Source organism: Neovison vison, chromosome 6, assembly GCF_020171115.1.
Source record: "Neovison vison isolate M4711 chromosome 6, ASM_NN_V1, whole genome shotgun sequence".
Taxonomy (NCBI): domain Eukaryota; kingdom Metazoa; phylum Chordata; class Mammalia; order Carnivora; family Mustelidae; genus Neogale; species Neogale vison.
This window is the reverse complement of record NC_058096.1, coordinates 68,454,173-68,526,261: the sequence shown is the minus strand read 5'-3', so window position 1 is coordinate 68,526,261 and position 72,089 is coordinate 68,454,173. Positions and strand designations below refer to the sequence as shown.

The 72,089-nt window shown below is 42.8% G+C and overlaps 1 protein-coding gene across 1 annotated transcript; it reads right to left on the bottom strand.

Annotated features, from left to right (window-relative positions):
* Nucleotides 1-40,879: 40,879 nt before the first annotated feature.
* GRK7 (G protein-coupled receptor kinase 7) lies at nucleotides 40,880-71,131 on the bottom strand. Its single transcript, XM_044255069.1, has 4 exons — nucleotides 70,520-71,131; nucleotides 68,682-69,119; nucleotides 49,376-49,650; nucleotides 40,880-41,272 (listed from the first exon to the last, which is right to left on the bottom strand). Exons 1-4 carry the CDS (start codon nucleotides 71,129-71,131, stop codon nucleotides 40,936-40,938), a joined length of 1,662 nt encoding a protein of 553 aa, XP_044111004.1. The 3' UTR covers nucleotides 40,880-40,935.
* Nucleotides 71,132-72,089: the final 958 nt, after the last annotated feature.

The following is a 72,089-nucleotide window of genomic DNA, read 5'->3' as shown; positions in this document are numbered from 1 at the left end:
CTGTCAAAAACACAAAACTTCTTTCAATCAAAGAAAGGAAAAGCTAAGCCATCAGTCTCCAGTGATCTTTGGTGTACTATTGTTTCTTATGTCCGTTGCAAAGCAGCATGCTAATTTAACTCAAATTTGAAACTAAAAGCATGTCACATGAAGTCATCTATTGAATAGTCAGGCCCTTTGCACATGTGGTACGCTCAAATAATACCTGCACTGAAAAAATTTCAATTTCCTTCTTTCATGAAAAGTGCCAACTAAAGAGGGGTCAGGAAGAATTCCCTTGTATAAGGGCAAAACAGATTCAAGAATAATGTCTCATACTTAATCATTGTTTTATAGCATAACTTGATAGTATCCAAATCTCAAAAGTTAGCCCTAGGATTTTTGTTGTTGTTGTTGCTGCTGTTGTTTTTTTACAAATTTTATTTATTTACTTGAGAGAGAGAGTGAGAGAGAGAGAGAGCATGAGAGGGGAGAGGGTCAGAGGGAGAAGTAGACTCCCCACAGAGTAGGAAGCCTGATGCCGGACTCCATTCCAGGACTCCAGGATCATGACCTGAGCCGGAAGCAGTCGCTCAACCAACTGAGCCAGCCAGGCACCCCCTTTGTTGTTGTTGTTGTTTATAAAACTCAAATGTTTCTGCCAAATTTGAGGTATTTGATTCCTTAATCAAGAATCTTTTATGAGCATTGTCATTCTATATGTGACAGTTTATTTCTGATTGTTACCATGGAGGACTAAATGCTACAGAGGATGTGAAGTTTCAGAAGACAGTTCTTGACATTCTAGTGGGATCATCAGATTGCTCATAGACTCCTACATCTCTGGGGGAGAGAGACCCTTGAGATCAGCTGGTCTAAGCTCCACTGTTAATAGAGGAGAAAACTGAGTCTCAGAGACAGAAATATTTGACACAGGAAGTTCATGAGGTAGGTAAAGCAACCAGAGAGCATTCGGCTCCTGGTGAGAACTTCTTTCTGTTACAATGTGTTGTTTCCTCAGCTCAGACACTCATCACCAAAAATATCAGTGTTTACGAAACAAGAAACTCGTTTAAACATGGGCTTTAGTAAACCTGGAAATCTTGATTCTCCAGAAATTCTATAAATAAAAAAACGTTGCCCCTCAGAGGTCAAGAGTAATGATGGTAAACAAAATTCTTTCCATATCCTGAAGTCTAGGGCATCCTTCTATGAATAAGGAAATGTGGGCTGAAAAAATAGTAGGTTCTATCTATCCATATTCCATCTTTATTTGAACAAAGGTATCTTCCGAATCATGATCAAGACTCATTTCCCTCTATTCAAATAAGCTGTGGGTTTCTGGTGTGGCTGCCAGACAACTCCTAGGGCAAAGTTGGAGCAATTCAGAACTTGAATCCAGTTTTCTAGTTCCAGGATTGTGTTATCTGATAGTATTAATAAATAACTGGCTTATTATTTCAACGATCTCTTTTCCTTTCAGTTTGATGTTTTGTTTTTAATGGAAAATAATTGTGTCAGAGGAGTGACTATGTTCTTTTAAGAAGGAACTATCTGTCACAATCCGACTAAGAGGAACATGAGGGAAAATTTAAATGTCACGTTAGGCAATATCTCAACATTATTTCCTAAGAGACTTGATAATGTCTCCAGGGCCGTGGGAATTCAAATTCTTTGATTCTAATTATTGTGTTGCAACTGACTCACTCTATTACCATAACTTAATTACTTTTACACAAATTCATTATCTCCAGTGCACTTGTGTACAAGTATATAACTGCCCTACTGGCAATATTATGAGGAAAGTGGTCTTTTGGTTAAACGATGGTTTGGGAGTTCGGAAATCCCCATAAATGCATATTGTGTTTCAACTTCCTGCAAAGTACAAACGTTTATGTTAGTTAATGATCTTTCCATATCAAGACAGAGAAAACAAACTCAGACTGACTTAAACTATAAGGAGAATTTGCAAGTGAATATAGCTTGAAGTCCAGAGGTTTACTGACCTTAGGAAAGGTTTGACCCGGGGCCCAAATGAAGTAAATAAACCTTGGATTCTTGCTTTCCACTTATTGATTCCATTACCATAGGGTTAGTTTCCAGAAGCTTCTGGGCCTACATATTTCCAGGTTCAGATCCAGCAGAAAAGAGAGTCAGCATCCTCAATAGCTTGACTAAAACTCCCCAATGTAGTTTCATCAGCCCCCTACTGCCCTGACTTACAACTTGTTTGTCCTAAACCAATTCTGAAGGCCAGAGAGATGGGATATGCTGATGGGGTCAAGCTCAGGAGAGTCTACTTTTGACCTGGGTGTGGGGTCAATTCCTCTCAAACACATGATTCAGAAATTTCAAATAGTGTTAGGGAGAGGGAAGGGGAGATAAATCTTACAACCTTCTATTTAAATGCCTTCAAAAACTACATCTCAACCTAAGTCATTCTTGCATTCACTGATTCATTCAACTAACATTTTTTCAGGGCTCACTATATGTGAGGTCTTGACTCCATTCTTTTTCACTCCATTTCCAGGTTTCCCCTTAAGAGCAAGAGCAAAGTCCAAGATATGGACTGAATTATGAGAGAGATTAGGAAAACTGGTTTCCCACAACATCCATATTTTTAGGACTCATTCCTTACATTTTCAGCTTTCTGGGAAAGAAAAAGAAACAGTATCCCAGCTGTACCATTCACAATTTGGAGGTTAACAGACTCATTAAAGCCCACTCACAGGCCTGGATTAAGAATCCAAAGTCTAATGTGATCACGAAGATGTACAGATGGTCCTCTTCAGTATACAAGATCTACAATGCTGGCATGTTTTGACAGTGACATTTGAAACAGAGTCTTGCTTTTCTGAATGGCCAAAGAAAGAAAAACACATTCTAGTTCTTCATCCCTCTTTTTTTTTTTTTTTTTTTTTAATTTATATATTATGTCTGCTGAGCAGAGAGCCCGATGTGGGGCTCAATCCCAGGACCCCGAGACCATGACCTGAGCTGAAGGCAAAGTTTAACACACTGAACCACCTAGATGCCCCAAGCACATTCCATTTCTTAGAAGAGATCACCTTTTATCTAAGTTGAGGAGAGAAGTAGTTACAGCATATAGTGGTAGGGCTTGAGTTCCCAAATGCCACCCAAGTCCTGGGTGGAGTTAGATCAGAAAACATACTCTCTTGAGCACATGGGTTATACAAAATAGGAAAGATAGGGAGTGTTCATGTATTTCAATGTTCCCATTGACTGAGCAGGAAGCAGCAAGAGAGATAACAGATGATTAAGGCCCCTCTCCAGGATCCCTTTGAGAAAGAAGCCTTTGGGAAAACACATGCAGAAAATGAGAGACAAATAGAACTGAAATGTTTTTAACCATTCCTTGATTTTGCCTGCCCTGTTTACAAAACATTCTGAAATAACCAAATGAAGTTGCTACATACCTAGGATATTATGAGGATGGGGATTCTGACATTTATAACATGTTAAGCACAGCTGCTCCCCCCCCCCTTTTTTTTTAACTAATCTCACTAGACCTGTGGACCTTGAGGATCCTTTCTATTTCTTTTTCTGGGGGGAATAAATGCTTTGGCATTTAACATGGATGCTCTAATCCCACTAGTATAAACTATGGGACTTGTTCCAGTGCCCTTGCTTGATGGTAGGCACAATGAACATAAACTTGGAAGGTATGAGAGGAAATGGAAAGGAGAAAACAAATGGAAAGGTAGAGAAAGGCAAACAGCAGCCCTTTGACCCAGCTTGGCAAAATGGTAGGAAAAAAGATGTACCTTAATTTTTACCAAGGTTTGACCTCGTGCCCACAGTAAATATTTTAGTGGAAGTCCTTTAGGTGTTGTTGAGGGAGACAATGGTGCAATAGAAAGGTGAGCTCTTATCTCTAAGATGATGCACATTGGCCAGGAGGAAAAGTGAAATCCAAGCTTTAGTCCCCATCTTGTTTCCAGGCTCTTCCTTTGCAGGACATTCTCAAGAGTGTGGCTTTTCAGCTGACACTGTTACCTGTTACCTGTGGCCTTTCGGGATGGAGTCTCTCAAACAGGCTAGTACCAGCAGAGATTAACTTCCTTTTGTGTTGTCCAGATTTACAAATAGAGCTGATCCTCAAATAGTTCTTCTGGAAGTAAGGACAAGGTGTTTATCTGCCAGTCTTCCTAAGAAGGGCTTAATTAGGTGATGTCTTTCAAGCACTTTGGACTTCTCAGACAAGCCAGCCTTCTCAAATGAATGTGCTTTGATTACTGCAGTTAACTTGGGAGTCAGAAGGGGGATTTACGCACATTAAACACAAGACTTGTCTTCATAATTTCTTCCAGGTTCGGCTCCTTTTAAACTTAAGTGGGTCTTCTCTTAGCAGTAGTTTGTCAACCGTTTCTGACTGCACTTGATATTCTGAAGAAGTAATTCATTTGTCTGGTGTGAGGAACTTGGCTTAGAGCTTTGCTTGGCTCCTGACTACCTCCACCTCCCACCCCCAGACCCAGCACTGCCTCCAGCTCTAGGAACAATGCTTATGAGCAGGAGGTCTCCAGAGCCCTGGCGGTAAACTCACTGGCTCAGGATACGGTTGGTCTTGCTCTTTCCTGCCACTGCTTTGACCTTTGTTTCCAGGTTTCTAGTAACCAAGTTATCTGCCTACTTTCTTCTTCATGGCTGACCCTTGCTCTGTTCCTGAGTCCTTAGTGATTGCATTTCCCTCTCAGTTCCTTAGTGAGATCATTACCCTCTGTTTCCTCCAAGGACTGGAGGACCCTGAGTCCTAAACTCTGCTTGAGTCATCTCACTTTCCTTGGCACGCAATCACTTACCTAACACAGGTATGAGAGCGTTAGTATTTTCATATAAGGCATATATCTTTTATTTTTAACAAACAGAAAATTTTACATTTGAGCTATTCAACTTATTGAATGTGCTGAGTCTCACTGAAAACAACTCATTAACTTGCCTTACATTGAATTGTTATCAGCTGACAGGAACAAGATGGGCCCCATAAACTAAGCAATCACCTAACACCTCAAAATATAAGCAGAAAGAAGCTGAAAGATCAATAAAAATATGGATGAACATTTCAATAAAATGTGAACCTACCGTAATAACCATTTGGTCAAGAATCCCATTTTAGTTTTTACAAGAAATGAAAAGTTTAAGAATTAAGAATCATAACCATAATAATTGCCAGAATCATCTTGCTGTTTAAAACAGGAAGGAAAAACTGATATAAAAATTGATATATTCTGTTTTTGTCTCTAAGTTATGTTGGCATAAAAAAACGTGCTTCAACCTCATAAGTAAGAATTTGTTTGGAGAATCTTTTCTTAAAGACAGGAGTTTCTGTCTCTATTTTATCACTGAAAAGGCCCAATAACCCAATGGCAGCATAGGATTTAAAAAGAAAAAAATTCCCTTTAGAAATGGTATATGAAAATATTTAGTTGTTGTATGAGCATCATATATGACCAATACATACAAAATGAACTGTAAAGCTTTCACACTTTTTCTGGGCTCTGAAACCATTGATAGCATTTATGGTATTTATGCTGTTACAGTTTGATAGAGCCCATATTTTTTAGTAAGGGCGTTTTCAGCTGCCTATAACAAAAACCAATTTTTTAAAAAGTGGTTTATACAAGAAGAATGTATTTTTCCCATGTAGGAGGTGCCAGAGTTGGTTCAACACTCAGCAGCATCATAGAGAATCCAAGATGTGCCATCTCATTCTCAGTGGGTCAGCCTTGTGTTTCTTCAGGGTCCCAGCAGGTCCACAGGGACATGTCCCCAAGCAGGGAACAAGGAGCAGGGTCTCCTCACAGATATCCCTTTCTTATTGTTGGTGAAGAAAACCTTTCCCAAAAGCACCCCTCTCTCCCTCTTCTGCCATCTCATTGACCAGAAATTTGTCACACAGTACCTTTAGTCAAAAAGTGATTAATCTGCTCTTGGTAAATTTTCTACCTTTACTAAGCCATGAAACATTGCATATTCTATGAAGTTTATCTGCCTGTTAAAGTCTTGGTAGTACTCACCGTACTGAGCTGTGTGGACTTCTTTTTTTGAAGATAGATCTTTGACTACCTATTTTTTATGCTATTATTGGTAAATTCATTTCTTGAGTTGTTTTTGGAATTTGCATTTTTCTAGAAAGTTACTCTTCATAGTCTGGATTTTTAAAGTCATGGGAATAAAGTTGTAGAAAGCATGTAAAAATTTTTTGATCTGAAAAATAAAAAAAAAAATCTCTGCATCCTGTTTTCATTTCTAATGTTCTTGTGTCTTTTTTCTTTCTTTCTTTACTAGATAATACTTGCCAAAGGCTTTCTTTGTTTTGATCTTGTCAAAGCATAGAATTTAAGTCTATTGTTTATGGTTTTCTATTTCATGTTATCTTTCTTATCTTTATTAATTCCTTCCTTCTCCCTTCTTTGGTTTACATGTTTTTTCTTTTCTAGTTTCTACAGTTGAAAGTTAAGTTCATTTATTTTCAGCCTCTCCTGCTTTCTGGATTTATCTGGATTTAACATCATAATTTGCTCCCTGAGAAACAATTTTGTTATGATTTAGAGTTTTAGATACTTTGTTCTCACTGTCATCGGTTTCTTAATAATTCTACTGCCCCACCCTGTGGGAGAATTATACCCTACCCCATTGGTGCTAGACTCAGCCGCTTGAGTTGCGCTAGCTGATAAATACGAGTGGAAGTGAAACCAACATTTTGAGTCATGATCTGATTCATCATCTTTATTTTACTTCTGGAACAATGTGCTAAGACAGGCCTGCTCTTTCAGCCTGCACACCAGGCTGAAGATGACACGGAGAGTGGCAGCTGACCTGGGGCACTGATGTAGTGGTAGTTATAGTTAGAAATAAATCTTTGTTTATTCTAAACTCTTGAAACAGCCTTAAATACTTCACGATGCATGCCTAAAGAGTAACAGCATCTTCCTATAGAGATAAAAATTGAATTTTCATATTTAAAGCAATTAATGATGATTTCTTAATATCATCTGATACTTACTACATATTTAAACTTCCTCATTCGGCCCCAAAACATCCTTTCTAGTTGGCTTGTACAAACCACAAACCAATCCAGAACCATATGTTCTATTTAATTGTTATGTTTTTAATCCACCTGTTAACCTAGAACAGTTGCTTTTTTTATTATATCCATTTGTTGAAGAGCCCAGGCCAGTTGTCCTAAAGAATGTACCACCTTTTTAGCTTGTTTGCTTACCTATAATGTTGTTCAGCTTATTCCTCTATCCCCTATAATTCATGTAAATAAGTTAGATATAAACCTTTGGTTAGATCCAAGTTACACATTTTGGCTAGAATGCAATATATGTGATGTTGTATACTTCACACCGCATCACAGCAGAAGACACATAATAGCTGTTGATCTCACCATTAGCGATGGTGATGAGATAGATGATCACTAGATTAAATGGAACAGCCTCTCCCTCCATTATGTAGTTATACTTTTATCTCTTATGGCCAGCAAGTAACCCAAGTGCCATTACTTTGGTGTCATATGAAGAACCACTGCTCCAAACTTCATAGAGGTTTTAGCATCAACTGATAAGTTTGCTTAAATCAATAATTTCATTAGGGGCTAAAAATGATTCTTGCATAGAGTAGAGCTGTCCCTTCTTAACTAGAGCCATTTGGTGTCTGCAATATAGATGCTACCTGAAGGGCAATTTAAATGCTTAATCATTTCTCTTTAGTTATCGACTTTCAAAGTGAAGAGTTGGTTCAAAAGGGGACAAATCACTTTTTCCCTGGATTTCTCTCGTCATGGACTTTCTAAGATTTTACGTATTTCATCTATCAGTGTATTTCTCTTTTCTGTACACAAATTGTTTCTAATGCAATTCCTTATGACATTATTGATTCTAGTGGAATCCTTTACGTGAGGAAACAGAAACAAAGAAACCTAAGTCATCGGACTCAGTAAATCAATAGAAAAGTGGCTCTCAGCCAACCCAGGTGGCTCAGTTGGTGAAGCGTCTGACTCTTGGTTTTGACTCAGGTCATGATCTCAGTGTCTTGGGATCGAGTTCCTCACTGGGCTCCATGCTGGGTATGGAACCTACTTGGGATTCTCTCTCTCCCTCTCCCTCTGTCCCTTCCCCCCACACTGTGCATGTGAACACATTCTGTCTCAGGTAAATAGATACATAAAATCTTAAAAAAAAAAAGTGACCCTCAACGAGGAGTAATTTCGCTCCCCAGAGGACATTTTGGTAAGATCTGGAGATATTTTTAGTTGTTATAATTTCTTTAATGTTGCATTTAATTTTGTAATAATTTTATTTTTTTATTTATTTATTTTTAAAGATTTTATTTATTTATTTGACAGAGATCACAAGTAGGCTGAGAGGCAGGCAGAGAGAGGGGGAAGCAGGCTCCCTGCCAAGTAGAGATCCCGATGTGGGGCTCGATCCCAGGACCCTAGGATCATGACCTGAGCCAAAGGCAGAGGCTTTAATCCACTGAGCCACCCAGGCGCCCCAAATTTTGTAATAATTTTAAAGATTTAAAGTAACACTACATTTAACATTTAAGAAAGTCACATTATAGTACCTGCAACATGCTACTTACTGACATTTTATTTTTTTAAGATATATTTATTTAATATATATATATAGAGAGAGAGAGAGTGTGCATGAGCAGGGGGAGGGGCAGAAGAAAAGGCAGACAAGCACACTCCCTGCTGAGCAAGGAGCCCAACAGAAGGCTTGATCCCAGGACCCTGAGATCATGACCTGAGCCGAAATCAAGAGTCAAACAGTTAACTGACTGAGCCACCCAGGCATCCCTTTATTGACAATTTTTTTTTAAAGATTTTATTTACTTATTTGACAGAGGTAACAATAGAGCACAAGCAGGAGGAGCAAGAGAGGGAGAGCAAGAGAGGGAGAAGAAGAATTGATGTAGGGCTCAATTCCAGGATCCCAGGATCAATGACCAGAGCCAAAGGCAGACACTTAACTGACTGAGTCACCCAGTCACCTCCTTTATTGACTTTTTTTTTAATTGACTTTTTTTTTTAAAGATTTTATTTATTTATTTATTTGACAGAGAGAGCTCACAAGTAGACAGACAGGCAGGCAGGCGGGGGGCGGGGGGAAGCAGGCTCCCTGCCGAGCAGAGAGCCCGATGTAGGGCTCGATCCCAGGACCCTGGGAGCATGACCTGAGCCAAAAGTAGAGGCTTTAATCCACTGAGCTACCCAGGCGCCCCTTTAATTGACATTTTAAAAGAAAAAATATTATGACTTTTATTTTTTAATTCAGTGGAGTAAATGTTTTAGAAAGTCTCTTCCTTTGACCATAACTAAAAAGAAGAAAAAAAAGAATGACATATAAAAATCATCTTCCAACAATCACCAAATAGTTGAATGATAAGGAATTAAAAGGCCAAGACACCGAAAGGATGAGAATCGGAGATTTTAACATGGCCATGGGGAATATTAATAAATAAATAGATAGAAGGGGGAAATACAGACAGATAGCAAGACCATAACCCCAGGTCTCCATTCTCCTCAGAGAGGTGCACAGGGCATCTTTACGACCAAGAGGGATCTGATTTGTCCCTTTGTATAACCACCCAAAGAACGGAGGGCCACAGGCACCATTAGCACCATTAGCTCTCAGAAAGAATCACCATTGCTTATCAGATAAACCATAATGGCCAAACTGTTTTCACCAGCTCTTGCTCCTGAGCCAGGGTAATCGATTAATTTCTGGAATACAAACAAACACTAGAAGGAAAACCAGCCCATCAGCCAATCAGTCGATTATCTCCCCTTCAAACAGATACATTGTGTTGGTGATCTAAAGAACTAGTTACATCTTTCTGGTGATTTACAGTTGGTTTGGGAATACTCATTTAATTAACTAATATTTGTGGATAAGATGATGGTCAGCTGTCAAGCCATCATTACTAGTGAGTTTCAGAAGAAGGAGGAATCCCTTCTAGCTGTGGAGGTCAGCGGAGTTTCATCTAAAGAGATGAGGTTGGAATGAGGCCCTGGAAGTCATTTAACTGTATAAAGCAGTGGGTTGAGAGGGTAGGGAGTGCCCGCTGGACAGAGCAAACAGTTCCACACAAGATTCCAGGGAAAGAAACTTCGAATAGAGGGTGAGGGCCGGGTTATGCAGGCACCTGGATTCCCGGCTACAAATTTATTTTTTATTTTATTTTTTTTAAAGATTTTATTTATTTATTTGACAGAGAGAGATCACAAGTAGGCATAGAGGCAGGCAGAGAGAGAGAGAGGAGGAAGCAGGCTCCCTGCTGAGCAGAGTGCCTGATGCGGGACTCGATCCCAGGACCCTGAGATCATGACCTGAGCTGAAGGCAGCGGCTTAACCCACTGAGCCACCCAGGTGCCCCCAGCTACAAATTTAGAGAGGATTTTGTAAGCCCTGAGGATCTCTTGGGAGGTTTACAGCATGAGGGGGAGGAATTAGTGGCCATGTTTTTTAATTTAAGTGATTGATGATCAGGTTCAGTATTCCCTCCCACCCCATACACATACTTCATAAGTTACTAATCACTAATATAGAGGAACCATTGAGAAAATACTAAGTAAAAAACTCAGGGGCAGGCAAAGCAGCATGTGCAGTTTCCTTCCATATGCTTTCGACCCCTATTGCCCAAGACAATTCACACACTGGGAATATGTCTGGGAGGGGCCCAGGGACCGTCGGGGGCCGTGGCTGCCACTTAGGAAAGTGGGTGCCTTGCACACAGAATCATTGGTCACAGTGATTCTGTGATAAAATCAACTAGATTGGGAAGCAGTACTTATTTTGGCTTAGTTTAGTCTTTAATCACCAGAGAGGGTGGGCATTGCATGGGAGCCCCACACTTGACCTCAGAGGGCCAGTCTGACCCAACTGCTGCTCCCTTTTTATCACTATGGGACCTTTGAAAAGACATAACCACTCCAAGAGTGCTCTCCCTCTTAAATAAAACAAGGACAGAAGAACCTTCCTTACAGGATTTGATGGGAACTTATGTGCCAGTGGTGTGAAACACCAGGGAGATGAAACTTCTGAAAAATTCATATTTCACATCCTAGAAATGCCTCAAGCTTTTGGATCCGGTTCTGATGTTAAAAATTGGGACCTGCTCCAGGGATGAGGTTGGGTGGGGTAGGCCCCCCCGTGGGGCGGGGGTTCCCCAGAGTGCCCTGCATGTCAGAAGGGCTGGACAGAAACTTGCAAAACCATTGCAAAGGGTCAGACTCCCCCCTCTCCTAAATCAAGTCACTGATAAGAGATTTTTAAAAAATTATGCACAGGATCAAATTTTCTAATGGAGAGGCTAGACTTCACCTTCACCATTCCAGCCATGGGGAACAGAAGAATCACTTACCTCCTTTCCTAGCCTGCGCCTCTGACTGGCACCTGTCCCCCAGCACAATCACATTTCAGAGGAACGTCTAAGGAGCTCTTTAGTTTCTGGTGTGAGACTTGAAGAGCGATTTGTAGGATGTCCCCTCTGGAAGCAAAGAGAAATCCAGAGCACTAATTTGATTCTTATGTTCAGATGTCTTGCTGAAGTATCTTATTTGGGACATTAATGGAAGCCTTTGACTCTTTGGGCATGGCTCTGGAAATGGTGTGGCAAAAATGGAAATTTGGAAGGACTGCTCACATCTCTCCCCCTTTTGCCGTTTATATACAAGTCCATATTAGGCAATAAGAAAAAAGTCTCTGTGCAATTTCATCTACTGTGATTTGGAAAGGAGCCACACCCTCCTCTCAGGACGTCCCTCTTCACACACAAAGCTTTTTCCTTTCGAAAATGAGATTTTTGTTCTATTTATAGAAAAAAATGTGTGCTCCTTTCCCAAAGTAGAGTCTAAGATCAAATCCATTTCACCTCGTGTCAAAGCCAACCCCTTCTTCTGAAAGGCAACATAAATTTACATGAACCTGGTGATTTTTGCTAGTGAATCATGTCCTAGAACAAGGGCAGAACTAACAGATTGCTTTCATTTATCTGAGGGCACCGCCAGATGAATGCTCACCAAAGGCAAGCAAATCCATAAAGGAAGAAGGTATAAAGAGAGGAGAAACCAGTGTGCTTAAGTACAATGTTCAGAAATTAATTCATATAGTCATTTCTACATGCTAAATACTTTACAGGTGTCAGTATTTAACACAACATCCCTGTTAAGATAAGCATTAGTATTATTTTTAAAGATTTTTTATTTTAGAGAGAGGGCACGTGCATATGAGTAGGGGGAGCAGCAGAGGGAAGGGAAGAGGGAGAAGCTCAAGTAGACCCCTTTCTGAGTGCAGAGCCCAGTGTGGGGCTTGATCCCATAACCCTGAGATCATGACCTGAGCAAAACCAAGAGTCAGCCACTCGGCTGACTGAACCACCCAGGTGCCCAAGATAAATGTTATTATTATCCCTATTTTAAGATAAGGAAGCCTCAAACAGAATGGTAAATAACTTGCTTAAAGTCACACACTGAATGCTATTCCCTGGTAAAGATACCGTGTGGCCAGAACCTGCTTCTGGAGGGCCTTCTTTTTCCCTCCCCTGCACGCCTGCGACACTGGGCCTGAGCGTGGGAGAGGTGTCCTCATGTCCCCCAGTTGCTTCTTCAGGATCATTGTTCCTCTTTCTTCAAAGGCTCTGAGCTTGGATGCACATGTTATCAGAATCTACTAAAGATTCCCCTCTGTTGATTCAACTGTACTCCCTGGGGGGTCTTGAAGATTTTTGTTCCTGGTCACTCTTTTCCAAAGTCATGGCAATCTCAAAACCCATGCAGACTACCTTGCCAATAGCCTGTCAGCACCTCCGCAGCCTCACTTCAGTGATCTCGTCCTTCACCCTACCTGTGCCAGAGGCCAGCTTGCTGCTTCCCAAATCCGCTTCCTCTCCTTCCTGGCCAGATTACGTTTGCCCTCTTCCTTCGTAGTTCAGGGTGGCATCATAAATGAGGTCTGCACAAAGCCATAGGGAAACCGCCCCTGCAGCCCTCTGCTTTCTTCCTCTCATTATCTGCTAGTTGGTTGGAGAGGCTCCAGTGGAGAATTCTGAGGTCCTTAGAACAGCACTGTCCAGCAGAGATGTAATGTGGGCCACATATGTAATTTTAAACTTCCTAGCAGCTGCTTGAAAAAATGCAGTAAGAAACCCATGAAATTAATTTTAATAATACTTTTTACTTAACCCAATATATCAAAAATATTATCATTTCAACATGTAATAATATAAAAATTATTATATTGAGGCGCAACACGGAAGTTAGGGTGCTGACCCCTACCCAATTGAAAACCCATGCCTAACTTTTGACTCCCCCAAAAGTAGTTATTATTAACTACTAATAACCTACTGTTCACTAGAAGCCTCACTGATGACATAGTCAATTAACACACATTTTGTAGGGGCGCCTGGGTGGCTCAGTGGCTTAAGCCTCTGCCTTCAGCTCAGGTCATGATCCCAGAGTCCTGGGATAGAGCCCCGCATTGGGCTCTGCTCAGTGGGGAGCCTGCTCCCCCCACCCCCTGCCTTCCTCTCTGCCTACTTGTGATCTCTGACAAATAAATAAATAAATAAAATCTTAAAAAAAAAAAAAAAGATTTTATTTATTTACTCGACAGACAGAGCTCACAAGTAGGCAGAGAGCCAGGCAGAGAGAGAGAGGGAAAGCAGGCTCCCTGCTGAGCAGAGAGCCCAATGTGGGGCTTAATCCCAGGACCCTGAGATCATGACCTGAGCTGAAGGCAGAGGCTTAACCCACTGAGCCACCCAGGTGCCCCTCAGAAGCAACTCTTAATCTCAGAAAACAAACTGAGGTCTGCTGGAGGAGAGGGGAGTGGGAGGGATGGGGTAGCTGCGTGATGGACACAGAGGTTATGTGCTATGGTGAGTGCTGTGAACTGTGTAAGACTGATGATTCACAGGCCTGTACCCCTGAAGCAAATAACACATTATATGTTAATTAAAAAAACCCAAACTTGATCTCCATGTACAACAGCTCCCTGCCACCACCACCCCCCACCGCCCCATCTGCGATTTTGCCTTCCATGGTTTCAGGTACCCAAGGTCAATCAGGCGGGGAAGCAGATGATTCTCCTTCTGAGGAATCAATATGTCAGTAGTAGACCCATGCTATCCCCCAACGCCAACATCATTTGCCTCACTTCGTCTCATTGGTAGGCATTTTATCATCTCACTTCAACATATGAAGGGCAAATACAGTAAGATATTTTGGGAGAGAGAGACCACATTCACCTAACTCTTATATATTGTTATATATTGTTAAATATTGTATATTGTTATAATTCTTCTATGTTATTGTTAGTTCTTGTTTTTAATCTCTTACTGTGCCTAATTTATAAATTAAGCTTTATCATATGTATGTATGTAGAAGACAAATCACAGTATATATAGGGTTTGATACTAACCTCAGTTTCAGGCATCTACTGGGGATCTTGGAATGCACCCTCCCCCAGATAAGGGGGACTACTGTAATTTCATAAAATAGATGCTCATACTGAAGTTGTTCCAAGCATTCTTTCATAATTTTAAATTAATTAAACATCAATAATATCTTAAATTTAGTTTCTTAGTTCTGCAAGTCCCATCTCAAATGCTCAGTATTGGAAAGTGTAGCCCAAGAGTTCGCGCTGCCATGGGAAGAGACTACAGGGAGCCAACCCTCACCCCTGCCTCACCAACAAGCATGAGATTGTGGGCGAGAGCAAGCAGTAAACCTTAAGTGCTGAGCCACTAAGATTTAGGGGTTGTTACAGCAGAGCTAGCCTGACCAATACACCAACCTCAGTCATCCACCCTGCTTAGCCATTGTTATCACCAATAGTTCTGGCTCCTGCATAACCTCCATGTCAGTTTTCATCCTCTCCTCACTTCCTGTATTTTTAGCTACTTTCCTCTAATATGGAAACTACCAATTTGTCAGCTTCATTTGCCTCCTCACCCACGGACTCTCATCCTCTGATGTTTACTCCCTTGCATATGTGCTCACATCCCTTGACCCTGCTTCTTTCCACTGTATTTTCCTAGCAAAACCCCTCCTGGGATAGAGTCCACCTCCCTGCCTGCATTCAGTGAATGTGGACACACAGAACCATGCTGACTTGCCACACCCCAGGCTCTACCCCCAGTGGAGTCCAACGCAGAGCTTGATCCCACAACCATGAGATCGTAACCTGAGCTGAAACCAAGAGTTGGATGCTTAACCAACTGAGCTACCCAGTTGCCCCTATTTAAAAAAAATTTTTTTGGGGGGTGCTGGGTGGCTCAGTGGGTTAAAGCCTCTGCCTTCGGCTCAGGTCATGATCTCAGGGTCCTCGGATCGAGCCCCGAATCGGGCTCTCTGCTCAGCAGGGAGCCTACATCCCCCTCCCTCTCTGCCTGCCTCTCTGCCTACTTGTGATCTCTCTCTCTGTGTCAAATAAATAAATAAAATCTAAAAAAAATATTTTTAACTGAATTATAATTAACACACAGCGTTTTACTAGTTTCCTGTGTACAATATAGGATTCAACAATTCTATACATTACTCAGTGCTCATCACAATAAGTGTATTCTTTTTTTTTTTTAAAGATTTTATTTATTTATTTGAGAGAGAGACAGTGACAATAAGTGTATTCTTAATCCCCTTCATTTATTTCACCCATCACCACTGTCTTCCTTTAAATTCATGACCAAATACTTCTATCGGGTATTATTTATTTCCTTCTTAGACTGCTCTTTCCCAATTTTTCTTCTCTCTCTCTTTTTTTTTTTTTAAAGATTTTATTTACTTATTTGACAGAGATCACAAGTAGGCAGAGAGGCAGGCAGAGAGAGAGAGGAGGAAGCAGGCTCCCCGCTAAGCAGAGAGCCCGATGTGGGACTCGATCCCAGGACCCTGAGATCATGAGCCGAAGGCAGTGGCTTAACCCACTGAGCCACCCAGGCGCCCCCCAATTTTTCTTCTCTTTAGCCCTCTACTTCTCCTGCCTCTCCTCTTTGTCAGCTTCTAACCCACTTCCTGTTTCCAGTGAGTAAATTGCAGCAATCAAAAGAGCAGTTCCACACACTTCTACCACACCAATCACCCTGTTCACTGAGATCCCATCCCCTCTTATTTCTGATACAATCTTCTAGCAACAGTCTCCTCTAACCTGCACCATTTTTTTTTCTTCTTTTAAAGTTGTCCTTAAGGGGTGCCTGGGTGGCTCAGTGGGTTAAGCCTCTGCCTTTGGCTCGGGTCGTGATCTCAGGGTCCTGGGATCGAGCCCCGCGTTGGGCTCTCTGCTGAGTGGGGAGGCTGCTTCCCATCTCTCTCTCTGCCTGGCTTTTGCCAGAGATCTCTCTCAGTCAAATAAATAAATAAAATCTTTTTCTTTTTTTAAGATTTATTTATTTATTTATTTGACAGAGAGAGAGAGAGATCACAAGTAGGCAGAGAGGCAGGCAGAGAGAGAGAGAGGAAGGGAAGCAGGCTCCCCACTGAGCAGAGAGCCCGATGTGGGACTCGATGCCAGGATCCTGAGATCATGACCTGAGCCAAAGGCAGCGGCTTAACCCACTGAGCCACCCAGGCGCCCCTAAATAAATAAAATCTTAATAAAAAATAAAGTTGCCCTTAAAAAAACACAATGTAGTCTACTTAATAATACAATAAAGAACACTGATCTTATTTGTGTTGTTTGGCAACTTTTTGCATATGTATATACCAGTGTTACTAATATCTAGAACATTCCCAGCACCCTTTTCTTTTTTTTAAAGATTTTTTCAAATTTATTTGACAGGCAGAGATCACAAGTATGCAGAGAGGCAGAGAGAGAGGGGGAAGTAAGCTTCCCACTGAGCCAAGAGCCTGATGCGGGGCTCGATCCCAGGACCCCGGGATCATGACCTAAGCTGAAGATAGAGGTTTAACCCACTGAGCCACCCAGGTTCCCCCATTTCCAGCACTTTTAACATCTCCACCAGGCCTCATCCAAATAAGTACCCTCATTCAAGGGTACCCACCATTCTGACTTCTATCCACCATTACTATTATATATCAGTGATGCCAAGAAAATTTCATATAAATGAGACATAAAAGAATGTATTCTTTTGTGTCTGACATTTCATTTAGCATTGTATCTGTGAGATTTACTCACTGTAAGTAGCAGTAGTTCATTCTCATTTATTTCTGTGCAATCTTCATTGTACGAGTATACAACAATTTATTTACCTGTTTTACTGGTTATGGCGGATGTAAGATGGCTGCAACTTTTTTGCTGTTTCTCCCTCTGAGGTAAGTTCTCTGTCTCCTTGACAGGGGTGTCCTGTGCCTGCCCTGTTCAACTGAACCTGAGGAAGACGAACCTATGCTAATTCCAGGCCTTGCTTTTGGGAGGTTGGGTGGTTACTGCTTCCTTCCCCTTGGAGCCTGGAACCACCATGTAAGAAGAAAGACTGTTTAGAAGGTGGCATGCTGCAAGGAAGCCTCAGCTAGCCATATGAGGAGGCTGGGGGTTGCAAAAGAGAGATGGTCTGCCTGCCCCTACATACTCAAGTTATCCCAGTGAGTTCCCCAGAGACCACAGAGCAATGATGAGCTGTCTCTGCTGTGCACGGTCTGATTTCCTGACACAGAACCATAAGATACAATCATACTGGTATATTCTCATTTTAAGCCTCTAAGTTTGGGGATTGTGTGTTATACAACAATTGATAGCCAGAAAACAACTGGTTGATATGTGGGGTGTTTCCAGCGTTTAGCTATTGTGAATAAAGTGGCTGTGAATGTTCTTGTGTCTTTTGGTAGCTGTCAGTTCCCGTTTCTCGGGGGAATATGCACCGTTATCAGCTTTTCCCTCTGGTGCATTATTTCTATCAATAAGCAAGCATGTTGCCATGCCTCTCATCTGAAAAAGCTTTTCTTTGCTTGACCCCAGTCCCATCTTTTTGCTCCCCATTGACAGCAGAACTTCTTGAATTATCTACATTTACTTCCTCTCCTCTTCTTTTGAGTCCACGCCATCCAAGCTTTTACCGCCTCTACTCTGCAGAAATTGTGCCTGCCAGTGTCCCCAGGGTTTTTATGCTTCCAGATCCCCTTGGCATTTCTCAGTCCTCATTCTTACCAGACTTGCAGCAGTGTCTGACACACGGGATCCCTCTCCCTTTTTTCTAGCACTTTCTTCATTTGACTCAGTTCTCCAATTTCCCAGCCTTTCCTCCCCAGCCTCATCATTTTGAATCTCTAATGGTTGACATTTCCCAGTGCTTGAACATACTCAGTAGATGTTCACTTCCAATCTCAAGGCTTTAAATACCTTCTACTGGCTGCTGACTTCCAAATTTCTATCTCCAGTCTGGACCTCTCCCTTGACCTATATTAAGGTGCCTACTCCTACTGGTTCCTCCCTTACCTCTCTTCTTGTCATCTTACTGTACTCTAGCTTTACCGGTCTCTTGCTTTCTCAGAAACTCCCAAGCTCAATTGCACTTAGAGCCTTTGGCCTTGCTGTTTCCTTTTTCTGGAATAGTCTTTCTTCTTTCTGGAATGTTCTTTCTTAGATCTGTGCATGGCCAGTTCCTTATCATTCAGAACCAAATGAGTGAATAAGTGAATGAATAAATTATTTAAAGTTATATGTTTTTATACATGTAACAGTTTTATATTTCTACCATATACTTTTTTTTTTTTTTTACTAGCTTATATATTGAATATAAAGATGAGAAGTGTGGCTTCAATCAAGTAATTCCTTAGGGGGTTTTTGGTCTTCAAGATCCTAAATAGCCACATTGATGACCGTTTTCCACTTTAGGGTGGTTTGTTGTTGTTGTTTTTTTAATTAAAGAAAATTATATATAATTTAATTTATAAAATAAACTCTACACCCAGTGTGGGGCTCAAACTCACAACCTGGAGATCAAGAGTCACATGCTCCATGAACTAAACCAGCCATGTGCCCCTCGGAAGGTTTGCTTTAAATCAGTAATATAGGGGTTAGAATATTTAATCTGAATATCACTAGGTCTCATATTCTCTATTTTCTTACTTGTGAAAGGAATGTAACTTGGAATTTTCTACTAGTCTTGCCAAATATCAAGTTAACATACTCAATCTTATTTGGATATTGACCATCAGGCAGATGTATATGTGCGTGTGTGTGTGTAGAAAGGACCACTTGGGGCTCAGTATCAAGTATTTTACTCTGTAGTCAACAAACTTCCTTATAATCCCACTAAATTAGGAGGAGGCTGAAGGAAAGAGCAAGAGCTAAAGATCATCTAGCCGTTTCATTAAAGAGTCTTTGCTTTCCTTATTAGTGGAGGTCACTAATTTTTAATTTTCTATTTGGAGCCTAGAAGCTGCTCTCAAACCTGAACCTTGGTCCAACCTGTGGTCTAGCTCTTTTTTTCCTTTATCATGACTGTATTTCCGCTCTTGGAACGCTGCCTCTAACCTCTGGGTAAATACCCTGCCAGGTCTGCCAGGACTCACCAGCTGCACCTGGACTCAGAAGGAAACCGGGGCTAGAAAATTCAAGTTGCAGGCAGGGGGGTTTCAGCTCCCTGAAGTGAGAGGCTCCTTTGGAAAGAGGGGCCCTGTCCCTGGGCATGTGCAAGAAGTGGCTGAAGGGCCACCTCTCTCAGTGGAGCAGAGGGAACTCCTGTGCCATGAGGGGGTTGAAAGCCATCACCTCAAAAAACTCCAGAGGGCCATAGAACTGAAGCTACAAAGTGGTGTGGGACCAGCCACGGATATGACTCTTCATGTTGATACACCTTTTGTATTTTATTTTATTTTATTTTTTTAAAAGATTTTATTTATTTATTTGACAGAGAGAGAGGTCACAAGTAGCAGAGAGGCAGGCGGAGAGAGAGGAAGGGAAGCAGGCTCCCTGCTGGGCAGAGAGCCTGACAGGGGGCTCGATCCCAGGACCCCGGCCGGAATCATGACCTGAGCCGAAGGTAGAGGCCCTAACCCACTCAGCCACCCAGGCGCCCCCACCTTTTATATTTCAGAAAACAGTGATGGTGTTCCAGATTTAACCATTTTGAGCCGGTTTCTTCAGCTATAAAAATCGGGAAAATAAAACTACTCTACCGCAGGGATTGTTGTGAGAATGAAGAGATGTTTTGTGAACTGTAAAGCTCTTACAACTGTCAGTATGAACTGTGGACAATGGTTCCTCCAAGAAGTGATCTTGACTAATGGTGTGAGAGTGGTGTTTCACTTAAAATTTTTTCAATGACAAAGTATTACTTCTGCAGTTAAAAAAAATAAAGATTTGAAAATACTACACACAGTATATACTGATTCTGTGATTACATATGAATCCAGGGATATACTTCTATGAAGATGTGTATCTTTTCAGTCTTTTTCCCTTAGGGAGGAGACTTAACTATTGTGTTATCATGAGTTAACATCATCCCATGCTAGTAAACATTCTTTGATAACATTTCTGAAAGAATGAAAAGAGATCTCTTTAACTGGCTCCTTATCGTGGCTGTGGAGGTTGTCTGTTGTCTGGAGTTTTCCCATATTATACACAATATTGGGATGAATATTCTTGTGCCTATTTCTGATTATTCCCTTAGGATGGTTTCCTAGAAGTAAAATTGCTAGGTCAAAGGGAAACACATTTTCCAGCTTCTGATTCTTATTACCAAATAGTCCTCCAGAAAGATGGGACAAATTGTGTTTCTGCCGGCATTGTATTGTCAAAAAACCCTTAGGTTCAGCACACTAAAACAATGGAAATCCAAAATAAATCACAGCAGCTGGATAGTGTCTCTGTCTGATGACCCAGGAATCTGTGAGTTGGGTAGAGAGATTCATGGGCTCGTTCATGGCTTGTAGAAAAGTCTTACTCTATTCCAGCCTTGTCCTCTGTAAACTACATCAAGCCCTCCATATTTGATCTACCCAGGAAGAAGCCCATGTGGTCAGATACACCTTCTCCACTGTGGTGGTGTTCATTCAGGCACTTCTTGACATAAACAGGAGAGGAGACCCTCCCTCCAGTGACAGAGGCCCACTTTCTCTGAGCCAGGTTGATGGATCACGCTGATGGCCCAGATAGCCCAACCAGCCTCTCACATAGTCTGCAGTTAGAATGAGCCCCTTTGCTACTGGTCTTACTGTCCTTCCACCCAAATTATCTGAAAACTGGCTGTAGAGCATGCCCTGCATGGGAGCAGAAGCCCAGAGAGCAGGAAGCCCAGTCACTGGTTGCTTGCCTTGTCCTTGTGCAGAAATGGAATCACCTCTCTGCTTGAGTTCTTTAAGAACCTAGGCCCAGCCTTACCAGCAATACCAACAAGATCAGCACTTTCTCCTCTACTTCCCCCCAAGAGGTGGAGGAAATGGATAAGAATTCTTTTCATGCTTTTAAGCGTTTTGTTGTTGTTGTTGCTATTGTTATCAGAAGTCACATCTAAAGACGAAAGGAAGGGAGGCCTCCGGAAAGTCTCTGACCTCCCATTTATTTAATAGCTTTTGGTTTCCAACATGTACTGTTATGCATTAACATTTCCAAGCTAAACAGCAGGCAAAGTGGTAAGGGTGGGGTAGTGTGTGTTGGGAAATGGACAGTGGAGAGATGGAACCCCCCAGTGAATTAGAGAAAAAGACCAGTAGACTCAATACACTAGGAGTCTTTGAGGCACCATTATTCATCATAGCCCCAAACTAGTGGGATCCCCATATCTATCTACAGTAAAAGTGATTAAGTAAATGATAATACATATAAACACACACATATATATGCATGTAATATATACATAAACACATATATACATGTATATATATGAAACAATGGAAATCTAAAATAAACCACAGCAGCTGGATGGTATATACGGTTTTTCATGCCATGGAATATTATACAGCAATGAAAAAAGGAAAAAGTCTTTCACATAGAATATGGGTAGCTCTCAAAAGCATAATGTTGGGTGATAGAAGCCTAACACAGAAGAATATATATTGTCTGCCCCCATTTATATAAAGTTCTACAATAGGTAAGATGTAACTATAGTGTTTAGGGCTGCCTACTGGGTGGTGAATTATTAAGAAAAGTAAACAAGTAATTTCTATGAAAGAGCGGTGGTTAACTCTGCAAGAGAGAGTGGGAGCTGTGTTTAGAAAAGAGCATGAGGGGGGCTTCTGGGTGCTGGTGATAAGCTATTTCTTGACCTGGGGGGTATTTACATGGGTTTTTACTTGATGATAATTCTTTTTTTTTTTTTTAAGATTTTGTTTATTTGACAGACAGATCACAAGTAGGAGAGAGGCAGGCAGAGAGGGAGGGGGAAGCAGGCTCCCTGTTGCACAGAGAGCTCGATGCGGGTCTCAATCCCAGGACCCTGGGATCATGACCTGAGCTGAAGGCAGAGGCTTTAACCCACTGAGACACCCAGGCACCCCAACTTTATGATAATTCTTTAAGCTTGCATTCTTTTTTTTGTGTGAATTGTTAGGTATATATTGTTAAAGAACAAAATTCAACTGAGTATATTTGAAGCTCTAATTGGCTTTATTAAATGATTCATGAATCAGACAGCACCCTTGCTAGCAAAGAGGGGAGCTTCAAAGGTTGTACAAAACAGAAGATTTTTATAGTCAGGAGGGCGGGGCAGGGACCTTATTAGCAAAATAAAAGAAAGAATTGTTTCTGGAAAGGTCACTTTCCCTTGGTGGGAGTGGGGAGGACAGAGGGTTTAACATGTAGATTACCTCATCTCTACTTAGGGGTGGAGGGGGAACCCATGTGACAGATTACCTCATGGGTACTGACCAGAAAATTTCGACTGGTTAGGCCTACATTTCTGCGAAAGGTTGAAAGTGCAGTTTGGGTGAGTATAAAGTTCCAGGTTTGGTGACCTGGCCTAGCATAAGTGACTCCATCTTGGGCCTGTGGTTTTCTTTTTAACAATGTGTTGTTTTCACAGCTTAAAAATTGCGCCTGTGTGTTTACAAAGATTGAGGTATTTTCTGGAATCGGTCACTAGTTGCTGCAAATATTATGTATGTGCAGTGTGTGATGAATATCTGTACGCATGTTGAGGACCCCTCTGAGCCTACACCTTGTCAGGCCAGACTGGTGGGCGACAAGTGACACTGTGTGACTGGGGCAGAGAAGCCAGGAGACCAACCCATCTACTGAGTCTCAAAGCTGTTTACATACTTGCCTATTTAACCTTCTCAAAGACCAGGGCAGCAGGAATCACAAAAGAATCACTTCAGTTTAAAAGGTAGAGGATAATCTATTAGAAAGAGATTGGAGGGAGTCAGATAGTATGAGGTCAAAATCTGCCCCAGCTTTGGGGAGAAATAAATGAGCTAATTTGTAAAGTGCCTGATGCATGCACATAATAAGTGGTAGAAATACTTTTCTCATTTAACTGAAGAAGACACAGATCCCAGGTTGGGTTGGACTTGAACAAAGTCACCCTGCAAGGGAAGTATCAGAGATTCAAGCCTGGGTGGTTCCCTCTTGCACCTATGGAACCCCCATCAGTCCCCTTATGATACAAGTATTCCCTGGGAGCTCAGGGGAGGGAGAAGTTACAGGGGCTAGGAGAGGAGGCATGTTGCCGCAGAGCATGGCATTGGAGCTGACCCTTCCAGAAGAGTCACAGTAGGCGGAAAGGCAGCACAGACCAGCCTAGGAGGTATGAAAATTCATAGAATCACAGGGGGCTGGGGGGTGAACAGTTGAGTCATGGAACTTCTCTAAGTGTCAGGTTTCAGGAATGAAGGCAAGAAGAGCTGCCCCCCTTATTTCAAAGTGTTATTCCAGAGATAGAAGGCGAGTGTATTTAAAAGTTTTTAACAAACTGTTCAGCATTATGCAAATGTAAGATTGTGTGTGTGTACGAGTGTGTGTGTCCCAGGAAAATTTAACACTTGCGTTATGTCTGTGGGTAAAAGAGGAAATCATGACCTTGCCTTTTGACCTGTGGAAACCACTCCCAAGCATGGGACATAGGAGAATAAAGATAAATTCCTGGGAAGATATTTAACCTAGAAGATACTTAGCACATCCAATTAAACCTAGGATATATATACTACTTATATTATATATAAATAGAATGTTAGGGCAAACTTTGGTAATTACAGTTTATTGCTAATAAGTATGCAATTGCTGCCACAAACTCTAGGAGGTCCAGAATCTGCTTGCGGCAAATATAAATTTAAGGAGGCAAAGATCAACCCATCTTCTGGGAAAACTCTAAGAACAGAAGACTAAGTTTCATTAGCAAAATCACTCATATCCTCCTGGCACTTTGTGATCCTCTGAAAATATTAATAATTAATATTTCCTCTGTACTTACCACGTGTCAGACACTTTTATAAGTACATTATATGATTTCTTACTGTTAAGTAAATAATTATAGTGGCACCTAGGTGTCTCGGTTGGTTGAGTGTCTGGCTCTTGGTTTCGGCTCAGGTGGTGATCTCAGGATCTTGGGACCGGGTGGTGGGACTGAACCCCACTTTGGGCTCCACGTTGGGTGGGGAGCTTACTTAAGATTCTTTCTCCCTCTCCCTTTCCCCCTAAAATAAATAAATAAATCTTTAAAAAAATTAACTATAAAAACATTGTTAATAATCACAACAATCCTATGAGATATGCTACTTTGATCACCTCCATTTTACAGATGGGGAGACCTTAGGTAATATGACCACAGTCACATGGCTAGTAAGAGGTGGAATTTAAATTCAGGCTGGTCTGATTCTGGAGTCCACATGTTTACCCATTTCCCTCTCCTGTCTTTCAGCCAGGTTAATTTATTCAAGATAGTGACTATTTACAAGAAGAGACTCTTGAATATGTACTTTATCTCTTTGAAATTCAGCCTAGAATCCACCCTTCTCAAAGTCAAACTCTCCTCATCTACTTTGAATTCAGTGCAGCCTGTGGAATGTTCCTGAGAGCCACCTGTTATCTCTGAAAGGTGTTTCTGAATGTTTATTTACTTGTTCCAAGTTTTGGGAGTTTTAAAAAGTACAAAAAGTGGCTGACCCAGATTTAGGAACTTTGAGAAATCCTAATGAAACCACTGAAGAGCAAGGCAACAGGCAGGGATGGAAATGAAGCGCTGCGATGAGGATTTAGAGAAAAGTGAAGAGAACCTGGGAATGATTCAGAGCCTTCGAGCTGCCGGCCGACCTGGCAGAAGGATCGAGGAGCTGTAATCCTGGGATAGGCGCAACGTTCTGTGATGTTGGGTGCTGCAGATGGCACTGTGCACACCGACAGAAATAATAACAATTCACTACTAACCTTTGAGTTCTGCCAGAACACACAGCTAGGTAAAGACAGTATCACTGGTTTGACTACCCTGTGGCAAGTGAGCGTGTGGCTGGCTCTGCTGACACCCTGGAGCAAAGGAAGGGTGTCCAGGCTCTCTGTCCCCCAGCTCACAGCCCCCAGACAACACGGAAACTGTCCGCCATTGCTCCTTCCTGCCACAGACAATTAAGATGTACCTTACCTCACCTGGGTTTGTGGGGCTGGCAGGCTTTGGCACCAGGGACAGGGGATTAACCCGAAGTGAGGTTTTTCCTCAAGCAGGAAAAAAAAAAAAAAAAAAGGCAATTGATAGAAGTAAGGAAATGAGCTGAGAAAAAGCCAAACAAAGAATAGTGGTTGGATGATTCATGAGGTGGGGTACTCCTTTCTGGCAAAAATAACAATATTATAAGATTGTAATCTGCCAGCGGCTGTCCTATTCTTAATGACAACGTTCTCTTTCAGAATTCTAAGTGTAGGTTAGGGCTGGAAAGGGGGAACAAGTTGAAATGAAGGACTTTTTTTTAAGTAGTTCTTTTTGCTCCTGTGAGGGCTGCAGACCGACTCTGCAGCTGAGTCATGGTCGCTCCTGTCCAGGCAGTACCATTCATTATGTTTGCTGCCTTGGAAGACTCGAGAAGGAGAGAGCTTTTAAAATTCTGCCTTGGTTTGCTCCAAAGAGACCTGGGGATTATTTGTGGGTTACAATATTTTCCAGCCCAGTAACTTTTCCCTCATTGCTATTGTGAGTACTTTCATTGTTTTAAGCAAATAATAGTCCAGGTGCGGCCAGGACTCTTTTCTTCTGGCAGGAAGACCCCAGGAAGAACTGTCAATTAGTAACTATTCACAACTTACAATTGGTGGGCGTTTGACATTTCCAGTGCTACTGAGGAGCTAAAATTTGGACATCCAACTCTGACCAGATTAAGGAGAAGGAAATCGCAAACATCGTACCCAGAAAGGGTTGGCTTAAGGATAACAGTCTCTTGGGGCACCTGGGTGGCTCAGTCAGTTAAGTGTCTGACTCTTGGTTTTGGCTCAAGTCATGATGTCAGAGTCGTGGGATCAAGCCCCGTGTCAGGCTCTGATCTCAGTGCGGCATCTGCTTGAGATTCTCTCATTCTCTCTCCCTTTCCTTCTGCCACTCCCGCTTACGCTCTCGCTTGCTCGCTCTCTCTCTCTCTCTCTAAAATAAATAAATCTTAAAAAAAAAAGAATAGTAGTTTCTATCATTGATCAGAAAAGAAGTTTACAAAAATGCAATTTGGTAAGGAAAAAAAAATGTTTCCATTGTGAGGAGGTGAGCAGTGACAGGCATGAGGGTAAGTGGAGTGTATTATAGGGACAAGATTCCAGTCACATGTGTGCAGTTGGAAAACTGGGTGGGGACCAGCCTGGCTGGAAAGGGACTATAGATTAAATTTCCCTTCCATGATCAAAACTAACAGATGTGCTGACAATCTGTGGTTACATTTGGGTTTTGGACATTGTTTACCTGGATTTGAACCTGGGATTCTCAAAGTAGTTGTGATGTGTCCTTTGTCTAGTTACTTCCGCTGTTAGTGTCCCCTTAACTTAAAGTAAAATGAGCATATAGTGGTACCAACACCATGGGGCTGGGGATGGATCAAATGATTAATTCATGGAAATCGGAGTAAGGGCTCCACAGATGTTAGTTATTATTGTCATCAGGGCTACAACATCACAATAGCTCTTCTGTAGCACAGAAATTCCAGAAAGTTTTTAATTAGCTGTGCAATCTTGGGGCTGAATTTTCCTATCTATGAAATGAGGGCGTTGTCCAGATAAGGTCCAAACTGATTTTCAAAGCCTCGAATAACATTCTTCACATTTTCTTAATGAAAGAATTGAGGCCTACAAGTAGTACCTGTCCTTGACCCAGGCAACCCAGCAAAGACAGCTGAGGAGGGAGCTACCCACCAGCCTCTGGTGCCGCTGGTCTTCTATTATCTTATCGGAAGATCACAACCCGGGGCTCCAGGGAGTACAACCCCGCATAACCTTTCTGCAGATCATCTGGCAATATTTATCAAAAGCCTTAAAAGTATTTATACCTCAACATTCCACTTCTAGGAGTTTATACTAGGACAATAATAAATAGTAAAGGATGTTGCAAGTTAGCCACAAGGATGTTCATTACAGGATTATTAGTAATAAGGAAAAACTGGAAAATGTTGATGATAAAAACAGGATTGGGTAGACAAATTATGGTGTATCCCTGTAACAAAATGCAGTACTAAATATGATTAACAAGGAATTTTTTTTTGACATGGCAAGATGCTTACAATATATTGTTAAGTGAAAAAACAGATTATCAAACAATATATATACATCATGATCCCAGAAGGGTTAAAAATGAATATAGACGTGATAGATATTAGATAGGTAGACTGACCCACCAAAAATCCACCAAATGAACCAAATCTATTACCAGTCCACTAAATATAGCCACCAAAATATAAACAGTGCTAATCTCAAGATAGTGATTGGTATTTTCCTTTTCTTTTTAAATCAATTTTATACAATAAACAAGTACTTTTTTCTGAACTGTTTGTTTTGGAGAAATTAAAACATAAAAAGAGAAAGAACTGTGATAGCTACCCCACCCCCATTCCCACTGTGGCCACGTGCCCAACGACATCAGCAATTATTAGCTTATGACCAATTTTGTTTCACCTTGTATTTTTAATAGGAAAAAATGACTTAAAATTTTTTTCAAGACTGTATAAGAGGAATTATTTTTCATTGCACTCCAACTACTGGCCAGATAATTGGTAATATTATTGGTATTGGTCCAAAGCCTTGCCATTTTTAATCACATCAGGAGCAAATAAGAGCAATTCTGCAAAGACCTAGGCCAGAACTTCATTAGGCAAATGTCTCAGTCAAGACTAGCTTCTGGTGCAATCCACCTCTGGCAAGTGAATGTGGGGAACCGTTGGCTCTTGCGATCCCCCCTGGAGTGCAGACAGAGGTAAAGGTGGCTGATGGATGCAGAGTGTTCCTAGGGCCTTGGGCTTATCACTCTCATGTCGCTGACCTGAGTCCCAGGCATGTCAGCGCAAGCCTCTCAGCAAGAGAGGGACGGTCCCGCGGCTCTCCGTCATACAACCAGGGAAGGTCTCTGTCTGATGGACCTTGGCTGTAGTCATTTCCCTGTGACCAAGGGGACCATGCTGAGCTATTAAGAGGTTCTAACACTAACAATAATTATAACAGCAGCAACTTATAAACATATAGCCTCTGCTCTGTGCCAAGCACTATCTAAATGTTATATATAAGTATGAATTTAAGCCTCAAGAAAACCCTAAGAGGAAGGTGCTCTTGCTAGCATCGTTACCTTTTTAGAGATGGGGAAATTGAGACCAAAAGCACCCAAGCAACTTGCCCACGGTTGTACAACCAGTGAATAACAGAACTAGGATTCAAACCTAAGCAGCCTGGCCCTAAGGCTGGTACAATTAATGACTCTCTGATTTCACTGCGAGAGTTGGAGCACCAAAAATATGGTGCCTCTTACCATATGTAATCCAAATCCAAATCACATCAAATTCTGGATAAGGTAAGGAAGTCAAGGAAAAATGAATTTCTCTTATGATTACTGTGATATTTGCTATCACATGATTTTCTCATGGTTTTGGTGCTGGTGCCCTAAGTAACACCGTCTGTCAGTAATTTGGATAACTGGCCCCAGGGTTTGAGAAGGGATTTGAGGCAAACAGGCAGTGCACAAACGTCGTTTCACCAGCCATAGGTGTGTTGGGAGCCCCCTACCCCCACAGGAAGTCCTCTGGTCCACTTTGGGGACTCTCAGTTTTGGCAGCAGCTGGAGACTTGATAGCTCACTTCTGCGAAGGCTGACATGCGTTCCTCTGGCTTTCCTTTCCTCTTTCCTTCCCTCTTTTATTCTTTAAAATGTGCTTGGCAGCTAGTAATCAGAAACTTGACAGTCAGTGCAAATCTAAACACTAAAGAGGTTACAATCTTCCTAAGATGTCTGAAAGAAGGACAGTCACTCAGTAGGTGTCACAGCTCAGTGATTTATCAAGAACCCAGGTCCTTCCATCTTGCCGCTCTGCCTCCTTGTGGTAACTCTTCTTTTCAAGCTCATGCGCTATGGTTGCAGATGGCTGCCCCAGGGCAAGGCATCATTGTCCTTTTATAACACAACAAACATTAAAAAAGGAAGGGGTCAGAAATGGCTTTTTTTTACATGGCTCTCTCTTATTTCGGCCAAGAAAATCCATCTGAAAACAGCCCAACAAACAGCTGTTTACTCTCATTGGTCGGGATGAGGTCATATGACCATGCCTAGCCCAATTACTGGCAAAACGACCAAACAAAATTCATCCTCTAGGTAAGGTCATGTGGCTTCCCTCAGAAATATTTGGCATCTGTGCGCAAGGAAGAAGGAGAGACAGTTTTGGGGAAGACTGAAATATAACCCCTTTCTTCTTCCTCTCATATCTTTCCTCTAAAAAGCCCCAAAAGTAGGGGCAGGGTGAAGGTCAGGGTTGGGGAACAGGGTACATGGTCTGCTCATTAGTGAAATTCATAGTTATCCTTTTGTAGAATAATTTGGCCTTGTGTTTTCTTAACTCTCCTAAGGCCTCAGAAAATTCTTTAATTCCAAGGCTGGGAAAAATATGCTACACCCTGTATTAGTTTTCTATGGCTGCTGTAATAAATTACCACAAAATTAATAAAACAAATTTATTCTCTTATAGTTCTGGAGGCCAGAAATCCCAAATTGAAGGGTTTTACTGGGCTTAAAAGTCAAGGTGTTGACTGTGAGCTGGTTCCTTCTTAAGGATCTGTGAAGAATCCATTTCCTTGCTTTATTTAGTCTCTAGTGACTTCCTTTATTCCTTGGCCTGTGGCTTTTTTTCTTCAGTGTGCATGACTCCACCAATGACCTTGGTTTCTCTGTGTGACTCAGCTTTCTCTGACCAACGCCTCCTGTATCCCTCTTAGAAGGAGAATTGTGATTATTGATGAAGGATCATCTCCTTATCTCAAGGTCCTTAAATTAATCACATCTACAAAGCCCCTTTTGCCATATAGCATTTATAGGGAACTCGGACACCAGTATCTTTCCGGGCTATTACTCAGCCTACCACATGTTCCTATACCTGATCCTCCAATCTCAGATCTTTTAGAAGGGGAAACTTCAGGGCAGGAGGGAGTTTCAAGGTCTTCTCAGTGATGTTCAGCAGTCCAGAAGCTCATAATTGAAGGTTTGGGGTCTAAGGCTTAGGTGTGTGGCAGGTGCTTGGGGTGGTGTTTATGCCTGAGGGACAGCATTCTCATTAGAAGGAAGTCTTTCTCAGGAGCCGATGGGGGACTCTTGTAACTCTCTGTTTTATACTTTTGCAGGTTAATGGACCATGTTTGCTTAAAGTCAGTGCATATAGAAAAGGTGTCAGATCCCGTTAATGTGAAGTAACTTCACTTAAATGAATCACATGCCAACATGAACTTCATCACGTTTGTACTGAACCCTCATTGTAGAGTGATGATTCAAGCTATCAGGACATTAGGTAAAATTTCTGCACTGAGTTTAGAGACCATGCAGTCTGTTTTCCTATCTCTGTATTTGTTTTCTTTGTTGTTGTTGTTTTAGTTGTTGTTCTGGTTCTTGTCCTTTCCCCTGGCTTTCATGTACTCTTACTCTCATCTTTTTTGGTAGCTTTGTATCCAGCTTTCCCTGACATTTCTTAGCCTTTCTGTCTGGTGAATATCTTCCATGGGCTATGACTTGTCACTCTAATTGGTTTCTCCCCTATGACCTTGTCTACCTCCTAAAAATGGAACCAGGCTTGGGGTAGACCTTGCCAGATTCTGGACAGAGTCATAACTAACCAACCACAGTTCATTTTGGGGGCAAGTCAGTGAAGGGCTGGTAAATGCTTAACAACCTACTCTCCAGGAAAACAAACCCTGAATTGTGGGCTTTGCTATTTTTTTGGGTTGCAGATCTACACACCATGGCCTAATTCAAGCTACCAAGGTGAGGTCCCCCAAGAAGACGTATGCACCATCATTCCAGTACACTGTAGGGCCGAGGGCAGGTCTGTCCTCATGACACAATATTGCTACCTTTAAACAGGGAAGAACTAGTCCAACATTCCTTCTGGAATTTTTTCCAAAGGGGACTTCACACACATTATCCCCAAGTTAGTCTTTGGCATGGGAGTATAACTGAAAGTTAACTTTGAGTTAGAATTGCATTTTGCTCATTGTCTTCTCCACTGTTCCTTCTTCCTTGTGTGGAGTAATGTTGGCCTGTAGTCCTTTTTACTGGGCAAGACGGTCACTGGGCAGTAGAGGTGAAAAGCAATTGGCTCCTTCTGTGTCTCCAGTGTTACACACAAGAAAATTTTCAACTTAATGTAACATCTGAGATGAATTAGCTGAGTTTTCTCCACTACAGGGAAAAAAGCGGGGGAATGGCGGGTGGGAGAAGGTGAGCAGATACAGGAGGTCATATAAATTCTCAGAGAATCCAGATGTAGGCTGATGGTTTCTTTCTTCTTCTTAACTCCTCTTCCAAAATCAAATGGAGGGATTTATTTCACTTCCTCTCTGCATCCCCACACATGGTGGGGTAGGGCAGGGCGAGTGATAAAGTGACCAGAGTGGACTGTGGGAGGGAGAGGCAAGATGACTGGCCCGTCCACACACTGCATGTCAGAACCAAGTGAAGGAACTGATCAAATGCTGGACTGTGAAATGTTGCCAGTGAAGACACATAAAGTAATAAAAACGGTGAAAATTCCACATGTCTGGGCAAAGTTCTGCCTTGCAGTATCTGCTCTTCTGTTTTATGCGCCGAGCCCAGAACATAACCAAGCAAAGGCGAGGGCCGGAGGGCACACCACTCCCCAGGAAACAGGGCGCGGACAAGGGCATCCGAATGTTTGTTTGGTTGAGTTGCTATTTCACCATTGTCTGCCTTGTTACCAGTTATGACATGTGCCCATGCAGCCTTCTCCCCTTCATTCCACTGGCATTTGTTAAAAAAACATTCACCGAGATCCAGTCTAGATGTGTCTTTTAGCCTGCCTGTAACTTTCCACTTTAAGGGAGATGTTACAAGGAGTTTACAAGTCTTAATTGCACAGCTTTTTAAGAACAAGGATTTTAAAGCATAAACCTGGAAGAAATTCTTATAAAGAGGAAAAGAAGAGGGAAAACTGGATTCTGGTTCTTCGATTCCCCTTGGGCATTACGCTTCTTGGTCCTTGGCATCAACTAAAGGGAAGCAGGAAAAGTTACTGATCCACATTGGCTCATGGGAACAAATGAGGGGGGGTGGGACTCAGGATGGGCATGGTTTGTCTTGGGCTCAATTCATGTCTCCTACCACAAGGACTAGTACATGGTAAACCCTGAATTAGTATTAGTATTTGTTGAATGAATGAATGTACAGGATTATTTCTGAGGAGAGAAAGAAATAAAGAAATGTAGTTTCAAAAGGATTTTCTAAGTATCTGCACCTGAGCCATTAGCCCACAAGACCAGAAGCTGGGTGAGTGAGATGCAAGGTCCAAGGTGCATGACTGGAGCATTCACTTTCGGTTTTTGTGCACATTCCATGTTGCACTTGTGTGCCCCAGAGACTGAACGTGGCCTTCAATCTTGTGCCCCAGGTGCCTTGCTCACCTCACTCTAGTCCCAGCCCTGCTACTCCTCCTAGAGCCTACAGAATGTTTCTTAGAAATTTTTTCTTCCATGGAGCACCTGGGTGGCTCAGTCGTTGAGCATCTGACTTTGGCTCAGGTCATGATCCCGGGGTCCTGGGATAGAATCCTGCATCGGGCTCCCTACTCAGCGGGAAGCCTGCTTCTCCCTCTCCCTCTGCTCCTGCTTGTGTTCCGTCTCACACTGTGTCTCTCTCTGATCAAAAAAATAAATAAAAGCTTAAAAAGAAAGAAAGAGAGAGAGAGAGAAAGAAAAAAAGAAAAGAAAGAAAGGAAGAAAGAAAAAGAAAGGAAGAAAGAAAGATGATTTCTTTTTTGGGTTGGGTCCACTAAGTCTGCTCTGAGCCCCACAGGAGACATTTCAGGGACTAGGGACAGAGGCAGTTCCTTCCTGCCTGGAGAAACCAGTAACCTCAAAGCCAAGAGTTGTCAGGTAGCCCTGGGTTTACTCAGAACTTAACTGTGTACTTGGAGAAAATTATTAACCTCTGGAGCTTTCTTTTCTTCATTAATAAAATACAGAAAATAATACCTACTTCACAGGATGACTGTGAGCCTTGGGAGTAACACACAAAAGTGCCAAGTATATAGTGGGCACATAGTAGGTGCTCAGTAAATGGAAACTTTTATTGCATTATTCTTATTGGCAGCAGCACTGGTGATGGGATGCTGGCAACACCACCTGGCCAATTCCTGGAGTGGGAGCGAGCACACATGTGGACCATCCAAAAAAAATTAGCAGAAGCTGTACTGGAGGACAGAATTGTTAGATTCAGGCTAACCCAGGTGGAGCTCTGACTGTGAGCCAGGACCTGGGTCAGTTTTCCTCTATTTTCTCTTATCCTGGCCACAGACTATTCTTACTTGATTATTTATACTCATGGACAATAATATTTTAGTGTAAGTATGTCCAGTGCAACATTGGGGATCTAATGATGCTAGAAGAAAAATTAATTTGTTCTCTGCAACTCAAATGTAACTGGACATCCTGCATTTGCCCTGGAAAACCCTGCAGGGGAGTGTTTGGTACAGGGACTTGAAAATGGTGCCCTCGGCTGGGTGTGTCAGTGGAATGCCTGTTTGCAGCGATGGCCTTGAGGGCCCGGGGGGGGGGGGGGGGGGGGGGGGGGGCTCGGCACCCTCATCACTAGCAGGTGAACCTCTGAAGCTGTTCTTGGTTCTTTTGGCTCCCAGCTTTCTCCTCTCTGCCTTTCTTTCCCCAACAGCGTCTCCTGCGGCATGCAGGAAGTATGGGCACGGCAGGAATGTACTTGACAACTGGCAGTGCAGATGGGAGAGGCAGGGTGAGGAGAATTGGTTTAAAAATATATACTAGTCAGCTGGCCCCCCGCACCTCAACCAGACTGCTGAGGAAACGCTAGCTGCTTTCTGGGCATGCCACCACTCCCACCAGCCCTCTGTTTAGGGGCTCTTCTTTCTGCTGTGTGTTTAATAAAAGGGAAAAGAAGAGAAATGGCTCTTGGTGAGAACTTCCGTTAATGGAAGCAGAATTTCAAAAATATGTGTCAGGTTCTTTGCTGGCATTATGACATTCTGAGCTGTGTCAATGCATAATCCTCCAAAAAAAGGGTAAAATCATGAATGACTGTCATATAGAAATAAAAATGAATACATGTTAAAGATTTTTATTTAACTCATTCATGAGGAAACTGGTGTTACAACCAGTTGGAAAAAAGTAATAAAAACCCATAATCTCTATGCAGTAAAGGAATGTTGAAATGAATGAGCAAATACATAAATTACTCAGTTTGGGGTAGAAATACTCAGTTTGGGGCTGAGTCGTATCTCTCAAAATTCCTATGTTAAAGTCCTAACCCCCAGGTACCTCAGACAGTGACTATATTTGGAGATAGGTTCTTTAAAAGAGGTGATTAAATTAAAACGAGGCCACTAGGTTGGGCCCTAATCCAATGTGACTGTTGTCCTTCTAAGAAGAAATTAGGCCACAGAGACCCGCAGCAGGAAGATCATGAACAGACAGGAGAAAGTAGTGTTGTAGAAGTCAAGGAGAGAGGCCTCAAAAGAAATCAACCCCACTGACACCTTGATCTTGCACTTGGAGCTTCCAGAACTGTGAGATAATAAATTTCTGGTTTTCAAGCCACTGAGTCTGCAATACTTGTTATCTCAGCTCTGACCAACTAAGGGGTGGGCGGGGCCACAGTGTTATTTGCATATCTATAGACAAGAATTATTTTGCATTCTCATTAGTTATGTAGTTTATAGAGTTGTAAAATAGCTTCTTTAGAGTCAGATAACCTCTTCAGTTTAGTAGTAAGAAAATTTATGACTAGGATCAATAAATTACAGTTTGTGGGCCAAATGTAGTCCTATTACCTGTTTGTTTGTTTTTTTTTAATAAATAAAACTTTGTGGCACACTGCCATACTTATTTTTTCCTGCATTATCTGTGGCTGCCTTCCTATTACAAAGGAAGAGATAAGTAGTTGCCCTTTGCAAAGTCTAAAATATTTACACTCTGGTCTTTTACAGAAAAAGTTTGCATATCCTCCTTCAGGCAATGCATCAGTTTTCCAGGGAAGCACGAATGTTTCCTTACAATCAGAGCATTCAAGGTCATTTGGTCCAAGGGTTCCCAGATTTTGAGATCTCACAGGTCCCTAAAATTTCAAAAAAAAATTGAGGGAGGGGCTCCAAAGGGTCTCCAATTTTACTTTTATCAAATATCAGCTTCTCTTTTTTTTTTAATTTTATTTATTTATTTGTCATAAAGAGCGCACACTCAGGCAGAGTGGCAGGCAGAGGCAGAAAGAAAAGCAGGCTCCCTGCTGGACAAGGAGCTGGATGTGGGACTCGATCCCACGATCCCAGGATCATGACCCGAGCTGAAGGCAGCAGCCCAACCAACTGAGCCACCCAGGTGTCCCAAATACCAGCTTCTTCATAAAAAGATTTTTATGTGTGTGTGCGCGCAAAAAGGTGATTTTATTAAAGCATGGGGGTAGGACCCACGGCAGAGAGAGCTGCTGCATAAAAAGATATTTTGAAGTAAATAGTGCATGAGAAACTTTGCTGCATTGTACTTGCTTTCATTTAGTAAAACCTCACCACCAGCCACCACAGTTCATGGTCTAGACTGTGGAACCAATAATCTGACCTAACCATAGGCACCAATTGCTGGCTCTGTCCAAGGAGATTCTGCTGGCTTGGATCAGGAGTCAGGTCTTTACTCCCAGGATCCAGGCTGATACCTGTCAGCCAGAAAGGGGTCCCGCTGTGACTGGCCTTGCTTTGCTTTAAATGATATACTTTTTCCTGATTTTTAAAATAAAAATGTGGGGCGCCTGGGCGGCTCAATGGGTTAAGCCGCTGCCTTCGGCTCAGGTCGTGATCTCAGGGTCCTGGGATCGAGTCCCGCATCGGGCTCTCTGCTCAGCAAGGAGCCTGCTTCCTCCTCTCTCTCTCTCTGCCTGCCTCTCTGCCTACTTGTGATGTCTCTCTGTCAAATAAATAAATAAATAATCTTTAATAAATAAATAAATTAATTAAAATGTGGTCAGTACAGAAAATTTGAGAAAAAGTGAGAAGAACAAAACTCATCTCCACCCAGAGAGATATAAAGGTTTACTGACACACAGGGACAACAAAAGCACTTTCCAATCTAAAAATCCTAAAGGGAGAAAACCAAGCATCTCTCCCTAAACCAAAATGGAGCCTGGCACACGCAGGTAACAATATGTATTGAACAAATAACTAAACCAAAATAACTGCAATTATTTTTCCTAGATGATCCAAGAAAGTCTTGATGACTAGTCTATATGATCAGTAAGTCTTTGAAAAATTTTTTGATCATCAAAATGGCTAATACGGTCTTTCTGGCATCCCACCCCCTCCTCCATTCTTGCATCTGTTTTTTTCCCCTCGTGTCATTAAAAAAAATTCTTAATATTTAAAACTGTCCAGGACAACTCTTTAAGAAGCAAGGATTATGCATTTTCACTAGTTTTCATGGCCAATTTACATAAATCAAGTCTTATTATTAAACTGCCTTCATGATACATACAATATAATAACCTTAAAAATTGATCTGATAGACTCTCATGATTTCAAGACACGCAATTCCTAAGAAGCCCAATTAATTGAATTTTCACCTCCATGCCTGGTCACCTAAATGAGAAACATCTTCAATCTGATATTGAAAATAAACAATTGAGAATATTTTTCATCTCTTCATGGGACACAATCTTTAACTCAATAATTCATCACTGTTTTCTATGAAAACCTCATGTGTACCTTCTGCCTCTATGTCTCTTCTACCTCTATGTCCCTTCCCACAGCTTATCCATCTCCTTTAAACCCATCTCCTGTAGAAAACAAACATTCCAGATAACCCCTGACAAACTGGAAGAAAAAAGATGACTTCACTCTGGTTCTTCTTTGTCAAATACCTCACTCATATATGTATTTACTTTCCCTGATGTTTCATTATGTTTATGAAACTTTCTATAAAAAACGTAAGCTCATTTTCACTTTTGGAAAATAAGCAAGCATCACCCCTTTCAAAAATCACTTTCTTCCTTTGGTGAGACATCTGGTTTCATCTTATTTAAGTCTTTACTTGAATTCCACCCACGACCTGAGCAGATGGTTCTGCATTCACTTATTTCTCTCCATATCTGATATTTAATCTCCCTGATCAGGTCTGTCCCTCACATAACCCAGAAGCTTCCTTCCCTCTGCTGTGCCCCAGGTGGGTCCTGTACCTGGTGTGTGATAAGGATGGGGCCTGGGATTCACTCCAATGTCTCCATTTATTCTAATTAGATTTTTCTTTCATTGTGTATAAAACCTTTCCTTTTAAACTGCTCCCCGGGACCCAGTTCTCTTCCTTCTCTCACCTCCTTTGGGACTTCTAATTAAGGTGGCCAAGTTTAGCTCATACTAGTTTGTTCCCTGACCTAGAATCATTTGACCTGCTGCTACCTATTGATCACAGTCTTCAATTTATTATGCCCCTACTATATGCAAGTCATGTGCTATGTGTTTCATATCCATTATTTCTAGTCTTTGCTACACCCCTGAAAAGCTGTGTGATCTTGGACAAACTACAGGACATCTCTGAGCTTCAGTTCCTCATTTGTTTAAGAAGATTGATTTAGGGGCGCCTGGGTGGCTCAGTGGGTTAAAGCCTCTGCCTTCGCCTCAGATCATGATCCCAGGGTTCTGGGATCGAGCCCCACGTCGGGCTCTCTGCTCAGCAGGAAGCCTGCTTCCTCCTCTCTCTCTGCCTGCCTCTCTGCCTACTTGTGATCTCTGTCTGTCAAATAAATAAATAAAATCTTTAAAAAAAAAAAGAAGAAGAAGATTGATTTATTTCAGAGAGAGAGAAAGCAGGGGAGGAGAGCAGAGGGAGAGAAAGAGAGAGAATCCCAAGCAGACTCCCCACTGACTGCAGAGTCTGACTCCGGGCTTGATCCCATGACCTTGAGATCATGACCTGAGTTAAAATCAAAAGCCAGATGCTGAGTAGACTGAGCCACCAAGGTGCCCCAGTTTCTCATTTAAAATGTGAATAATAACAATGACAGGAGTCTGCATTCTACCCTATACCATATGGCCTCTCTTAGACAACTGTCTTATTTCTCTGTGGTGTCCCCTAAATGCCCAGTATGGAACTCAATGTGTAACTTAGCTCAATACATATTTACTTGGTGATTGTTTGAATATAGTTATCTTACTCAATTTACTTTACTGAGTTAGTTCTAAGAAATGAAATACATATTTGTATTAAAGTTTATCAAGAGCAGTAGACATTCACTTTATGGAACCAATGCAATAAGATATTACTTTTAAATGTCTAATTACAAAGCTAAATACTAAGACCTCTTACACTGGGAATGTTCTGGTTAGTTGGATCTCTGTTAATGGTGAATTTGGTTTTTTGTTAAAATAGACTTGTTACAAATTTTATAAAATGTTAATCTATGTTCTTGCCTTAGGAAAAAGAATCTGCAGGACACACCTGTATCTGCCTTGATGACCCGGGACTCTGCAGTATCTCCAGGGCAGGATCTGGAGCATCAAGAGCTTGCTGAGGATAGAGAATGAGCAGGAGGGTGAGTAGTAGAGGCACAAACCCCCGACTCAAGCCGGAGAGGATTTCTTGCTTCTTACTTTCTGTGCAGGATAGGGCTAACACTGTCTTGTAGTTGAGGATTACTGTTGGCTGGGTTCCAGTTAACCAACTACTTTTTGACTGGTGTTTTTGCAACTCTTGGCTCCTGTACTCAAGAGATAAAACTTTTAAAATGATTTCAGCCAGGTTTGTCACCAATGGCACAAGTGAGATTTCCTTGTGCACACATAGATCCTTTTTATCCTTTCTTAAAATTTCATTTTATTATTTTTATTTTTATATTTTATTATTATTATTTTTTAGTAAGCTCAATGCCTGACATGGAGCTTGAACTCGTGACCCTGTGATCAAGGGTCACATGCTCTACCAGATGAACCAGCAACATGCCTCCCTTTTTATTCTTTAAGTATAATCACCTCGGGATTTATAATTGTGCCCAAAATATTTTTTTGCACCCTTGGAATTTTCACTTTGGTTGTGGTCTTGAGAAGTGCTAATTCTATAGTAAGGTGCTGGCTGGGCAGCCACTTGAACTGACAGCTACCATTTGTTTAAATCAGCTGCCGAAGGCTATATTTCTCCTTCAGGTCTTGAAATAGCCAAGTGTCTGCTTCACAAGGTATGTGTGAATAACTAAAGCGTACAAGGACAGGAAGGTCTACAAAATGAATACAGATGATGTTCAGTTTCGTATATACTGCAATTGCCAAAATTACATGTTTTGGGGGTATTTGATAAGTTGCTGTCAAATGTACAACTGAAACTTTAAGCAACCAGAACAAGAACCCATACATAACAGTGTTTCTGCTTACATGACTCTGGTTCTCAAACATGCCATGCATCACTAGTATCCGGGGAGCTTTTGAAAATCTAGATGCCGGGACTGCATCCCAGATCAATTAAAATATGGGGATAGGAATCAGACATTGTTATTTTTAAAAGATCCCTAGGTGATTCTAAAGTTCAGCAAGTTTGGGAACCAATGGCATGTGGAAAAATACATGTAAGCAGACTCAACTTATAGAACACCTTAATTCACAGATCTCATGAATGTTTCCATTTAAAATGCTTCAACATTATAATGGTAAAATATTTAAAAAATATGAAAAAGAGACTCTCAGTAAATTAAAAATTATTCTGTAATTTAAAATATTGCCAAAATATTACAATCTACTCCTTTTTAGGGGGGAGAATATGAGGAACATTTATTTCCAGCTTCCAAATCCTTTATAAGTACAGAAGCAGAAGAAATACTGAAAGATGAAGGGGAAAAGGATACAAACAAAGAAAAACTAAAATGGTTATTTACCAAGTATTGCAAATGCTCATTTTCTGGGTATACCACAACGTTCCATTCTCTATTCCTAGGACTTTGTGTAATTTTCAGGGACATGATGGTGGAGGGCTCATGCTTCTAGTTTATCAAAATAAACCTGAGTGTTCCTTTTCCCAGGCCTCATGAAAACTGAGACTTTACTCATCTTTATGAAAAAAGAGAGAAAGAAGAAAGAAGTGGGGGGAAAGAGAGAGAGAGAGAAAGAAGAAAGGAGAGAAGGAGAGGAGAAGAGAAGATAGGAGAGAAGAGGAAGGGAAGGAGGAGAGAGAAGAGCAGGGGAAAGGCGGGAAGGGAGAAGGAGAGGAGGGGAGAAAAATGTGTCCTAGCAGTGAGCTCACCTGTCCTTTGAACTGTTCTGTGGTTGAAATGCCCCTCCTGACTGATCAGTCCTCATCAACAGATTTTCATGTGTTAGGAACATTTTGGGGGGGTTATGTCAGCTGAGATTGCTGCTGCCCATCTGGTGGAGAGAACAACTTACAATAACAAACACACACCAGACTTGGATGAATTACCATCCCCACAATCTGTAAGCCTATTGGGGTCATTCAATTCTTCAAACAGTCCCGTTTCTATAATCTCTTCCTGCCATGCTATAGGGACAGCACCTGTTGCAAATCTTTGGAAGAACTTCTTATCTTTATCATCAAATTCAATTCCCCGAACCTCAGAGAAATCTTCAATTTCATCGATGTCTTTGGCATAAACCACTGAAGGGTCTGGCACAAATGGGGGCTCAACTAGGCCAGCTTCCAGGCGAGCAAAATTGATGGTTTTGAAGAAAGGGTGTTGCCTGGGATCATCAGACATTTCTCTGTGAAGAAAGGACATGGTTAGCCGGAGACCCAAAACAGGAAATATTCTAACAATACAAAGTGTCTAGCATTCCTTTCCTGTAATACATTTCATTTTAATTGCAAAGACAATATAAGGACATGAAGAATAATGTGGAAAAATAATAACTTTAAAAATCATCCACAATTTTAAAAAGTCACCCACAATTCCATCTTACACAGACAGTAGAATTTTTCATTGTTTGCAGATAACCTTCATATGTAGATTTAATTTTTGGAGTCAAGTAGTTGACATGACTTTTATTCTTTAGTGTTTTATTGAAATACAAGAAAAATTGAGTGGGGCCAGGACCTGCTTGCCTGCAACTTCCAGTCATTGCATTTTGCTCTACTCTTCAGGGTCACATAGAACAAGGAAAGCATGTCTATTCCCACACAACCCCACTCACACCCTAAAAAACAGCACCCATACCACCTCAATCTTCATGTGACATGATTTTTACCCACCTCCACCAACTGCCACAATATTTTTAAAGAATTTTTAAAAATCCATTAGTAATATTTAGTAGCATGAATGAACATACATTCGATGCTCAAGACTATGGTTATTTGTTATCAAGCCCTCCTTCCTCGTGCTAGAAATTATGCCAGTATTTGCCTTAGAATAAGGCAGAAAAGTGTATGTTCTCAATTGTGTAACCTCTTGTATTAGTTATCTATTGCTTATCTATTAGTTACAAATGCTATATAACAAACTGCTTCAATATTCAGCTGCTTAAAACAATAAACATTTATTATCTCAGCTTCTGTGGGTCAAGAATCTAGAAAAGGCTTAACTGGGTGCCTCTGGCTCAAGGTCTTTCATGAGGTGGTTCATCAGCACTGTGGTCTCATCTGAAGGTTCAGCTGGGACTAGGGGAGGAAATCTGCTTCCAAGCTCACTCACATGGTTATTGGCAGGTCTCCATTGCTCACATGTGAACCTCTCCACAAAGCTACCTTTTAACTTTATACCTGGATTTTATTTGGTTAAGTGCCTGACTCTTGATTTGGCATAGGTCATGATCCTGGTGTTATGGAACTGAATCTCACCTTGAGCTCTGCACTCAGCAAGGAGTTTGCTTGAGAGTCTCTCTCTCTCCCTCTCTCTCTGCCCCTCCCCCTGTATATTATCTCTCTCTCTCTCTCTCAAATAAATTTAAAAATCTAAAAAAAAAAAAAAAAAAAAAAAACACCAAAAAACCAGAAATGTCTTTCCTTAGGGAAAAATCAATTTCTGTCATAAATCAACCTTCATAAAAATCACATTCATAGGTTTCCTTTTACTTTTATTTCAGTTATCAAAAAGCTTTTAGGAAAAGGATTGAGGATTTCTCCCATATACCCCCTTACAGATTCCCTACTATGTCAGATAATTATTACAGCAGACTATCTAACAGGTTCTAAACACAATAACGACATTACTAATAACAGTAGTGAGAATAACTGGAATTTATCCAGAACTATTCAGCTAACACAAAATTAAGCTCTGTGTTTATGTTATCACATTTAATCATCACAACAATGTCTGTCTTTTCATTGTATTTTTAACCTCTTTTAACCTTTTCATTTGGTTCTGCATTCATATATAGCTGTGCATCTGAAAAAAATCAAACATAGGTGAGTTTTTCAAAGGAAAATTGTAATAAAATATTATTATGGAAAAGAGAAATCCAGCTATAGGCATCTGATGTCCAGCCATTCCCTGGGCTGTTCTGTGGTTCAGGCCTAGCCCCTTCCAGAAAGGCTGATCCAGGATTCCTTGGACTTATCTCATTATGACCCAAGTGAAAAACCGGTATGGAGAACTGTATCGTGAGATACTACAAGGAGCCTCTTTTTTTCCCAAAGCCACCAAGCCTCCATCGGTTGAAAGGAAGGAAATGCAGGCTTGCCATCTACTCAAATCTACTGACCAGTGTCTGTGTGGTTTACATCCTGTAGAGTTAGGGCCTTGAGGGTTACTGAGATAGCTTCAAAGCTTCAAAGATGGATTTTTCCTCTTAAATTAGGTTTCTTGAGGTATAACTTACACAGCAACATTTCACGATTTTCAGGTATCAGATTTAGGTGGTGGGGAGGGTAGCAAATAAAATTTAAATGTGTCAGAACAAGGATGGAGCTAGAATTCCATCTCTGTAAATCAGGAATGAATCCCAAGACTCTGTGTTTCAAAGAAATCAAAGGAGCTGGAATGGGACCAGGTGCCATGAGGAAGGAGCTTGTTCCACCCTTGATGGCCACCAGCAGGCATGAACTCACCATCCCACAGGTCAAGAAAGCACCTTAAAGTCACTCTGAACAGCTTTAACTTGGATAAACAAAGAGTGCCCAGGGGCTCAGTGGCCTTGAAAACTTGCGAAGCCAGTCATGACAGGATATTCTCAAGGAACACCTCAAGCCACAGGCCCAGACGGCTTTGGTTCACCCATCAGGTATGGCCACTTCAGCCCTTTTGGAACTAGTCACAAAGGAAAGGGAACAATAGGCCACTAAAGGTTTTCTTTATGTTCATTAGCACCCTCACTAGATGACCCTGGGCAGGGCAGGCCCATCCTTTGAGCCCTTTCTCAAGTGTCTGTGGTTGCTGATGGTAACAACAAAAGACTAGGCTTTCCAACCCCTATTTCTTTTACTTAGTGTCTGGATCACTGAAGATCTGATTGCTTTATCTTTTGCACTAATGACTCTCACCTCAGTTCTGTACTAGAAATAGGATGGATGTTATTTTACTCTTGAATCTTGCCCAGGCAGCCTCATGCAGGGATCTTTTGGCCCATCCTTAGGCAGTGCACTTTGGAAAAATAGGAGAGGCTATTGACAGAGGCAACATCTTTTGCACTAGCCAACCCGGCAGCTGCAGGAAACTTCTGCTGCTGATTGGAGTAGGTTCTATTTCAGAACATTTATAGGAGCTCTTGTGTTACCGAACCCTACATAGAGATTACAATGGATTTTCTTATAACTCTCAGTAAAGAAAAGATACCACCTGACCATACATGAAGACCACTGTGGGGTTTGGTCTACCAAGAACAGCGCATGTGGGTTCAAGATGATGTGTTGGAGAAGCACTTAAGTCAGAGACTCGCATGATTCGTTGATCCTTTCTGCTGCATTGACTGACCAGAAGAAAACCTGCAAAATACTTAAGTGGTCTTCAGCTTTAATTTTATTAGAAAACATTGTAAACCCTATCTACAGTTCTTGTGAGATGCTCAGAAAAGCTTCCAATCTCTTTTTTTAAAACTTTCAGTTTCTATGTAAAACATAATTAATTCACAGACCTACGAAGACAAAGGAGGAGCTCCTTTCAGTGATGTCTAAAGAAGAAAAGGGTTTTAAAAATCATTTCAAGGGCGCCTGGGTGGCTCAGTGGGTTAAGCCGCTGCCTTTGGCTCGGGTCATGATCTCGGGGTCCTGGGATCGAGTCCCGCATTGGGCTCTCTGCTCAGCAGGAAGCCTGCTTCTCCCTCTCTCTCTGCCTGTCTCTCTGCCTACTTGTGATCGCTCTCTGTCAAATAAATAAAATCTTTAAAAAAAAATTTATTTCAAATGTTTGTGAATGCAAGAGGAGGGCCCCACCTGCCCTTCTGCTGTGTAATGTGTTGTGTAGGCATTTGCTTGCCTTGGAAGGACAGCACCAAATTAATCAAACATCATCTCATTTGAATTGAGAAAAAATACAGAGAGTTGAAACGAAAACGTTGGAAGGTTTTCTTTTTCACCAAACAGCTGGTTTTTATATGCCTTTTCTCTAATGTTGTAAACAGTTTTATTCAAAACAGCCACAACAACAGATGCTTTATAAAAAGGTTTTGCTTGATGGAGCAGCTTCAGGCAATAATCCAGTGCTTTAAGGGGGCATTTTCCTGAAGAAGTTTGTCAATACTTCATTTTATATACCCAAAGTGTGTTTATAGAGTATCAAGATAGATTTCTCAATCAAACACACCAAGCAGGCGGTGTTCCCTTCAGGAAGGTCATCTGAAGAGACTGTTGGCTTTCTTTGCTGCCTCCGCCACTGTTGGTATGCCCTTGTAGATTCCCTGCACTTGAGAACCCGGATGGTAGAGATGGTCTGGGGTCACCATTTCCGGTTCTCTCCTCTTCCTTGGGCATCAGAAAGACAACACTGGCCAGACCCTTCGACCCTGCACAGGGCAAACCTAAGTGAGTGTAAGTGATGCTGGACTGAGTCACTCCCGGGCTGAGGCAGTAGAAAGCTCCCCTAGCTTGTCTCTGCTCTCTTCTCTGGGAGCTACGGGTTCCAGCTGAGCTGTGAGATGGATGCAGCCTGGCTCTCTGAGTCTCTGCTCCAAGGGAGGTACCCAAAAGGAGTGATGCTGCACCTGTAACTCACTTTGTGAGAGGGAGAAAAAATCCCCTTTGTTTCAAGCCACGGAGACTTTGGGATTTGCCTGTGATAGTGACACGGCCTATTCTGACCACTCGAATGCAACAACAAGGGAATCTACACAGAAAAATCAGTTCCACGGTCTCCTTCGCATAAATGTAGAGTTTCCATCAAATTTCAAAATACTAATTTGTTAGTTTGGTATCTGTCATGCTTTGGAAGGAATTACAAATGGATTTTGTTTTTCTATTTAAAAAAAAAAAAGAGGTCAAGAATTAAAAGCTAACCTCCATACTCAAATATTTTGAGTATTCTAGAACAAGCAACCTTGTTCTAGAGCCTTCATTGACAGCTGCTTGGAAGACTGTTGGACAATCTTGTTGGACAGCTGCTTGGAAGATCTGTTCTGGGGTAATAGTAAAAATCAGTCATATTACTTCATGTTGTAGCTTTCATATTTGTATATATTTTTAAATTTTGAAAATTCAATCTAAGAATTTAAGACATTCAAGCTCAAAGTTCAGTCATAATATTATCTGGTATCTCTCTTAGAACAAGTTAGTAATAATTGCTACCACTTATTGAATGAATTATAACACACATTGTATCTAACTTTATATATGTTATAGCTAAACCTCAAAGTATCCCTCTGTATTAGTCAGTGTTCTCTAGAGAAATAGAACCAGCAGGATGTTGAAAAGTTCCAGAATGTACCACGGTAACATAAAAATCATTTTGAAGGCATTTGTGAGTCAACAGGTACAGGTTCTGAACTCCTCTCATGTGCCTAGAAGCAGAGACTCCCCCCACCCCCTGCTCCCCCCACCCCCCTGCCCTGACTCAACTCATCAATCTTCTCTCTGGGAGTTCTAGAGCCAGGAAAGATTGACTCTTATCACCAGTGACAGAAGTCTGTACCACATCTAAACAGACATTGTCACAAAACTATCATATCTCCCATCTCTTCTCCTAAGGGCCCATTTATCTCTCCTTAGTCATTTGTTCTCCCATAAGTGCCCTTCCCCCCAGCAATTCTAAGAAATTATTTGTTTTCCTTCAAGTACCGTTCACCTCCTCCCCTTCCCCTATTAAGATGGTCTATAATTTGGGACGCCTGGGTGGCTCAGTTGGTTGAGCAGCTGCCTTTGGCTCGGTCATGATCCCAGCGTCCTGGGATTGAGTCCCACATCGGGCTCCTTGCTCGGCAGGGAGCCTGCTTCTCCCTCTGCCTCTGTCTGCCATTCTGTCTGCCTGTGCTTGCTCTCTCTCCCTCTCTCTCTCTGACAAATAAATAAAATCTTTAAAAAAAAAAAAAAAGATGGTCTATAATTCTAACTGATGATCCCAGTCACATTTTTCTGTGAAAGGGTCCATATACTCTTGTATATGTGCATAAATAAAAACCTGTCCTTTCTTGTACTAATCTGTGTTTTGTCAGTTTAGTTTGCAGGTCTCCAAAGGTAAGAGGGTAGAGAAGTTTTTCTCCCTGACGGTATGTGTGCATGTATGTGAGAGAGACACAGAGAGAGGGAGAGAGAGTAAGAGGGAGATTTATTTCAAGGAATTGGCTTGCACAGTTGTGGAGGTTTGGCAAGTCCGAATGCTGCAAGATAGGCTATCAAGATGGAGACCAGGGGGAAGAGTTGCAGTTCAACTCCGAAGATGGTTTGCCAACAGAATTCCCTCTTCTCTCAGGAAGTCAGTCGTTTTCTGTGAAGGCCTTCAACCGACTGGATGAGACCCATCCACATTACAAAGAAAAATCTCCTTTACTCAAAACCTACTCATTTATATATTAAGCTTATCTAAAAAATACCTGCACAGAAACATATAGAATAATTGATCAAATATCTGAGTATGGTGGCCTAGTCAAATTGTCATAAAATTAATCATTATACCCGTAACTCCCCCATTTTAATACATGAGGACATTGAGACTCTGAGAAAATAATTCAGTTATTTCAGTTAAAATGACCTACATAGCTGGGATGAGAGTCTATGTCTGTGAATCTAAAGCCCTTGGTTTTTTCCTCTATATAACACAGTCACCCACTGCCAAGGGCCTTTTTCCAAGTCAGCTTGCACTTATTTTGTTTCTTCTAAAATTAATCTTGATCTTATTATTTTCTGTAAGCAATGATACTCAACCTTCTTTAAAACTAACATCAACTGGGGGCGCCTGGGTGGCTCAGTAGGTAAAAGCCTATGCCTTCGGCTTGGGTCATAAAATCTTTTTTTTTTTTTTAAAGATTTTATTTATTTCTTTGACAGACAGGGATCACAAGTAGGCAGAGAAGCAGGCAGAGAGAGAGGAGGAAGCAGGCTCCTTGCTGAGCAGAGAGCCCGATGCAGGGCTCGATGCCAGGACCCTGGGATCATGACCTGAGCTTAAGGCAGAGGCTTTAACCCACTGAGCCATCCAGAAGTCCCGGGTCATAAAATCTTTAAAAAAACAAACAAACAAACAAAAAACCCCCCCAAATATCTAACATCACCTGTACTTAACATACCTGGCAATATTATATGCAGTCACTAAGTATCTTTTGACCAATTGATATCTTGGAGAGACATTTTTTTTTTTTAAAGATTTTATTTATTTATTTGACAGAGAGAGAGAGATCACAAGTAGGCAGAGGGACAGGCAGAGAGAGAGGGGGGAAGCAGGCTCCCCGCTGAGCAGAGAGCCCGATTCAGGGCTTGATCCCAAGACCCTGAGATCATGACCGGAGCCGAAGGCAGAGACTTAACCCACTGAGCCACCCAGGCGCCCCTTAGAGAGACATTTAAAAGGAGCAGAATTGGGGCACCTGGGTGGTTCAGTCATTGGGCAGCGCCTTTGGTTCAAGTCATGATCCCAGGGTCCTGAGATTGGGCCCTGCATCGGGCTCCCTGCTCCCTGCTCAACAGGATGCCTGCTTTCTCCCTCTCCCACTCCCTCTGCTTGTGTTCCCTCTCTCGCTATGTTTCTTCCTGTCAAATAAATAAATAAAATCTTTGCAAATATAAAAAAGTGGGGGCAGAATTTCCTAGAGCTCTATCAGTACTGATGGGTTTTGTTTGTTTTAAATATTTTATTTATTTAATAAATAAGAGAGAGCCAGAGAGAGCACAAGCTGGGTGAGAGACAAAGGGAGAGGCAGACTTCCCCACTGAGCAGGGAGCCAGATGTGGGGTGTGAGGCTCGATCCCAGGACCATGGAATCACGACCTGAGCCAAAGGCAAACGCTTAACCAACTGAGCCACCCAGGAGCCCCAGTACTGATGGTTTTAAGTTTTAATTTTGTTCATTTTGAATCATTTATTCACGATTCAAAATTAAAGAGATAATAGGGTTATAGAGTGAAAATCATTTGTATCCCTGTCACCTGCCCCTAATTTTTTTTTGTTAGAGACAACCAATCACATACATTCTTTGTATACTCTGCCCAAAATAATCTATGCAACTATTTGAATTATAGGTTTCTTTTCTCTCCTTTTCTTCCCTTCTTTCTTTTTTTAAAATGTATGCTGTTTTGCACTTTTTTACTTTAAAATATATCTTAGAGATCGTTCCTCATCAAGTGCTCACAGTGTTTGAAAGTGTCAGAAATATTTAACCATATAATATGCAAATAATAATAGGAAAATAATAATACTTAACCCCAAGTCTTCATCACTAATCCCAAGTATTTTCCAAATTCCTGTGGACAGTGCTGACTTTGCTAATCACCTCTATTACATGGTAGTTTACCTGCTTCCTAAACGTTGCTCTGGTTTCTTAGCCAAGAAGAGTCTGCAAATATCTTTTGCTTCCTCTGTGAAGTTATCATGTTGGAATCTGACCTCTTCTTTCAGGGTTCTTTGCTTTAAATCCTCTTTACTGACTTTTTCCTTGTAATCTTTGAATGGTGTTCGTCCAGCAACCATTTCATAAATACTGCATCCCATTGCAAACCAGTCCACAGGATAGGAATAACTCACTTTTTCCGTTAGGATTTCAGGAGCCATATAACCATTGGTTCCAGCCTGTAGGCCCCCAAACAAGAAAGAAAACAAAACAAAAACACTAATGTGAGTATAACAGATGCTGCTGATTGCCTATCCAATACCCATTCTCCTTTTCTTTCTTTGTTAAGGGAATCGTAAGTATTTGGGGTGGCAGTGTGTCTAATCTGTTCTAGTTTCTGCTTTCCTAGCATCCTCTGGGGAAGGTGGGGTAGGCCATGTCATCCATTCTTGCCAACAAGACATAAAGATGATTTAGCTGGGGTGCATTATAAAAGGGACAGATGAGGGGTGCCTGGGTGGTTCAGACAATTAACTCTTGATCTCAGCAGAGGTCTTCTCAGGGTTGTGAGTCCATGCTAGGCATGAGCTTACTGAATAAATAAACAGGTAAATAAAATAAAAGGACAGATGAGGCTGCCCTTGAAATGGGGAAGTCACTTAACCCCTTGCTTCATCATTAAGGTAAAAGGTTCAAGTGGATGTCTCTATGATTCCCCTAAGCTCTGCCTCTGTATTTTATCCACAGACAATAGAAAGTTAGATGCATGGGTTTTTAAAGGTTGAACACTTTCTTGTTAATACTGAATGTTCATACATATATATATATTTTTAAAGATTTAATTAATTAATTTATTTGACAGAGAGATCACAAGTAGGCAGAGAGGCAGGCAGAGAGAGAGGAGGAAGCAGGCTCCCCACTAGGCAGAGAGCCTGATGCAGAGGCTTGATCCCAGGACCCTGGAATCATGAACTGAGTCGAAGGCACAGGCTTTAACCCACTGAGCCACCCAGGTGCCCTTGAATGTTCATATATTATCTGGTCTGTGATTCCTATTCTATTTGCTATTTAATGATATTAATATCACACATCTCTGCCTGTCCCTGCGTTGAAAAATTAGCACAGTCATTTTAATCTAAAAAGTTCCACACATGAAGTTTCATGACTGTATTTTGTAGGTCCATTTCTACTGATGATACATGCCAAATGACCATTAAGTTAAAAAAATATGTATTTATACATTTAACTTAAAATTTACCACCTTAATAATTTTTAAATGTACAGTTCAAGAGTCTTAAGTTCATTCACATTGTTGTGCAACCATAATCACTTTCCATCTCCAGAACTCTTTTCATCTTGCAAAAATGAAAGTCTGTACTCATTAAACAACAACTCCCCATTGTCTCCACTCCCTAGGCGCTGGAAACCACCCTTCTACTTTCTGTCTCTACTGATCTGACTACTCTAGTAGTCTATTCCTCATGTATGTGGAGTCATGCAACTATTGTCTTTTTGTGAATGTGTTATTTTAATATCCATTCATTCAACAATTTTTTAAAAATTTATTTTATTTATTTGAGAGAGAACATGTGTGCACGTGTGTGAGTACATGTGTGCACAAGGTGAGGGGCAGAGGAAGAGGGTGGGGGAAAAGGAAAGAATTTCAAGCAGACTCCAGGCCCAGCACAGAGCCCCACACGGGGCTTGATCCCACAACCCTGAGACCTGAGCCAAAACCAAGAATTGGACACTTAACTGACTGAACCACCAGGTACCCCCAATAAATATTTAATGAATATCTATAACATACCTTATAATTATAAAAGATACAAATATACATATACACATACACAGATACACACATACATACACACTGTTTTCCAAAAACTAACTTGTTTTTGGTTAAAGTATAAGTATAACCTCTGTAGCAATTAAAAATTCAAATAATGCCAGGGGTACCTGGGTGGATCATGTAGTTAAGTGTGTGCCTTTGGCTCAGGTAATGATACTGGGGTCCTACGATTGAGCCCTGTGGCAGGCTCCCTGCTCAGCAGGGAGTCTGCTTCTCCCTGCACCCCTCACCCCCCTCATGCTTTCTCTCTCTTGCTCTCTCTCTCTCTCTCTCTCTCAAATAAAAAAAATCTTTAAAGAAAAATAAAGAAGAAAAATCCAAAGAACACACTACATGTTAATAAGCTTCTATTAGTACATAAAAATGATCATATAAATTATTGACAGAGTTGTGAGAAACAGATGTGCTCTGTAAATTGACCAAGACTTTTAGAAGAGCAGTAAGATATTGAGTCATAGAAAATAATATATAATAATATATATCAATTTTCTTCCTGCTTCAACCAGGTTACTCCATCTTGGAAGTATATACCTCCAAATAATGCCTCATACAAAAGAAAAAGGAATCCACATTGAGATGTTCATAGTTCCATTATTCATAATGGTCATAATCTGGAAGCCTCCAAATGCCCATAATAGACTAGAGTCCTTTTTTTTTTTTTAAAGATTTTATTTATTTATTTGACAGACAGAGATCACAAATAAGCAGAGAGGCAGGCAGAGAGAGAGGAGGAAGCAGGCTCCCTGCTGAGCAGAGAGCCCTATGTGGGGCTCGATCCCAGGACCCTAGAATCATGACCTTGAGCTGAAGACAGAGACTTGAACCCACTGAGCCACCCAGGTGCCCCTAGAGTCTATTGTTAATAACTTTTTATATATAATGGATTTCACACTCTGATTACAAACATACATTCCAGGACTTCAAAAAAAGGTTGGAAAGTGTTTTCAGTTCTTTATCAGATGATTTTTTTTCTAATTGCTTAAGTATATGTTTTTATATGCACTATATATATAAAATGCCCTAGGAATATTAAATTTCATGGATAATTTCTACATGGGTAACAACAATGAAAAGCATATATGACCCAAGCACTAACGAGAAGTAACTGTCCTGCTCTGGAAGTGACTGGGTCTGACAGGCCAGGCATGAGTCAGCATGGCACTGCTGTTTTCATAGAGGCTGATATATAATTTGGGTGACCATATGTTCCGGTTTGCCTGGGACAGTCCCAGTTTACATCTGTTGTCCTGGCATCCTGTCTCGTTTTGCATTTGTCCAGACAGAAGTGTCCTGTAGGCTCCCGAGACCCAGGAAACTCAACTTGTATCCAAACTAGAAAATCACTGTACGGCCTCACATGGTGCATGCCCAACAGAACATTTGTCAAATAAACAACAGTGAAGATGGTAACTAGATGTTTTCCACTCACTATCCAACCAATATTTATTGAGCCATGCCCTTACAGTGAGTTCTAGGGATACCAAGACACATGTACCTGACCGTTGCCGTTCAGGTTTTACAGGCTGGTGGAGACAGGTCAAAAGGTTAATTCAACAGAGTATAGTAAATACCATAATGGGAGTATAAAACAAGCAGAGGGAGGCCAGAGGGTGTGTGTGTGTGTGTGTGTGTGTGCGCACGCGCGCGTGCGCGCTGGGAATACTTCACTGAAGAGTGACAGCTGAGCTGAACCATGAGGGAGACTCTGTCCCCCAGAGAAGGTTAGGCAGCTAATAAGCACCTGTAAGAGATGGAGCCAGAAATAATGTGGGTGTTCAGGGAGCTCTAAGGAATTTGGAATTTCTGGAACACAAGATCTGTGGGATGCAATGGAGAAAGAGATGTGGATGAGACTGAGAAACACTGTATGCCAAAGTAGCAAAAATCCATTCCCAGTCTCCCTTTTCCCTCTACCAGAGAGGTCGGAAGGCTGGGCACTCCGTCTCTCAGCTTCCTTTGTAGCTAAGGGTGATACGAGCTTTATTTGAGAGGTGTGCAAAGCAAAAGTGCTGAGGGTTGGGGAAGAAGGGGAGTAAGCCTACATAGAAATACATAAAAGATACAAGAGAGATTAATGGATCAATAGAGGGATGGATAGATGGAGAAATATGTGATAAAGTGAATCTAATAAAATATTAATTATTTACAATGGAATACTGTTTGGCTATAAAAAGGAATGAAGTCCTGATGCGTGCTACAACATGGATGAACCCTGAAAACCTAATTCTAAGTGAAAGAAGCCAAACACAAAAGGCCACATATTGTGTTTCCATTTATATATAACGTCCAAGATAGGCAATTCCATAGAGCCAGAGAGTAGATTAGTGGTTGCTTAGGGTTGGGACAGGGTGACTGGGAGTGACTGTTAAAGGGTAGAGGGTTTCTTTTTGGGGTGAAGAAAAGGTTCTAAAATTGTGATGTTTGCTTTGCTCTATGAATATACTAACACCCATTGAATTGTATACTTTAAATGGGTCAATTTTACATTATTTAAATTATATCTCAATAAAGCTGTTCAAAATATTCGTGGTAAACAGGTAGGTAATGGGTATACAGGGGCTTGCTGTGAAGTTCTTTCAACTCTCCTATATGTTTGAAAGTCTCTATAATAGAATGCAGAGGGAAAGGGGTGCCTGGGTGCCTCATTCTGTTAAACATCTGCCTTTGGTTCAGGTCATGATCCCGGGGTCCTGGGATCCAGCCCTGCCTTGTGGTCTCCCTACTCTGTGGGGAGTCGGTTTTTCCCTCTCCCTCTGCCCCCTTCCCCCACTCACGCTCTCCTGCGCGCTCTCTCAAATAAATACATAAAATCTTAAAAAAAAAAAAAAAGAATGCAGAGGGAAAGAGGAGTGAGGGAGGGGGATGCAATGCCAAGCATTACCAGGAAGCTGCTGGTCCATCAGACACAATAGAATCTTCTAGAACGGTCATAAAAAGGAGCTGCAAGGGAGAGTGAAGAAGGGGGAAATCCATCTGTCCAACTCCCTCCCATCTCCTATTTCCATTTGTCAAGGATTACAAAGCTAACTTGTCTGTATTTCCAGGTATCGTCCAGACCCTCAGTGCTGAGGACTCACATTGCACAGTATGATATTTCCTCCAATTCTAAAAGAGGAGGCATAATTCGACCTACAAGAGAAGCCAACAGGGTGCTCTCTAGGAGAGGAAGAAGAGGCAAAGAGGGACTGTCAGAGGTGTGTGATGTTTGTGGCTCGGTACACCTCTGATGAAATTTCTCAATGATGTACTTTGGTATGGGGGTTTTTTCACTTCTTTTTTTTTTTTTTTTTAAAGATTTTATTTATTTGTCAGAAAGAGATAGAGAGAAAGAGAGCGCACAGGCAGAGTGGCAGGAAGAGTCAGAGGGAGAGGCAGGCTCCCTGTGGGGCAAGGAGGCCAATGTGGGACTCGATCCCAGGACGCTGGGATCATGACCTGAGCCGAAGGCAGCTGCTTAACCAACTGAGCCACCCAGGCGTCCCGGTTTTTTCACTTCTGATGCTGGCTACTGGCTGGCCACTCAATCCAGGATCTAATGGCTGTCAGAATCGAGAAACTTTCCCAAATTGTTTCTTTGATCCTTTTCCCCCTTCCATTTTCTTTCCTTTCTGTTTTTGGAAATCCTGAACATATATCCTGTGTTTCTTATCTTTTGCCTCTATTTTCCATCTCTTTGTCTTTTTCTAGGATTTCCTTCCCTGACCCCAGGAGACTTCCTCTATTTTTCCCCCAACTCTTCTATTTTTTTTAAAGTATTTTATTATAGGAAATTTCAAACATATACAAAAGAGAGACTAGAATAATAAACCCAGGATATGCTACACTCAGCTTCATCAATTATTAACAAATAGTCAGTCTTGTTTCATCTGTGTCCCCTACTGACTTCCACTGGTCCAGACTTTCCTACATCATATCATTTGTATTTCACTATGAGTCTCTAAAAGATAAGGACACTTAAAAGCAAACAAACAAAACCAAAGCACTAATTCTTTAACGTTATCAAATATCTGGACATGTTCACACTTCTCCAGTTGTCCTATAAAATTGTCCTCTAAATAGTTTGCTTAAATTTGGTTCTAAATAAAGTTTACACAGTGTCATAGTATGTCTCTTAAATCTCTGTGAATATATAAGTTCCTCATCTGTCTGCCTCCCCAGTCCCCTAGAAGATTTTATTGGAAAAGCTGGTTAAATTCTAGAGTGCCCCAGATCAGATTTTACTGACTGCATCCCTGTGGTGTCATTTAACATTTTCCTCTATTCTTTGTATTTCCTGTGACTTAGTGACTTACTGAAATTTCACTTCTGTAAATGCTTTTTTATTAAAATATCATTAACATAGAATAATGTGTACAGGTTGTAGATGTTCAGTTCAATACATTTTGATAATTGAATATACCCACATAAATACCACCCAAACAAGATACAGAATATTTCATGCACCCAGAAAGTTCCCTTGTGTCTCTTTCTTTTCCATTCTCCTCCCCACTTCCTAGGCAACCACTTTCTCATTTCTCTCACTGTAGGTTAGTTTTTTCTGTTCTTGGATTTTATGTAAATGGAATTTATGTTAGATACTCTTTTGTGTCTGATTTCTTTTTTTTAACACAATGTTTTTGAGATTTATTCACATGCTTCTGCAAATTTATTTGTGAATTTTTTATTTCCAAGCGTCCTTTTCTTCTCTTAATGTTCCCTGTTTTCTAGTATCTATTATTATTATTTTTTTATAATAAAATAATAATAATAGATACTAGAAAACTAGATTTTATTTATTTATTTGAGAGAAAGAGACAGAATGAGGAAAGAGAGCATGAGAAGGAGGAAGATCAGAGGGAGAAGAAGACTCCCCGTTGAGCGGGAAGCCTGATGCAGGATTCCATCTTAGGACTCCAGGATCAAGACCTGAGCTGAAGGCAGTTGCTTAAACAACTGAGCCATCCAGGAGGCACCCCCCCCCCAGTATCTTTCCTTGCTTCATGGATGCAGTATCTCCTCTTAAATCTCATAAGATATTAATTATACATTTTTTTTAAAAAGTGTTTTCTTCTTTTTTTTTAAGATTTTATTTATTTATTTGACAGACAGAGATCACAAGTAGGCAGAGAGGCAGGCAGAGAGAGAGAGGAGGAAGCAGGCTCCCTGCTAAGCAGAGAGCCCGATGCGGGGCTCGATCCCAGGACCCTGGGATCATGACCTGAGCTGAAGGCAGAGGCTTTAACCCACTGAGCTACCCAGGCACCCCAAAAGTGTTCTCTTCTACTCACTGCATTGTTCCTACTTTTTGTAAGCTTCTTTCTTCCCTTTGTTTTTGCATAGTCTTTCACTTTGGAGGGTTCCTTCAAATAACAATTGATCTTTCACTACTCACATTTAAGAAAGTAACACCAAAAAAGCCGACAAGAAGATTGTCAACTAACGGGCTTCCCTGTAGGGTGATCTTGCCAAGCCATTTCAGTGAGGACCCCACCTGTGACTATCCACAGACCTTTTATGTTAGGCTACTCCATTTTCCAGAGAGAGAGAAAGATGCTCCAATACCCCACTTGAGAGGGGTTGGCCTGCTCGGTCTCATTCTGGGAGCTAAGATGGGGAGGACTGAAGTCTCCCCACCGTACATAATATTTCACGTTCTACAACTCTCAGCTGGACAATATGTTCCTGGGTCTGGCTTCTCTCTTGTTCAATCTCTTCCGCTGCGGGAGGAGAAGCAGGAAGAAAGACTACAACAACAAACAACATCCAACTGCAGTTCAGATGGTGGTAATTGGTAAATCCTACTTAGCAACACTGATTGTGAGCTTGCTCTGTGTGTGGAGGCCCTGCATTGAGCAGATTTCAGAGGCGACTGACTTCAGAGGTTAAAATAGTTAATTGGGACACCAGTTAAACATCAGTTGCTCAGTAGAAGGTATAGGGTGAGCGTGGAGAATATGACTTGTCCTTAACAAAGGATGTGAGACACAGGCTAGGGGAAAGATTGCAAATAATAATGTAAAATACTTATTCAGTGCTTATCACATGCTAAATATTTTCTTAATGGCTTTATGTAAATATCTTGTTTCATCTTTATGATAACTATGAGATAGAAACTATTTTATCTCCCATTTTATAGATTAGAAAACTGAACTACAGAGGGTTTAAATCTTTTTTTTTTTTAAAGATTTTATTTATTTATTTGATAGAGAGAGATCACAGTAGGCAGAGAGGCAGGCAGAGAGAGAGAGAGGGAAGCAGGCTCCCTACTGAGCAGAGAGCCCGATATGGGACTCGATCCCAGGATCTTGAGATCATGACCTGAGCCGAAGGCAGCGGCTTAACCCACTGAGCCATCCAGGCGCCCCAGAGGGTTTAAATCTTGCCCAAGGTTACCCACACAAAACTCGAACACAGCTCTGTACTTTAAACCACTACATTATACCACCTCTACAGAAATAGGTGATGTGGCTTTTTTTCTTACCCTTCCAAGTTCCCTCCAGTATTTCTTTTCTCTCTTTAGGGTCCTCTCCTTTGAGCTCCCCATCTACCAGGGACCAAGACCTCATCTTGGTCCATTCTTGCTTAAGCTGCTTCTCTTCCCCTTTTCCCAGCATCCTTTGCCTGTATCTCTGCTAATCCGGCTGGCTGGGCTGCTCCACACTACAGAGGTTGCTAGAAGGAGGGAACCAGATCCCGAGCCATGCTCCAGGACCACCCTGCTCCCTCCCCAGAGAAATAAGCGAAGAATCAGCCTGCCATCTTTACAGCACTACAGCCTCTTGGTGTAATGGAAGGAGCACAAGACAGCACGCAGGGTAGCTTTAGATCCATTCCAAATAATTTTGAGGACTAAATTGACCTCTTGCCCCTAAAGACAGAAAATGTCAGTGATGGAATTTTGAAGGGCACCACCTCCTTAAAGAGTGGAGGTATTTCACAGAGAAGAATGGAATTAGAGGCGCACGCCAGATTCTAAGTACCCAAATTCCATCGCAGCCTCCAGCTGAAAAAATTAATTGCCTGCCCTTTATGCCATTTGTCTTCTGCATGTGAACTGCCTCCTCAGAGTGGGGTGGGAGGAGAGAACGGGCCAAGCAGCATGGGGCAGGGTCCAACCACGCTGACCTCTCACAGCTCAGTTTAACTCCTGCAGTTACAAAGGGCCTCCACACATCCGTCTCTGTGTCATCAAAATAGTCACTTTCAGCCCTTGTGGCCAGAACTGCCATTGCCAGAGCTAGAGGGATCACCCAACTGTCAGCAGCAACAAAACTCCTAGGGGACGTTTCTGTATATGTTTTTTTGTTTTTCCTTCATTTTGTATATGTTTTTCCTTCATTTTGTTTTGCTTTTGCCTTTTGATGGACCCACATGGTCAATACCTTGTCAGGCAAAACAAGGTATACCCAGCATTGCAGGGCATCAAGCATCAGACCTCACAGGGTTTAGGAAGCCAGTAATAACACCTCCTTCCATATATCCCCCCAGGGGGCAGCAAGAAGTCCATCTACTATAGTCACCGCATGTGGATTGCTCAGGCCCATCAGGACAACTGGACACCTACAGGTGTTGAAACTCTGAGGAGGGTGAGCACCCTAGGGTGGGATCAGGATCAGAGCCAGCCTATCTGGTCTGGTGCAAACACCCCTTATAATTGCTCTTGCTCTTGGATGCTGGCTTCCACGGACCCTGCAGCTGTTGTCACTCTTACCCCTAGGCCTACGGGAGCCAAGTGGCAAGGCCAGGCTGGACGGATTCTGCCTTCTGAACAGTCCTAGTGTGACTCTGGGCAGCAATGGACTGTGACGTTGGCAGTGCCAAGAACAGCGAGGGGCCTTTCCATGGGACTGAGAGGCCACAATTCACCTCTTAAGAGTTTTATATATCCATGAAAAAGTGTGTGTGTGAATGCATGCATGTGTATGTTGCAGGTCCTTCAAGGTCAAGGTCACCAGTAAGCCTCCAGCTCCCACTGAATCTGAAAAGGTGGCACGCTTAATCATTAGAAGAAATGCCAACATCGTGCTCCTGGTATGTCCAGGCTGAGCTGGATTTGATGACTGGTTGAGGAGAAAGATGCAGAAAAGGAAGCTCTCTGTGTTTGTCCGTGTGGCCCAGCAAACTGGCCAGAGGAGCAGGAGACTGCCCGCGGATGCCTCTTCCCCCAGCTCATCACAAACCAGATCCACTGGACAGTACAATCCAAACAGAAGAGGGAATCAGAATGTACATCTTTTGTTTGCCGTGGCAGGAGAACTGTTGAGCAGAGGAAAAAAACAAGCTGAGCTTAGCGCTATCAGCTGTTTCCTGGGGCTCACTCCTTCCTTCCTCCGAGGGGGGCCTGGCCGCTTTGTTCTTGTTCCCAGCTGCTCCTCTGCGCCTTTAAGCGGTGGCCTTTGCAGACCTCAGAGGAATGCGGCCTGAGACCCCAGGGGATTTAGCTCCGAGGCTCCGCCTGCGTGCTCAGCCCCAGGCTGCAGCGTCCAGCCTCCAGAAAGCCTGCTTTTGCTCCTTGTCTGCTTTCTGCCAGCCACTTCCTAGGTGCAGTGGTAGCCTTGCCCCACGTAGCTTCCTGCCCTTTCTGACACCCCTGGGAGGACATCCATTTCAGAGAGACCCTGCAGGGGATCCAAAAGAGAGATTTCTGCAATCCTGCTTTCCACAACCACACAGCCTGGTGTTATTCTGCTGTGGCTCAGATCCCAGCTCTATCAATTACTAGCTGGTCACCCCCAGCCAGTTAGTTAACCTCTCTGAGCCTCACAGCTCTGACTTCATAGGGCCATGATAAGGATTAAAGCAATAAAACATACTGCCTACCTCCCAAGAGCCTGGTACACAGCCCACCCTCAACAGGCATTAGAGACATGGTCACCAAGCCTAGGTTCCGGTTGTCCCAGAAAGGACAGCTACACAAGAAAACCTCCAAAGCCTCTAAGAGTCCATCAGACTGAAAGGCAGGGCCTGGCACATAGGCAGAGATCAATAGTTGTGATTCTTCCACTGGTGTGTGGTCTTATGTTCCCTGGAGGCATATTTTCATGGTGTCCCTAAGATGTGAGGAAGCAGGGCAACTTCGTGTGCTTGGCAGTCCAGAGGGGAGTGGCACGCTCCCAGCCCCCTGTACCCTGAAGTGCCCTGGGACCTGCTGGCTCCCTGTGAGTCTCCCGAACAAAGCACAGGTGCAAAGACCACCTGAGCAGCTACAGTGCCAAAAGGTGAGGGAGAAACAGTGCAACAAAAGGACTTGTGACTGAGGGGTCTGGTCCTTGGCTTGCTGGAATATTCAGAGCAATCCTTCCTTGAGTGCCTACCATAGGGCTGACCTTCTGCTAGGCCTTGATCTGCCCTGTTTCTTAATCTTCTCATCAAGCCTAAGGGGCAGACGGTATTAACCAGGCTCACTGAAGAGGCATGAGTTTCCTGGGGTCAAGTGCAGGGCTAAGGCCAGGCTAAGAGGCATGTCTGTATCAATTAAAGGAAGGCACTCTGCAGGGCTTGGTCTCAGTCCTCAGTGTCCCTATGGCCAGGCGTCCCATGGGAGGGGTCAGCCTGCACATCTGTGCCCAGCAGCCCCAGGAAGTGGCAGAACCAGGGCTGGTACACACACTTCTTCCCTCTGGTTGAGTGTGCCGACCATCTTTCATCAGATGCACTTGATCTGGGTGGACGCTCTGAGCTTCTAACATGTGTCCATGTCAACAATAACGATGCAACTTTTTGGTCCCTTGGGCTGGTACACACACTTCTTCCCTCTGGTTGAGCGTGCCGACCATCTTTCATCAGATGCACTTGATCTGGGTGGACGCTCTGAGCTTCTAACATGTGTCCATGTCAACAATAACGATGCAACTTTTTGGTCCCTTATCATATCATCCTGCAGAAGAGTCCTAGAGACCTCCTGGCTCTCTCTCCTTGCTGCTATAATTCGCTGGACAGTGCAGCGCCAGGGACCCCCAGGTCCCAGGCCCTCTGCTTCACTCCCTCCTGTTTGCCTACTGTTCACTGTCATCCAACTCCCTCCTCCTGAGTGTCCTTCCAAGGCTGCCCAAAAGCCTTCAGTGGCTCCCCAACACCCCAGGTGCTGAATTTGAATGCCCTTGTCAGACTTCTCTAGCCTCCTAGGGACATCTGCTATGCTCTCCAGCTGTCTCCTTTGTCACCCCAGTCCCACCCTGTGACTCCACATTCTCAGCAGCAGCAGAGTCACTTGGTTCTGTGCCTGAGCCCCAGGCCTCTCGTTCCAGGCTTTTAGCTGGGCTGAATTTTTCAGCTGTGACAGGATGGACATTGTGGGCTGGATTGTTCCTTGTGGTGGCAGCTGTGCTGGGCACTGTCAGATGTTGGCGGCAGCCCTGGCCTCTACCCACTGGATGCCAGTAGCATTTCTCCCATCAGGACAACCAAAACATCTGCAGAGATTGCCAGAAGTCCCCGGGGGCCACAACTGCCTTTGGATGAGGACCACGACCTACGCTGGCCCCTCTGCCTACCTGACTTCCTCCTTACCTGCCTAGCTTCTGTCCGCCTTGTACATCTCAACTTGGTTGTCATTTCCTCCAGGAAGTCTTTCCTGACCCCATGATCCTATGTCAGGCTGGGTGCCCCTGCTGTGCTCCCAAGGTGGACAGCTTTGGTCACATGTATTTTCACTGCCCTTTCACTTGTCAGTCTCTTCCCCTCCTGGGGACAAGCACTCCTGAAGGCAAGCACTTGTGCACCTAGTTCCCTGTACGTGGGGCCCAAGTCCGTACCTGCGAACCCTAATACATTACCCCTGACGCCCCTCTTTCCCTTGCACCTCTCTCACTCCCTTACCCATCACTGAGGCCTCTCCATGCTGAGATCTTTTCCCAGTTTGTCCATTGCGCTCTGTCTCCACCACCTCCTCTGTGGTCTCAGCGGCTGCCTTCTCTCACCTGGATTACAAACGACTGTAATCCACTTGAGATCCCCTCTGATCTCTCACTTCAGACACATTTTTTTTCAGAACAGAGTTCTAAGCACTTTGCCCCCTTGGCGAAATCCTTTCCAAGACTCTCTGATGCTCAAGGGGTGCCTGGGTGGCTCAGTGGGTTAAAGCCTCTGTCCTAGGCTCAGGTCATGATCCCAGTATCTTGGGATCAAGCCCCCCATCGGGCTCTCTGCTCAGCAGGGAGCCTGCTTCCTCCCCCTCTCTCTGCCTGCCTCTCTGTCTACTTGTGATCTCTGTCAAATAAATAAGTAAAATCTTAAAAAAAAAAAAAAAAAAACACTTTCTGATGCTCTTAAGCAAAAAACTAAAGTTCTTAACATGGCCTGTAATGCCAGGTTTGGGGTGGCCCCTGCCACCTCTCCAGCTTCATTGGATCCACTTTTTCCTTTTGCTTTGTGCTTTCCTTTCTTGGCTTCCCTTCATTTCCCCTAAAAGCAACAGGTACTCTGTCCTGGCTCTCCCACCTGGAGTGGAGACTGAGGTGCTCGGCCCAGATCCCCTCTGTGGGTGTGGCCTACATCACTATCGGACCAGCCTCTGTGCAGCTGCACAGTGTCCTGTGCTCAGTAGCAGCCCTATGGGCATTCAATGCTATGTGGAGGCAATCTTGACACATTTTTGAATTTGGATCTTGTCAGTTAAGTCCAGTGAGATCCTGGAGCATGCCCCTGGGGCGAGGGGCCTGGCTTACACACAGTCCTATCTCCCACCACATTTCTGCCTCCTAGCCATGGGCTCCTGGCTTTCTCCTCCACTGTCTCTGCTCATCAACTGTTATGACCCTCTGCCCCCCACCCCCGGGGGCCTGGACTCAGGTGCAGGGTTGGTCTCAGGGTTGGGGTCAACACCTGCTTCCTTGGGCCCACCTGTTGGGTGGGGCCCAGATGCCAATGAGGGTCTTCCCCTGCTCCTATCTCTCTAAGCCTAAGGGCATGTGACATTGAATATCAAAACCCATCAGACTTTCAACAAGATTAAGCATGAAAGAAATGAGGGAGCTTTTGGTTGGTCTTTGAATGAATGTCCCCCATTTGCAATTCGGGAAGTGCCCAGCCCTGGCTGGGACCAGTAAATACTGATGGCAAAGAGCTGCACCTTACCCTAGGCACTAGCCTAAGCTGCCCTCTGCTAGCAGCCAGCCAAGGTCACCGATTGGCCCATGAGGGCATACAAAAACCTAACCTCTGACCCCTTTTGGGGACAACTCTGAAGGGCCAGCCCAACTCAACAGCTTGTTGAAGGATTGACTGAGGTCTTGATTCTACTTCATTGTGGATCAGCTTCTCCCTCTGCCCAGTCCTGCCTTCCTCATGCATAGATCTCCTGAGAATGTACCCTAATAAGTCTTCCACATGGAAATGTGTCTTCAAGTCTATTTCCAGGGAAGCCAGCCTAAGACACTGCTCCAAGGACTTCGCTGATATGCCTCTGATATCAAGTTAGGTTGTATTTCCCTTATGGTTAACTCTCAGATCCTCACAGATTAAATCAAATCCTCCTTGAAGAGCTCCATACCACTTCTTTACAGCATTTATCATAATTGAAACTTTATATTCCTGCAACTGATTATTATACTCTATCTTCCCCACTAGACTAAGTTCCATGAGGGCAGAAAATCACATCCATTTTTTGCTCATCGTTCAATCCTCTAGGTTTAGAGCAGTCCTGGCATATGGGAAATGCTCACTACATACATGGTGAATGAAGGAGAGAGTGAACGAATGACTGCCTTTTGAATGAAGAGATGTTAAAAACAATCCTAAGGCTTTAAGGGCATTTTTGAATGCCCTTAATAGTAATAAATGCTTTGAGAATGGATTTGAAGTTTTGGTAGTGGTCAAAAATTACGAGGAACTAAATTTAGTTAATGATAGTGGTTATAGTATTGGTGGAGACCATGTGTGACCAAGAAGTAACCAGAATTCCACTCCTATAAGGCTCTTCCACTGTTTCTCAGAAGTGAATTCTCAAAGAGAAAGAATTTTGGAGTGGGGTCATAATGATCATGAGATATGTAGGTGTGAATTTTGATGAAACACATTCTGAGATCTTTTTAAAAATCACTTTTTCTGGGGCACCTGGGTGGCTCAGTGGGTTGGGCCACTGCCTTCGGCTCAGGTCATGATCTCAGGGTCCTGGGATTGAGTCCCGCATCAGCAGGGAGCCTGCTTCCCTCTCTCTCTCTGCCTGCCTCTCTGTCTACTGTGATCTCTCTCTGTCAAATAAATAAATAAAATCTTTAAAAAAAAAATCACTTCTTCAGTGTGTATCTAGCATTGTGTTCAGGACAATAGAAGCTTCAGAATAAATGTGATGCCCAACCTCTGTCACCCATCTGAATATGAGGAGTTCGTCAGAAGCTTCAGAGCAGGACAGGGTAACCAAATGTGTCGTGAGCTTTGAGCTCACAGTTCTAACTCATTCCCATTCCTGACAAAAGTACACGTCTTAAGGATTCATGTTCCATAAAATCTGAAGGTGACTGTTCTCCACCTACAATGACGAACTTGAAAGTCCCAGCATGAACACCACCACCCAATGTTCCTATTATATTTTTCTGGAGTTGCTAAAAAAGTGATGTGAATTAGTTTTATTGTATGCATGTAGATCTCAGCTGAGAACAGGCAGGAGTGCTTATCACATTTATTAAAAGTGAACACAGACAGTGGCTGGGACTATGTTTATTTATCTTGTGCCTATGTGTGGGAGACTGGCCCTGTGACATTAGTCACATCGTTCCCTATGTAGGTGGGGGTGCTCCTTTTTGAAGTCTTAACTCTGTCAGAAGTTCAGCTGGACTTGTGGTTGGTTTTCCTATCAGCCCAGCCTGAGGAAGATATGCTAATGTCATCACATGTACTCATTCTGAGCTCTACTGAGAGAAAGGCCTTTTATAGCATTAAAAACCATAGGCCATGTCCTGCTTTCTGTGTGAATTTAACAGGGTAGAGTCAAAACTGTAAGTGCCCTTGAATCTGATGTACCTGCGTTCGTATCACATATTAGCACTGTGACTTTGAGTGGGTAACTTAATCTCTCTGAGTCTCAATTTCCCCATCAGTAAAATGGAGCTAATAATATTCCTACCTCATAGAATCCTCTTATAAAGGATCTAGAGCTCATCATCTCTTGGTAAGGGGTTAGGAAACTTTCAAACTTTTCAAGCCATGGAGGTAATAGCAGTTATTAGGCATATCTACTCTTTTTTGCCTAGCTGACATCCTTTTCTCATTCTTTTCCATCCTGATTTTCCTTTGGAGAACACATTCTTTTGCTGTCAGTCCCTGAGATGTAGATGGGACAGACCTTCTCCCTGGCTCCTGGGAACATCAGTGATCTCATCCTGGCCAGTGGAACTGGTTGTGGTTGGGCATGTGACTTGAGGTGTCCACTGAGTGTCTTCCTTGGGAAATGTGAAAGACCTGTTTGTAAGGAAGTGTTTTCTTTCCATGGGGCTGCTCAGTTGTAGCATATGTATAGAGACGTTGGTGGCCTTTATGTGGGAATCACCTGAGTGAGAGTGAGGCTAACGTTGAGGACAGCAGAGCAGGGAAACAAAGGGAGAGATTCTCAGGGAATCCACAGCTCAGGAAACTAGATTAAGCCAAGCCATGAGCTTCTTAGGTATGAAAATCATTAATTTCATTTCTTAAGTAACTTCATTTTGTCCCATAAGAACCCTGATAGTCTAGCAAATCATAGTAACCTATTCCATATGTTAATCTTTTGAATTTACGAGTCTTTTCTTCCAAATAATTCAAAGACTATCTCATAGATACAAAAAACTTAGAGATGAAGGAGGCCTTCAGGCCTACCTAGAATGGCAGACAGTAAGTCTGTGACTCAGCTGGCATAGGGACCCAGATTTTCCACCCCCCCAGCCAGCACGCTTAAGCATCCCTGCCTCTCCAGGTGTGTCTGCCTCCATCTTTCTCACACCTGAGCAGAGCCACCTGTGTCTTTCTTCTCTGAGGTGCCTCCTCCTTCTGTCACCACATTCAAGGAGTGGTTCTGTGCTTTCCTCATTCCTTCCACTGAGGAAGATGTGTTTCAAGAGAAGGAAGTCCAGGTCTGGGGTTTTTTTTTTTTTTTTCTTTTCTTTTTAGGTGTGGGTCTTGATGGAGCCTAGGCCAGGGGGCCTGAACTGTGGACATAGGACTGTTCAGAGCCCAAGGCCTTTCCTCAACCTCTACCACCTCATGTGTGGATCCTTCCAGTAGCTGCTTATGAGTCCCCCACTCCCAGCCTCTTTCTCCTTTATGTTATCTTACACAGTGTCCAAATCATCTTCCAAAACAATTATTCTGGTCATGCTACTTTCTTGTTGAAAAACTATCAATGACTCCCTATTGCCTATAAAGTGATGTCCAAAGTGCTTCACCTAGTGTCCCCCAAAAGCCTGAAAGGGTCTGTGCCCCTCCAACACAACGAACTCCTACCTAGGGAAGAAGTAGTCACTTGGAAGAATCAAGTCCATTCTGAGCTCTGTTGGAAAGGAAAACATTGTCCCTCTCACAATGTCCAGCATCTTGCTATCTTTTGATTAATTCTGATGCTATCATATAAAAATCATTCCCCCAGCTACCTTCCTTTATTAGTTCACAGTTCTGTAGGTCAAAATTTGGGCACAGCATGGCAAGGTTCTTTGGGTAGGATCTTACAAGACCCAAGTCAAGATACCCGCTGGCCTGCATTCTTACCTGGAGCTCAGAAATCTCTTCCAAATTCAGATGGCTATGGCACATGGAAAAGGCCAAAATGCCAGAGATATTGATCTTGTCATCCTGTAGCTGCTGAACTGATGCCAGCATCACTTATCTCCAGAGGACTTGTTACATAAGGAAAATAAACCCTTGTCTGGTTGAATCCACTGCTCTTTGGGTTTTCTATGATATGCAGCTGAAATCAATCCTTAACCAGCTCCCATGACTATGCTATTCCTACCACTCATCCTATTTCTTTAACCTCTTCAAGGTTCTTCTTCCACATCCCTGCACATTGATATTCCCCAGCTTCCATTCCTGTCCTCCTCCCTCATTGTTTCCCACATGACTCAGTGGTGCCTGAAGCTTCCCAAGTCACAGTGAATCCAAATCCCAATAACTAGCCCAGATATACTAGCCCAGATACTCCTCCATAGCACCAGACCAACAGGTCTAAGTGCCCAGGGAACATCTCTATGCGCCTGTCTCATATACAGCGCAATTATCGCTGAGTTTGCTAGCTTTTTCACAGTTCTGCTATTCCTTCCACTGGACCGAGATTCCCTCTTTGTTCCTCACCTACATACCCAGCTAGTCTTGATGTCCTAGCAGGTCTCTTTCTAATGACACCAATCTCCTCCCACATATTCAATCCTACTATTTTCTATAGGCACTCACCATCTCTCCTGGGCCTCTGCATTAGCCTCTTAACCAGGTCCTCTGCCTCCCATCTACAACCCAAACTGGTCTTTTAAAAATGCAAATCGACTCATGTCACTCCCCTTCTTAAAAGCCTTCAGTGGGTCCTGGGCCACGAAAGCACTCCAATGACTTCGTGATCCAAGCCCTACATATCTTATCAGCACCCCTTAGGTTACAGCCACATAAAATCACCTGCACTTTCCCGAATTTGCCATGATTTTTCTCACTTCCTTGCCTGGTTATCCTCTCTGCCTTATAATTTTTGGAAATTGTACAAAAACAAAGTGTCAAGTGAATATTTAAGAGCCTGACTTGGACCCTTGTCTTCCTGAGCTTTTTCCCACCTATGCGTACAGAAACTCCATGGTAAAGACCTGCCAGAATCCCAGAGAGTTTGCATTGTTCACTTAACAGAATTGCTTAATTAATCAAAGAATTCTTTGCATACCCCTTTGAACCAATTTGATCAAAATAAATATCAGTTGCCTTTGTCCTCTTCTATACATTCTCATTCAAAATTTTACCTTTATCCAAAGTAAAACATCCCATCCCTCTGCATTCAGTGGGAAAGGAGATGTTTACTTTAATGTGCTAAATTAGGGGTTTCTTCTCTTCTTCTTTTTCTTCTCCTATTAAAGTTTACCTGCCAGGATCCTGGAATTCTAGGACCCGGCTCCTAAAATTTTTCCAAGGAAAAAAACCAAGGTTCTGCTGACTCAGGATCATGGCACCGCGGCGGTGGTTATTAGTGGAACATACTAGACGCCCGATATGGATTCAGCTCTTTCCATCTCACTGTGAAAGCACAGACCATCTCCAACTCACAAAGAAGGCTCCCTGCGCTTGCCAGGAGAAGACAGCAAAGTAGCCCCCAAATAGCTAGTTAAGCTAATCCTCTTACATCACTCCACTTGAGGCAAGATGACAACATAAGGGCTTTAGGAAGAAGGAAATTAAAAGAATTATGCCCAAGTCTCTATTTGCCTGAAGAACAGATCAGCCCTCTCCCCTTCTCTCAGACTCTGTGCCCCACCCTTGGGATGGAGGAGAGCCACTCACCCTCTGTGTGACAGGCTTGCCATCCTGGATCTGCACAGCCAGCCCCAGGTCAGACAGCCTGCAGTTGCCAAGGTCGTCCAGAAGCACATTCTCTGGCTTCATGTCCCGGTAGACAATGCCGAGGGAGTGGAGGTGCAGGATTCCACAGGTCATCTGGGCCGAGTAGAAGACCACCCTGCTCATGGCCAGGCCCCGTGTGCCAACATTGTAGATGTGGAACTTGAGGTCCCCCCCATTCATCAGGCTCATGACCAGGCAGAGATGGGACTTGCTCTCAAAGGCATAGGCCAGAGAGACGATGAAAGGGCTGCTGACTTTTTCCAAGATTTCCTTTTCTAAAAGAGCCATTTTCTCACCACTTTTCTTCTTTAGCCGCTTCTTGTCCAGTTTTTTGCAAGCATACATCTTACCAGTGTTTTTCACCTGGACAGCACATACCTTAAGGGGAGATAGAAAGGGACCAGATGAGGTAGAGGTAGGAAGCACTGGGAAGTAAAGGGAGCGAAGTTGATTTGGGGTGTGGAAGGGCAGAAATCAGGTGAGGTGAAAAGATGGCAGGCTTCTGAGAAAAGAGAAGCTGTACGTAATAGGGGTTCTTCAATAGAGAGCTGAGACCCCCATGAGGTACCACTATACCTCCCACTAGGTGGGCCATAATGAAAAATAAGGGGAAACAGCAAGTGCCAGCAAGGGTGTGGAAAAACTGGAACCCTCATGCATCGCCGGTGGGAACCTAAAATGTGGACGATTTTGGTGGTTCCTCTGAAAGTTAAACATGGAATTGCCACATGACCCAGCAATTCCATTCCTGGGCATAGATACAAGAGCAATGAAAACAGGTCTTCAAATACACGTACATGAATGTTCGTAGCAACGCTGTTCACAATAGCCAAAAGGTGGAAACAACCCAAGCGTCCATCAACAGATGAATGAGTAAGTGAAACATAATATATCCACAAAACAGAATATTCAGCTATAAAAAGAAATGAAGTACTGATATACCTATGTCGTGAATGAACCTCTAGACACTATGCTTAGTGAAAGAAGCCAGACACAGAAGGTCATGTGTGGTGTGACTCCATTTACACGAAACATCACAGTCAGCAAAACCATGGAGACAAAAGACAGACGAGGGATTGCCAGCGGCAGTGGGAGGGGTTGGGGAGTAACTGTTAACTGGTACAGGGGTGATGAAAATGTCTTGGAACTCCGTAGAGGTGATGGTTACACAGCATTAGTATGAATGCACTAAATGCCATTGAACTGTATCTTTTAAAATGGTAGGTGGTTAATTTTGTTGTGTGAATTTTACCTCAAAACATGTCTTTCTCAGACTCACCTAGGTAGCACATACACTAGAAAATGTTTTTCTACTTAAAAAAAAGAAAGGGCTGATTACAGCAGTGGTATATAGCTGATTCTAGACTTTACTTCAAGATAAGTGTTTTCTCAGATATCTGAAGTTTTCTCAAATTACATCCATTACCACAATTAAAGGGAAAGGGAGAGGTCCCGCTGTCCGTGTGTTGCTATCATTCTCCAAAGTGACCGGGGCACTTCAGTGTGCTTCTAGTGTAGACCCCTGGCAAAGATTCTTGGCCAACTCCACATTTTGTTTCTTTTTTTTTTTTCCACATTTTGTTTCTTTCCTATGCCACTCTCATTTTATTTCCTGTGGTGACCAGAAAAAAGATGTGAGAGTGAGTTAGGAATTCTCCATAGGTGGCACTGAAATTAGTTGTAAGTAAATTCTCTTAAGATTTTTTTCTTAAAGGCAAAACAAACCCCTTTTATGTTGTGTACTTCACTTTCCAATCTGGCCATTCTGAGATACTTACCTCCCCAAATCCACCTTTCCCCAGGACTCGGAACTCCTCGAAGTACTTTTCTGACACCGGCTGCATCTCAAAGACTTTCCACTGCAGAAACTTGTCATAGAAGGGGCTGGCCAGGAAATCCTGGAAGGGCTGGTCCTGCAAGAAGGCCATGACCTCGGCCTTGGCCTGTGCTACCAGGGCTATCTGTTCTTCCTCGGCGGAGGCTGCTTGGCACTTGGTAGCCAGTGCTGGGCTGAGGAAGGGGTGTGGGTGCCCTGGAGCAGGGGCAGCCCCACAAGTGGCCAGCAGCCCCTGTAGCATGCTGCCTTTGACAGGGCCCTCTTCAGCCAGCTCCCAGCTCTGCACCTCCTCCAGGAAGGCCACGGCCTCTTGGTACCGGGGCACAGTGGCTAGAAAGTCCCGAAAGAGGCGACGGCCAATGGGTTGCTGCTCGCACAGGCTGTTGAAGTCCTGAGGCAGGGACTGGCGGAGCTGGGTGCAGCTCTGTGGCCCAGGCAGCGCCAGACTCCGGCGCCGCCGCTGCAGCTCCCTGCTGTCTCCGTCTGAGGACTTCCGGGCTTGCAGGTAGGCCGTGTTGGCGATCAGGTTGTCCAGGCCCCCCATGTCGACCATGACTGAACACAGGGTAAGCTCCCGGCACAAGAAAAGGAAGGCTGGAAGGCGTTGGTGGGGACCCAGTCAGGTCTGGGGGCCAGCTGGCTGGTTTCCTTGCCTGGTTCAGTAGCTTCCAGAGGATTTACAGCGAGAGCCCTCTAGTCTGTGGGTGGGACTGGTGGAGGGTACAGAAGGAGGTTTCTCTGGTAAGAAGCTTTGCTGGCTATGTATAGCTGGCCAGGGAAGGGAACACCACAGGTCACGCTCCTGGCCCCTAGAGGAAAGCAGCCTGACACACCTGTGGGGGCTACTTGTTCATCATGGGAAACTTTTCCAGACGCCTCTGCTCCCTGAATAAGCAGCTACCACTCTCCAAAGGAAAGGAGTCCCCATCAGGTGGTCTGCTGTTTGTTGCTTACAGCATTATTTTGTTAAGCTGTTTCTAATTTGACCTGTCTCCTGCCAGGCTCAAGCTATGTAAATGCTTAGCAGCGCCAAGCCAAGTCAGGAAGAGGAACGGTGAGAAGCAGAAGAGGTTTTCTTCCTTGTCTAGCAGTCTGACTCAGAGCAGGTTCCGGGGGGGTTGGGGGGGGAACACTCTGAAATTTTGAGTCCTGAGATGTGTTCCCAGAGGCCCTCGGGGACTCGCGTTGTGGCCCTCGAGTGGGTGGTGGCTTTCCCACAGCCACTTGCATGCTGAACAGCCTGCAGCTATTGTCCAGTTATGGCTTTCCTCGTTCCCAGGAGCCTGAGATCTCAAGTACTAGGCTATGAGAAGAGAGGACGGTCATCTTGACCTGAAACTTCCCATGAAGTGACATAAGCAGAAAGAGAACACCACTTCACCACCTGTGGTTGCAACGGTCCTGAGGGCACAATCTACTGAGCAGAATCTGAATGTGAAGGAGCCTCCTGCGCTGAGAGGCTGGGAGCCCGGGCAGTGCGCTTTCAGGCGTGGCCCCTCCACATCTTTGCC

Excerpts from the sequence above, each read along its gene's own strand:
- GRK7 (XM_044255069.1), bottom strand. The coding sequence starts at position 71,131 with ATGGTCGACATGGGGGGCCTGGACAACCTGATCGCCAACACGGCCTAC. Across the intron at positions 69,120-70,519 it reads GGAAAGGTGGATTTGGGGAG|GTATGTGCTGTCCAGGTGAA; the intron begins GTAAGTATCTCA and ends TCTCCCCTTAAG. Across the intron at positions 41,273-49,375 it reads GAGCAACGTTTAGGAAGCAG|AGAAATGTCTGATGATCCCA; the intron begins GTAAACTACCAT and ends CTTTCTTCACAG.